Source organism: Sander vitreus, chromosome 19, assembly GCF_031162955.1.
Source record: "Sander vitreus isolate 19-12246 chromosome 19, sanVit1, whole genome shotgun sequence".
NCBI lineage: Eukaryota > Metazoa > Chordata > Actinopteri > Perciformes > Percidae > Sander > Sander vitreus.
In genome coordinates, this window is record NC_135873.1 from 3,278,529 (window position 1) to 3,350,617 (window position 72,089).

Consider the following 72,089-nt stretch of genomic DNA (forward strand, 5'->3'; position numbering starts at 1 on the left):
AAGAGCATCATCATTGCTAATGGATGGCTCTGTAATGAACGTTTTTATTACTTAGTCGTCATGGTGTGACTTGTGCGTGTGATATGAACATTATGCTGTTCATTACCCCATCCATCTCTTCTCTGTTTCCTCGTTCTGTTCCCTATGGAGGGGTCACCTCTAGCTTTTGTCTGTGTGACTGTTTGGTATAACTCATGTGACACATTCTTGGCTACAGACGCTTTGTGGATATTGGTTGATGGTCCCATGGTAGAGTGGTTATTGTGTGTGTGTGTGTGTGTGTGTGTGTGTGTGTGTGTGTGTGTGTGTGTGTGTGTGTGTGTGTGTGTGAGAGAGAGAGAGAGGCAGCAATTTGTACTGTCCTTGTTTGCCAACCATACATCGCTTGCATTCTATAATAGCATTTGCAAGAACGTAAGCTCTCTCACAAATTAACCGTTGTGTGTGTGTGTATGTTTTTCATTTATTTATTTGTGTGTGTGTGTGTGTCTGAATCACTGATGCGTATTCTGTTTGATGTGGTCAGCTCTCTTATGATTTCATAGATAATTCTCTTTTTGCTGGGAAGTTTATTCAGTTATGAACAATGATTTGCACAAAACAAGGCCTCTGGTCAAATATGTTTCCTTTTTTTCAGTTATTCAAAGTAGCACACATAATATTTCAGGGGTGAAAGAAACAACTCCAAAATGCATACATTAGTTCTTCCCTTAAGGATATTAAAGAAAAATAGACTTTACATACATACAGTATATGCAAAGTAGTGGTTTTTCCAGAACAACTTTATTAAGAGGCCCCAGGTGGGGGGTTAGTATTCTTGGCCTGCAAGTTTGAGAATATCGGCTAATAGGGCATGCAGTTAAAATAGCAGCTTCTAGTGGAGCATCATTACTGGGCCAATCTGGATGATACATCGCTAACGTGTTCAGAAAAGAAATGGAAATGTGAACAATTGCAATACATTCCGTGACAGTTGAGCAAACCTTATCTGCTAATAGAGATGATGTAATATGATTGAAATCAGCTCGAGGTGAGAGGTGTTGTCAACTGTACTTTCCACAGTCAGACACTTTGAAACTCAACATAAAATACAGTATGTGGAATATACTCAAATACAATCCACTAACATGGCAAATAGCTAGCATAAAATAAGCCCAGCTGAGCTTATTAACAGGTGGAGGGCTATGGGTGGTGGTCAGTTAAATGACTGTGGTCCCAATCACTTATACGTTTCCATTTATCCCAATAAACTGTAAATAACTATCAGAGAATAGAAACAATATGTGTGTGACATTTCTCAAAGAAACTGATCATCATAACTACTATTGATTAAATGAGCCTGATTTCAGTATCGGAACATTGATATTATCATTTCAGCCATAATTGTGCAGCCTTAACTCTCTTCTTTCCCCTACTTATTATATTTTATGTCTGTGGTAGCATTCATAAATATATTTATGCAGGTAATTTTCTCCCAGTCTCTGTCTTTAATTTCCACTCTAACCTTCATTTTGAGCATTTAACCAGTAACCAATCTCTACAAAGGCTTATGACAAGAATTGTAAGGACTTTTTATCTAAAATTTTGATCTTTGCATTTTGTCCGCCTCATGATCTCCTCTTTGGTTCTTGTCCTGCTTATTAGTAATAGATAGTTAAAATCTGCTGCGTTGTTTTGGACTCAGTCGACCTTCCCTGCTCCCTTCATCCCTCTTCAACCCTTAAGACTTCTGAATAAAAGCTGTGGAGTAAGAGGGAATTCTTTATATATTGATATTGACTTTTTCAGACTTTCTTAACTGCCTGTAACTGCTGTCAAATATAGACTTCTGCAAACGCACACAAAGGACTTGCACAAATACACACAAGAGGAAACGCGTACACATAATTATGTTTCAACAGTAAACACACATACTTCTTTGGGTTGGAGTGACAGCGCTCTGACTGATTGAAGGGCCTTCACCAAAACCCTGCTGCGTATTTCATTTCACGGTGCATTACCCCCTACCTCTGTGTGTGTTTGTCGCGTGTCTCTGTTTATCCGAATGCAAACCTTAATCCTTATGTTTTCCTGTTTACAGAGTGTCTATCTTCTTTCTGCGATGAAGGTAAATTAAGAGACAAACAGACACATCAACAGATCGGCCTCAGTTGTGGATTCGCTGTTCGTATTCGACTTGTCCCGCATCATGGTTTGTTGGCTGGATCGCATCTTGTTGTGTGCTTTGTGCCAATAAAGGCCAATTAAATTGAATCTGCCAAGACGCAGATAGACACTGATAAGACAGAGCGAGGCTGACAAACAAAGCAATCATTGGGAGACAGACAATGAAATACATGAAAACAACAACGTACTTCACAAAGGAAGTAAAAAAAAAATAAAGAAATAATGATCATAATAAAGAAATTGCTGTCGAACTAACCTTTGGTGGCAAAGCAATAGTGGTGGAAGTTTATATGATGGAATGAGCTGCAACATTGTAAAAATCAAACATGAAAGAACAGTTGAGTGATTGAAAATATGTGACATTTCAGTCTAAAGAAATTGCTGATGGCAAATAAATTAAATAGATACTTTTGAATAAATGGGCAGCTCATAAATGCCAATATGTAGTTGTTGATATATTTGCTAATAAAGAAAAGTAAATGCACAAATAACAGATGCATCGTTTGTGTAGTTACAGTCCTGACTTGTCCTTGAAGGTTTATTCTTGACATTGAAATAGCAATTTGACAAAAAAAAACTCTTATCACAAGGTCCACTTACTTGTTTTTTCCCCCAGAGCTTTCAGGCACACCTCATGGCCTTCATCAGCATTGTGAGTTTTCTCAGTTGTCATAAAGGGAGTTTAGTTGTTATCACGTTACCATCTCCATGACAACTGAACAAACTCCATTTGCTAAAAGGTAATAGAAAGGTAAAAGTAACAGTAATATTCAAGCACTGTAAGAAATAATAAGAATAATAATAATAATACATTTATTAATATATTTTATTGAAAAGCGCCTTTCAAGTCACCCAAGGACATATTACAAAAAAGTCAATACATAATAAAAGATAGCAGTGGAAAGAAAAGATAAACATAGCAATTAAAAAGAGAAGCCCAAGAACAAGTAGACTGTGTGATAAGAATTCGTTGTCAAACAAATCCTGATTTTTTTATTTGTTTTGGCTTTTAAGGTCTTTGTTAACTTGTCTCTTATTCAGTGGGCTTTTATTCTGAAATATAGCCTCAAGGAGACAATAAAGATAAATTATGATGTCTCATAAGAGGGATAAACATTACAGCATCTAAAGAAATATAATAATAATAATAATAATAATAATAATAATGAACATTATTTATATGAAAATAACTTTTCAGAACAGAACAACACTCATTACAGTACAACAATAAAGTAAAACAGGGGCCAGTCAAGTTCTTCCACACAAAACTAGGAAAAAACATTAATATTTCCCTGTAGGAGCTAAAAGGCCTACAAAACATGAAAGACCTAGATCAAAAGCAAATAAAATGACTGCATGTGTCCAGAAACTTCTGGCCAATGATATACCTGTAGGGTGAACACATTTGATGTAGATTTTTCAGAATCTGACACGCAACGTGATCAAAAACCCTTCGAAAGCCAATGTCATCTCGCTGCTCCTTCATCTTTTTCAAGCTTGGTTTGAATAAGGTTGTTTGCCGCGCTCCTCCTTTTTGAGTAATGTTCTTTCGTTTCTTTTCTCCCGTCTGCTTTCTACTCTGACTTTCCATCACTGCTGATTACAGCTTGCGACCCGATTTCCACCCACCTGTGTGTGTGTGTGTGCATGCGTGCGCCAGTCTGCTCTTTTAATTATCTTTGTTTGTATCTGTGTCCTTATCTTCACCCTTAGCCAAACATCTTAAAATGTTTCAGCATGAGGACCCTTCAGTGCCGTCGGCCATCTTTTTACCGCTTGATTAGTGGGAGGTGAAGCTGCAGAGGGATTTTAGGTTGAGCACAACCAAGGGCAATCTGAGGGCTCTGGAGGGGTCTTCAGTCAAAGACCTCCAGGTCACCAATTAGTGAGAGAGATGGATACACAGAGGAAAAATGAATTGAGGGGAGGTGGGCAGCAAAGAGGATGAAATTAGGATAAGGTGGTAAGGAGGAAAATGTGAAGGAAGGAAGGATGGAGAGACTGAGAGAGGCCATGATGGTTTAAAGCTGGGAGGAAGAACATAACAGTAAGGACAGAACTGAGGATGAAAGGATGTTAAAAAAGGTGGAAGAGATGTCTTCACTTAAACTGTGTGCTGAGACAGAGACGACAGGAACAAGGAAGACTACATCTATGCTGTGAGGGTTTTCTTATAAACAGCGGTGCTTTAAGCTAAATACTAAAACTTGGTGCAATTTTTCCATCAATCAACATCTTAATCTAGTGTGTTAGCATGGGAATTAGCAAATGTTTGCATGCTTAGCAAATTTCATTAATTAAAAAAAAATTTGGACCAGATTTGTGGCACTAAATGAAAAGTTAAAGAGAGCTCCACCAATTTAGCATTGCGCTCCGATTACATTGGCGGACTCATGATGTAGAGTTTTACAAAAATGATGCAGCAGAACCAGATTAATTGTCTTTTTTATTCCACACATTCCTTGTCAAAACCTAGTGCCTACATTGCCCACAATGCCACCTGCCAACAATTCAGTCTGAGGATCAGCTGTGTTATGCTAGTAGTGGCTTGAGGCGCTAGCTTCAAGCTGAGGAATGTGCAGCTCCCTCTGGAGCCACAATTGACTTTATAGTTCCATTTTAAAAGATCACCAAAGTCATTACAATTCATCCTGAGGGAGAAATGAATATGTGTGCCAAATTCCATGGCAATCCACCCAATAGCTGTTGAGACATTTCACATTAAACCACAAATGTCACCAATCATGGTGCTAGAGGAAAAGTCAGGGGATGACCAAAGTCAGTAAGGTTCATTGTCTGAGAACCTTGAATGTCTGTACGAAATGTTATGCCAACCCAGATGGTTAGATATTTCACTGGAGGAGTGAAACGTTTGACCTGCTGGTGGTGCTAAAGGAATAGTCAGAGGATCACCAAAGTCATTAGGATGCATCATCAGGGAACCATGGATATCTGTATCAAATGTCATGGTAATCATTCAAGAAGTGATATTTCACTAAAAGCCAACAATGTCAACCTGCTAGTGGCGCCAGAGTAAAAATCAGGTATCACCAAAGTCATTAGGATTCATCCTCTGGGGACCAAACTGTTGGACTGAACAACTGACCGTGAAACACACTGAAATTGCCATCCCTAGAGTCATGCTGCAAGCCATGTGAGAGACGAGGGGGGCAGGGGGGGATATAGGGGATGAGGGACGAAGGAAGGTGTCAGGTGAAATGGCGCACAAAGGCAGGAAAGAAAAGGTGGCAAAAAGAAAGCACTGAAAGAAGTGAAAAAATATATCGTAGATAGGTGAAAAGGCCAATTAGATACAGACCCTGAAAACTATAGTTAAGAAAAAATGTCAAAAAGCTTTATGCTTGAACTGTAAAACCTGACACAATAATAAGTAATGATGCAGGAGCATACTGAATCGGCCTAGAAGCTCACTGCATGCAAGAATGACAAGGTTAAAGGGATAGATTTCAGTGGAGAAGAGGAAAAGAGTCGAGATAAAGAGGGGGAAATAAGCGATGGGTTAAGAGTTATGGCTGAATGGAGGTTAAATGTTTTTGTGCATGTGCAGCTATCACCTTTTCCCTCACCTTTTAACGTCAACATCCATCAGCAGAGAACTGACCTCCACACCACTGTGTTGGGATGTTGATGCCAACGTAAATCAATCACACCCTCTTCCAGTACAGGAAATCCTTTTGAAAAATTGTCCAACCTTCTTCACTTGAAGTTAAAAGCCTTAGTCATGTATGTGATTCACTGTAAAACGGCGTGAAACTGAATATACTTAATTACATTGCAGCCATTACGTGTCCATTTTGTTTTTATTAATGAAAATAATTTTAAGATTTGTCAGATAGACGTAGCACTGGAAAGAAACGACACCAGTGGACGTAATCCAAAAGAGATTAGTAGTAAATGGTATTTCTAGGAGACAGGGATACACCATAATAATAACTAGTGTCCGTCCTACCATCCAGAATTAACGTAAGCAGCATTTAACTCATCTTCTCTACAGTACGGAAAGTATTCAGACACCTTTACATTTTTCACTCTTTGTTTCATTGCAGCCATTTGCTAAAATCAAAAAAGTTCATTTTATTTCTCATTAATGTACACTCAGCACCCCATCTTGGCAGAAAAAAACAGAAATGTAGAAATGTTTGCAAAGTTATTAAAAAAGAAAAACTGAAATATCACATGATCATAAGTATTCAGACCCTTTGCTGTGACACTCATATTTAACTCACATGCTGTCCATTTCTTCTGATCCTCCTTGAGATGGTTCTACTCCTTCATTGGAGTCCTGCTGTGTTTAATTAAACTGATTAGACTTGATTAGGAAAGGCACACACCTGTCTGTATAAGACCGTACAGCTCACAGTGCATGTCAGAGCAAATGAGAATCATGAGGTCGAAGGAACTGCCCAAGGAGCTCAGAGACAGAATTGTGGCAAGGCACAGATCTGGCCAAGGTTACAAAAGAATTTCTGCAGCACTCAAGGTTCCTAAGAGCACAGTGGCCTCCATAATCCTTAAATGGAAGAAGTTTGGGACGACCAGAACTCTTCCTAGACCTGGCCGTCCAGCCAAACTGAGCAATCGTGGGAGAAGAGCCTTGGTGAGAGAGGTAAAGAAGAACCCAAAGATCACTGTGGCTGAACTCCAGAGATGCAGTAGGGAGATGGGAGAAAGTTCCACAAAGTCAAACAGCCAGCGAGTGGGCGTGTCGATGACGTTTCTATCGACTTGCGCAAAATTGGAAGAAAACAAACATCCAAGGGTGAAGAAGAAGGGTGATTTGCGCGAAGACAAGACAGCAACGAAAATCTCTAACTGGAGAGACAATGCAATTCGGGAATTAATGTCGGTAAGGGCTGACACCGGTGTAATCTGCGCCATGTCCTGCCTCTATGCACGCTCTACCGTGGCGCCACCCTTCGCCTAAAATAAACAGAGTATTTCCAGTAAGTGAGAACACATCTGACATGGACAATCTCCTGTTGTGTGCTACATGTGTGAAAGGGAAACTCAGGACTATGTCGGAACCTGATTCGCCAGAGTTCATATGTGAAAACAGCTTTGTTGACACTTAACGATGTTCTCAAGGCTTCTAGCAGTGAGAAAACCATAGTCTGGTTTTATTTGAGATTGCAACAAAGGACAACAGGAATGCATGTTGTGCTTCTGTTCATGTTTTTATACATGCACACTCTGCACAAAGACAGCCGTCAGTGCATGGTTCAAAACTCTGACCTTTCATGACTGAATTTAAGATTTTAATACTTTAGAACAGCCAAAATTTTAGAGAAGTTTAGACTTTTACCACCCTGACACCTCTTGTGCTCTCACAACATTTTCTTTTTAAAGTACATACAAGAAAGGTTGAGGGAAAAGGATAAAAGTGAGGGAGGTTGAAGAGAAAGAGGGAAGTAGGGGGGGTTGGAGATATAAATATCTAGAGCAAGAGGGAGAGAGCAAGATGTGTCACTCCCCCTCAAGTGTCTTTTCAGTTCTTCTCCACTTAAAATTTACTGGGAGGCATGGGGAGAGATGGATGGATGGAGAGAGGGAGAAAGCAGGAGAGATGGAGTAGTGTGTCGCTGCCCACTCAAGGGCAAAGAGTACCTTGACAGCCTTTACTGCAGAAAGACGAGTCTTCTCTCTGTCTCTTTATTTCTGTATGTTCTATGTATTCCTAGTTCTTGTTTACACTTTCATTTCCTTTCAATATATATTTCTTTCTTCTCCTCTGACGGCTCCTCTTCCTTCTCATATTCATATTCAACCTAGCTGTCTGGATTTACCCTGCAGAGATCTGAGGAGCAGTTAACCATAGTCCTCATAAATCCACCGGAGTTTAAAATTACAACACAAAGAAAGCGGAAGGAAACGGACATCTGGCCGAAAAGAGTGAAATCCGGCGGAATTTCCGGAGGCAACTGAGCAATCCCGGAAGTGGAAAGTTCTGGATATAGACTATATAGTCTTTATAATCATTAGGGTTGGGTATAGTTTTTTTTTTTTTCGATACGGTGCTAAAACGATACTTTTAAAATGGTGCCAGTGCCTAAATGGTGTCTGAACCGATACTTTTTAAGAAAGGAAAACTACTAAACAGTCAGCGACATTAAAGAACGGCTTGTTTATTGCTAAGGCCATATGGTCAAAATGAAATTTAAATTATTTATTAATAATGTAATAACTATAACTTGTAACGATAACTTATTTCACTAGTAAATTGCTGTTGAATGACAAAAACAACCACCAGATGGGAAAAGGGTATTTTACAATAACTTTGAATGCACCACGAAGCTACCAGTTTCAAGTAGTAGCCTCAACAAGTGTTGTTTTTCCGACAACGGTTACGTCCCGCTGTTGGAATCCTCTACAGTGAAATACAGTCACACTTTACACCGTTTAACCTTAGCTATCAGCATTTAACCGTGTTTAATCCAGCTACTAGCTAACGGTAGGTAGGCTAACGTTACTTGCTGTCGAGTGTAGTGTTAACTAGCGTCACGTACTTCTGTCATCAGTTTCGGAACATCAGAGAGAAGCGCAGGCATATCAGGGGCGCCGAAATGAGGCCCCGAAATCCCTGTTGCTATTCGGTCCGGTAGATAGCGGTCGTTAAGGCACTGGTGCCATATTAGCACCGGGTCTCGGTACCCAACCCTAATAATCATCTTCATGTAATGAGAAGATGTCTGCCATTTTACTAAAAAAAAAGCCCCTTAAATCATCATATAAAGAACAATAAAACATCAAATGGACTGATACCGTGGAGGATACCACTTAATCTACCTATGTCAAGGGCCAATGATCGTACGTAAGTTTTTATCATATAACGTAAAGACTACAGGTTGTCACATTCTGTTGTCACTAAAGTGCAACAGAATGAGGAGAATATGCAGAAAATACACAAGTAACCTAGACAAGAAACTAAATGAAGGATGGAAATGAACAATTATTAGTATTCCTCTTAGCAAACAGATATAAGGACACAAGTTAACAAGTTAGGGCTGGGATACATGCACGCACGCACACACACATACACACACACACACACACACACACACACATCCACACACACACACACACACACACACACAGTTGTAATCCATCTTAATACCTCAAGGTGTGAGTTGAAGGATAAAGGAGGATAACTGATGGTCATATAGCTCGCCATAATCACAGCAACTAGTGACAATGTTCTCACTGTGTAACTTTGAGGATGCTTTGTGCGTGCGTGCGCATGCGTGCGCATGTGTGCGCATGCGTGTAGTTTCCCTGTGTACAAAAATGTTTTTATACTTTGTTTATCATTGTACACACATTAATACATCAAATCAATCTGTCTGCAAACACACAGGGATAGGTGTTCACAGCAGAATTAGCATTGTTTGAGAGCATATAAGCTTTCTCTGCACAATGTACATGACACACACTCAAATACACACATATATCACACTACATAATCACATGGCAGTCTTCTAAAAGTCTAAGCAAAAGAGCTTGTGTCCTTCTGGTTTGTTTGGTAGAAGAAAAGTTCTCTTTGGGCTTGGAGCAAATTGTACCAAACAAAAGCGACACACACACACACACACACACACACACACACACACACACACACACACACACACACACATTTTGCTTCCTTTCACTTGCTCACTGTTGGTTACGTTATCGCTGAATAAAAGCCAAGAACTTCTCACCTTGTGCTGAATTGACGGTTGTGTAAGCCAAGATTTGCGTCATCTCTCGATTGTGTTGAACTGTGTAACTTCAATTGGAACCACTCACTGCATCAGGCATCTGTTACATTTGATTCCACCTTAAAATGCACTATGTAACTTACTTAGAGGATCAGTCAGGTTTTATTCTCAAAGTTTTCACCATCATTGCTATCAGTAGCATGTTACTCACTGAGTTACATTAATTGCAAGAAACAGTCCAAGAAACATGAGCAGTCAAACAGGTTTCAAACAAATTGAACCCATAACCATTACTGACTTGTTAAAATGTCTTTGCACACACATCAGCAACACGCTTAAATGAAACATCAATACAGACACTTTACCAAAAAAGCCCAGAAAAGACGATGTTTTTCTGACGACAGCTAAAAAAAAATTCTGTTTTACAAAGCCATCATTGACAGCATATTCACCTCATCCATAACAGTTTGTTATAGCAGCATGCAATATTACAGACGCAAAAACAATGCAGCGCACAGTCAGTAAATCATCAAAGATTATTGGCTCCCCCCTTCCAAAAATCTCTGATCCCTCTCACCCTGCCCACTACTTCCAGCTGAAGCTGCATCACCTCGTGCAAATAACGCAAATAATTTATTAACTCAAGCGAGGGATTTGCGTGACGCTATGTTTTTGAAAGCCTATCAGTGTTGACATTCTCCTGCATAGCATAGCCCTGATTGATCCAAACTTCATTAACAAAACAAGCATTTTAAAAGGTTGTTTGCCTGTTGTCTTGCAGACAGACCTGACAAAGCATGAATTCTGACTTTCTACAAATCTGCATCCTGATGTAGTTATTTCCGCATCCTTTTAATCCATTTATTGCGATTAAATCACAGCAATCTGTACCTTAAGTAGAGCTGGAAGTGGCACTCATTCAGACGCAGTTCCTGGAGAAGACTGTGTAATTCACTGAGATGTGTCTGCATCTATATAGAAGAAGAAGAAAACATTAAATTTTTACACACAACATATATATATATAGTGAGTATGCTTATATGTATGAGTGTGTACTGTACATGCATTTACCAGTATGTGATTATTTTTTGGCATCCTGTCTGTAACGACTTTATGTAACGTTTTATCACAATTAAAATCTATTAAAACCTAATCATCATCATAGGTTTATCTGTGACATGCGGGAGGATAGAGAGACGGAAAGACGAGTGGAAACAGTGATGATGGATGGTTTGAAAAGCCAACTTATGCACTCTTTTTTTCCTTGGGTTTCACAGAATTAGATTTCTTTTTCATTTCACAGTCTGTTGTTCAAATTTACCCACTGTGTAATTTAATCCAGTCTGGTTTGCTGTCAAACAGAGAGGTTCAATATTTCATTTGGCTTTCAGTGTCTCATTCTATGTTATTATACAGTTTCAGCTGCCCGCGTGCGCACACACACACACACACACACACACACACACACACACACACACACACACACACACACACACACACACACACACATACACACTACATGTACGTATGTAAACCACAACTTCTTCAATCTGCTGTGTTGAACATAGCCCTGAATGTGCTGTATTTACATTCCAGGATGGAAAGCCGTGCTTTGTGGGTATTAAGGGCACAGCTGGAACAGGTCTTTGACCAATCACATTGCTAGGACAAAACCATGTTACATTTAGTTTAGTTTGTTTGTTTTTTTCACTGTAGTATTCAGTATTCATTCTTAGCTGTAGCAACATATGCAATATCACATGTGTGTGAGTTTGTGCGTAACAACACATGGCAAAACATCAACTTGACAAGCCTGGGGGCATTACAGTCAACTTACATCAAGAAAATGAACAGTTAACAGATTTCTTGACTTGAATAATATACTCCATGTGGCGTTTTAGAGGCTAAAATCTTTTCTCTGTAAGTTTTAAGCAGCAAATACTGATGGAAGTCTCACTGATGGAAATAATCCAGAGTGTGGGCCTCTTCCTCTGTTTTACTGCCCATCACAGACATTTCACTGACAACCACAACAAGCCCAGATGGCTCAACAGGAAGTAATGGTATCCTTGATCCTTTCGGAGCATCTCAGCACCAATAAAAGCTCTCACCAGCACCAGCCTTCAAGCCCCATTTAGCTTACATTACCCGGTGCATGGTGTCTCAGAATAGGCTTTCTATTTAAACTGAATCTAATTCGGGAGTGCCTGGGTCGCTCACCTGGTTGAGGGTGTGCCCCATATACAGAGGCTCAGTCCTTGCAGCAGCGTTCGCGGGTTCGATTCCGACCCGCGGCCCTTTGCTGCATGTCATTCCCCCTCTCTCTCCGTCTTTCTTGTCTTCAGCTTTCCAATCTAATAAAGGCCTAAAATGCCCCAATAAATAAATAAACTGAATCTGAAAATGTAATAACAGAAACAGATCATCTTCCTGTGCACTATGCATGTAATATGTTTCTTTCCCCTATGCGTTTAATTCCAATTGTCAACCACCAGCCGGAGTTGACATCATGTTGACAGAAATGCTACTAAAAGTGCGTATCACAATTCACACTGTAGTAATAGGATAGTGCTATTCACTAGAGTCAACAAACGCACACCGACACACACACTTGAGCATATTTTACCTTCAATCTCACATCTTCAATCTATTTATTTCCCTAGTCCTCTCTCTTTTTTTGCATATGATGTTCACTGTGGTGTGAAATCAACTCGTCCGACAGCCTCTTTCATTTTCCACAGTGTTAGTCACAATATAGTTCCCACAGGGGAACCACTGCCTTTATTGCTTTCCCAATACAGAACAGTAAAAGTTCTGATTGCTTTGGTTAAACTTAGTTAAACTTGGTTAAACTTAGTTAAACTTGGTTAAACTTACTGTGGGTGTTCTGTTCTGTTCTGTTCTCCGCAATGAATTTGCTAAATTAACGCAGATACAAAAAAGTCACCACATATAAATGAAAACTTAAAGATTTAAAAGCACTGTGCACAGTCCTGAGAAGACATTTAATCAGAAAAAACATATGGGTAGCAGAACATACTGTAAACACAATAATGATGTAAATACTGATTATAAAGTAAATGTGGCGATCATGTTAGCAAAGAGTTGTCTATTTGCAAGCATTCATTTGCAGTCATGTTTCTAATTATTTAAAGTAACAATCTCAAAGTGTTATCGTCTGTAGTCAATGCTCTTTTATTTGTTTGTTTGGTCACTTTTGTTCGCAAAGCTAGCAGAGACCGGAAAATCTGAAAAAAAATGCTGTTTGGCATTTTACACACTTGAGCAAGTCTGCTGCGTTTGCTCCGTCTACCCTCTCTGGCGGACCAATCACTGCCAGGCGACGGAAAAGTAAAATTCACCAGCTGTGCGCACCTTGTGTTTTTTTCCGGTAATGTCGCCACAGACACCCAGTTCGTACTGCATATGCAAGGGCTTTCATCAGTGGGCCATAGGCTGAATCATTGTGTGATACGCCCTGCTACGCCCTGAACTGCTACAACTATTATTTCTAGTCATAGTTCCACTATCTTTATTGTTACTATAATTGCCACTGTTCATCATTCCAATTGCTATAATTATTATGAATCATATTTCTTTATATCTGTATCAGTGTCTGTGTCCAAACCGACAGCGACAGAAAGACACAAAGTCAAAAGTTTTTCCTCACCACACGAGGTTTCTGCCTAAAAGGATTTTTTTTCTCACCACTGTTGCAGTAAATGCTTGCTCGTGGGAAATTGTTGGGTCTTTATAAAATTATAGAGTGTGGTCTAGACCTAAACTATCTGTAAAGTGTCTTGAGATAACTCTTGTTGTAGCCTAGAAATCTAGACGCACCCTACCGGCAGCAAATGTAATTTGCAGCCAGGGTCAGTCTAGCAACTCTCCGTTGTCTTGCGAACTGGAAAACTAAACTCTAGTCAGGCCAATCACATCATCTATAGAGTCGGTGGGCGGGCTTAACATAATGACAGCAGAGTTCAACAGGTCTTTCGAATCGGCTTTGGCCGCGACTCTGGAAGACTTGGAGTTAAGCTTTTCGTTGAGAAAACAACAAAGAACGGCACTGAAGTCATTCTTAAAAGAGGAAGATGTTTTCAGAGTTTTGCCGACCGGATACAGCAACAGTTTAATCTATCAACTAGCATTGCTCTGGTTGGTTGTAGCGCTATCCTATTGCGTGCAGAGGCATTTTGAACGAATGCATTATTAAAAGAAACCCAAGTTGATTGTTGGTTGTAGACAGGATGTGAGGGGAGAGTTATTACTCACCCAACTGCAATAAATCCAATTTCTTAATGTTAAACACAGTATTTCTGTTGTTAATTGTAAAATGACCTCCGCCAAGATTTGAAAAAGTCTCTGAGCTTCAATCTGTATTTCATCTGTGAATCGTAACATCCACTCACATTAGAAAAGCTATGCAGCAAAATGCGGTCCAGTTTCCTCAAACACTACGAAAACAGCATTTGCATTCACTCGAAGCTGAAGCTTGTTTTTGTCAGTGAATAAATTATATGATAAATGTAGATTGAAGTGCAACTGTTAAATAAATTATAATGATGGCGCGGAGCATGAAGGGATCAGGCTCATTTTATAACAGCTTAAAAATGAATTAAATTCCTTCTGAAATATTGTCCATCCACCACGACCTCCAGAAATGTTAAACCTGCTGCTGCATGAATATTTCACACATGCCTTTAGGTAGCAGGGTACCATACTGCACACTACATCCCTACTTTTTCCTCTTACAACCAATACATTAGCTGACCTTTAAGCAATGCAAGTTTTGAAAAGTTATTGAACTTTTCTTTACCCTACCTAAGTCTGTTTTGAATCCAGCGCATGAAGTCAATCCTGATTTGCATTTTCTTTCTTGACATTTCAAAAGTTCACTTGTAATCTGCTTTTCGTCTATTTCTATTTGCGGCTTAATTAATCTATTTCGGCAGGAGAGTGCCTCTAAAACTCCTATTTCATGTTCACCTAATATCGTCTCCCTTTGTGTTCCATTCACTCATTACAGTATATGTCTGTCATGCTGAGTGATACTGGCTGATAAACGTATGGTGTGTGTGTGTCGGGGGTTCTGCATCTCATTAATAGCTAGGAGGCCTATTAGGAAGCATAATGAGTTTCTCCTGCTAAAGTGTGTGCGTGTGTGTAACGCATGATCAAGTGGTTATGCGTTCCTGTTTCTTTTGGTACCAGTAGTGTTAAGGAAAAACTCAGGAGCAGCACAACTCGTTCACATACGTGACGAAGGTTCGGTAGACTTGTGACTTACACAGAAGCATTTAATGAGCACTCAATTGAGGAGACAGTTAGGCAGGCAGTACAGTTTAACCATGATGTGTTATTGTGCAGTGCCGTCCTAACTCTCTAAAGTTCCTGTCTTCCACAAGGTCTATTTAAACTCATGCTGGAGGCGTTACGTTTAGCTGATCCGTAACCCTTGTGTTGTCTTGTGTTGTCTGTTGAAAATTAACCTTTTTTGGCGCTTTTTTCCCGCAACTTTTTTGGCGCTTTTTCCAAAGTTTGCGAAGCTTTTTGTCACGTTTTTAACGCCTTTAAAAAAAGCAGAAATCATGAGTTATTTTGACTAATAGTTAAGATCAGAGGATGTTGAATGAGTCACAGACTGGTTCATGTCAAAGTTTAGTCAGGACACTGGTATGAAACCATTTTAAACATTTCTTTCAAATGCTTTAACATGGAATTAAACAAAGTTGAGTGAAATTAATCATTCATGTTATCTGCGAAGCACATCCATGCATCCATGTTATTATGGGGCAATTTGGTTGAAAGAAACCCATATTTCTGTTATAAGAAAACTTTTAAAATAGGCAGGCGCCGTAGACACAGATGCTAAAGCCTAGTTCAGCCTCTCTCTCTGGGTAGTATGCTAAAGTGTGGCTGGCCCACCGACTTCCAGAAGGAGACAAAACATTCCCTTATAATGCAGCTGTCTACGTAGACTCCTTGAATCAGTAGATAGACAAACAGTTATACTGAATATAAAGAAAATAAATTGTTACAAAGTGATAAGGGTCATTGTAGATACAGTAATGAAACCACAAGATCAAAAGAAGCATAAGAATAAAAAATTGAATAAAATTTTTTTTTTTAAACAAATGACACAAAAAACAATAATATATATACACATGGAAAAAATAAAAGAAAAAAGAAAAAAAGATGATGAAAATGGTACTAAACAATATATAGACATATTCAAAGGAAAGGGATTTTGAAATGAGTCAAAGCAAATAGTAAATATGGACAGTCACAAAGTCACATGCTAAACACTGAGTGCTACGTAGTGCTACGTGCTAAACACACTGAGGGCCTCTGGAACAAAGTAAGCAGGGTTACACTAGAGGGTTTGTGATGTTGGTGCATGGTGTTTATTTTCTCTAGTTTCATAAAAGAAAGGGTATCCTTTATCCAGTGGGTGTGGGAGGGAGGATGGGGACTCTTCCACTGCATAAGGATCACACGCCTTGCTAATAGTGTAAGAAAAGCAACAAATTTACTTGAAGAGGTTTGGTTGTTAGAGACTGGCCAAATATTCTCATTCCCTGGCCTGACCCCTAGGAATGACCTGATATTGTCTAAGCTTTCCCTTTAGTCTCATCATACCACAACATGGTCCATCCATCTTCCTCCGCTTATCCGGGGTCGGGTCGCGGGGGTAGCAGCTCCGGCAGGGGATCCCAAACTTCCTTTTCCCGGGCCACATTAACCAGCTCAGACTGGGGGATCCCGAGGCGTTCCCAGGCCAGGTTGGAGATGTAATCTCTCCACCGAGTCCTGGGTCTTCCCCCGAGGCCTCCTCCCAGCTGGACGTGCCTGGAACACCTCCCTAGGGAGGCGCCCAGGGGGCATCATACCAGATGCCTGAACCACCTCAACTGGCTCCTTTCAACGCAAAGGAGCAGTGGCTCTACTCCGAGCTCGTCACGGATCACCCTATCTCTAAGGGAGACACCAGCCACCCTCCTGAGGAAACCCATTTTGGCCGCTTGTACCCTGGATCTCGTTCTTTCGGTCATGACCCAGCCTTCATGACCATAGGTGAGAGTAGGATCATAAATTGAGCTTTTCTTCACAACGGTGTGATAAATTAAATGTAATACCGCCCCCGCTGCGCCGATTCTCTGACCAATCTCCCGCTCCATTGTCCCCTCAGTCGCGAACAAGACCCCAAGGTATTTGAACTCACTTCACAACATGGATTTTCCAGAAATTCCACCACAAGTAGTGCTGATAGCAATGAACAATGCTCCATTTTCATTACCTCCCTTATCGACTCTGAGTGACATTTTCCCATCTCTCCCATTCCTCCCTCCATACCTCCCTCCATACCTCCTTTACTCCCTGTTGGGTTAAGAACACAAATTACACAGTGGGACTCCAGCTGTATGAACTTAAAAAGGCTCTAGTTAAACATCAATATGTCAAATTAACAGGGAGAACACCGTTGAGGCAATTTGTAGCCTGTGTCTTACTGCAGTGATAATGTAAATGTATTCTAATGTTTATTTCCCCTAATTTAGATCCTGTTGCTTCTCGTCATTTAAATGTTAATTCAGAGAAAACAGTCTCACCACAAGGTCTATTTCTAGATGTTGTAGTGTTTTTGATCATATTACATTATTTTGCCTAGTTGTCGTGGAGTTGTAGAACACTTCATGGACTTCTTGTCAAATGCCGGCTTAAAAGCTGTTCATTCTTGACCTTGGGAACAGCAGACGAGAAAAGAAATCTCACCACAACTCTGCTTTAAAATGAAAAAGGCTGAACAAAAAGTGCTGAGAAAAAAACAGAACAGCTAGTAAATGGAGATTGCTTCCTCACCTGATGTTTCCAGGATTGAGAATGAACTATAGTTTTGGTAGATTTGGCTCCTGTGGTAACTGCTTGTCACATCAAATGCATTTTATAATAGAGAATCAAAGTGGGAGGAGCTGTTTGAAGCCAGCCCCGTCTTCCAGACCAACGCATTCTCATGAACGGGTCCGTATGATATTGTACGAAAATGTATGCACACCAAAACGTATGATATCCTACGAAATTAGAAGACCGCCAGTTGGTCACGTAATGCCGGATGGTCTTTTGACGCCAGCTGGCTACGAGCTCCATGACGCCGAGCGGCAGTTGCTAGTTGTTTAAGCCGCTACAGAGCTTCGCAACGCGGGCTACGGACCTCCATCACAGCTTGGTCGTATGAGCAGCAGTTAGTAGAAGTGTTCAGCCGAAAAAAAGGGTGACTTTGAGCCGGGTACAGAGCACTGCGAGCTGCTGCTCGTTTCGGCAGAGATTACGGTTAAATTTAGTCCACAAAATATGAGCGTTTTGCCGTGACGAAAGTTAAGATTAGGCACCAAAACGACTAGTTAAGATTAGGAAAAAGAGTGTGGTTTGGATTAAAACACTACCAAGGGGGGTGCCTGGGTAGCTCACCTGGTAGAGCACGTGCACATATAGAGAGGCTCAGTCCTTGACACAGTGGCCACGGGTTCAATTCCAACCTGCTTCCCTTTGCTGCATGTCATCACTGCTCTCCCTGCCCTTTCATGTCTAAGCTGTCAGGTCACAAATAATGGCCAAAATATTATCTTATCTTTGTTTAGTTTCCCCCAGGAAGCAAACTCCGCTCCCTGGCTTGAAAGTCCTGTTTTTTTAAGGCACACCCGTCCTCCCAGACCACCTCCCTACGTGTTCTTATACAGCGGCCATCAATGTAGTGAAAACAGCACACAAAACATGTGGGATACTTTTACAATGCTTCAGTTTTCATAGCTTTTTGAACGAATGGTTCATGAGAACAGAACAAAACTACTTGTTAGGTTTAGGAACAGGGGATACAGGGATATGACCCATGCCTTTGGTGTGGGAGATCCGGGTTTGATTTCCACTGCAATACATCAACCAATGTGTCCCTGAGCAAGACACTTAACTTCTAGTTGCTCCAGAGGTGTGCGACCCCTGATATATAGCAATATAGCAAATGACATGTAATGTAATGTAATGAAAAGATCATAGATTGGGTTCAAATAAGTACGTTATGTTAAGAAACTTAAGATGAATACATAAATTAAATTTGTTATGTAAAGGAAATAAGTAGATTTTACTTTTGGTTTTACACGGGACATGAACAGCAGTCTCCTGGGTGAAGGTCCCATGTTTGTTTGTCCCATCATTCCCTTCATGAACTTTGAACCCAGACTTTGATTAGAAACGTATTTGTGATACGTCAAAGGAAAACATGAACCGGGACAAGTTACATTTCCCTTCAAAATGTAATTCAGAATGCAGTTAAGTTGTATTGGAATGTAATTTTTAGGAGACACGGCTGTTTAAGCATGCAAGGTAGAAGTCCTTTTCTGCACAGACAATGTTTTTGCTCCATCTTCTTCCCTCCTCGACCATTGGTCAAGTTTTTTCCTCCCTGCTTTCTCTCTGTTTTTCCTTCCTCGTTCATTTTAGTTAATGTTTTCTTCTCTTTCATCTTGTCTTTTATTCGATCCTTCCTTCCTTCCTTCTTTCCTTGCTCCTTCACTGCTTCCATCTTTTGTTCTTTTCTTACTTGCTTTTCCTCCCTGTTCCGTACCTTTTTTTCCATCCCTTTCCTCTCTCTTTTCTTTCTTCCACGCTTCCGTCCTCCCTTCTTCCCTTTGAACTCCTACACCTCACTTTCTGCTTTATTTACTGTGTGTTTTTCTCTCCCCCTGTGTCCTAACTCTGCTGTCTCACTCACTTTTTGTTCTTTAGTAAAAGCCTGTTATAGCAATTCCATTCTCCTTCTCTCTCTCCGTCTGTCTCTCTGGCTTTGTCATCATCTATCATTTTCCTCCTTTGAATCTTTGACATTTACAGTCTTTCCTTTCCTCTCTGTCTGTATCTCTTGTTCTATCCCTATCTTTCTCCATGGCACCTAGAGGCTCGACTTTCTTCTCTTTGGCTTTGTATGTGTCTGAGTGTGTTCTGTGTATAATGGTATACAGAAACACACACACACACACATCTTTTTTGCTGTGCTGCACATTGTTCTTCAACTTCTTTCTTTCTTACGGTCCTTTACAGCTTTTGGCAGACACAATATCTTTGAGTTACAGTATCACTCACTCACCCAACCCCTTCTCTGTCTCTGTCATACACACACACACACACACACACACACACACAAACACAGATGGAGGGATTATGAGGTATTACATTAGCAGTGCAGTACTGTGTTAATGGCCTTTACATCATAAAGCAGAGAATACACTTTGACTCTTTAAACTCATCCATCCTCTCTCTCTCTCTCTCTCTCTCTCTCTCTCTCTCTCTCTCTCTCTCTCTCTGTCTCTCTCTCTCTCTCTCTCGCTCTCTCTCTCTCTCTCTCTCTCTCTCTCTCTCTCTCTCTTTTTCTCATGCTGTATTTCTTGTCCCTCTCACTCTCTCTGTAGTCTCTGTAGTTTCACATTAAACTGTTGCACAAGTTAGTTTTACGAAATTTCAGCTAAATGAAATAGTACGTCTTCCTTAATGAGAATATATTCAAGAGGGCGTGTCACCAGGATTAATACCTCATTGCATTTAATTTGTGCTTGTGTGCCACCGAAGATATTTGTGGGTTTTTTTCTTGTTTTTTATTATTATTGTCTCTGTTCGGGATACGTTTGAATCTGTAGCAGGTAATGTTGCAAACTACTCTCGACTACTAATGCAACACTGCACTTTTAGTGAAAACCACACTACAAGCTAGAAAAAGTTGCATTGGTATATTTACCATCAAGAACCATGCTTCTACTTTTAAAGGAACAGTTTGACATTTTTGAGACAGATTTGCTCACCAGATGATGGAAAGGTTCCTTTGTTTTTCTGTTCATGTCTGTTATGGTTATTTTAATTTATTTAATCTAACATGATGTGGAGGGTGTTTATTCACTGTCAGTGTGCCTGTGTTAGATGAAAGTACTGAAGATTAATGGTAAATTCAGTTGTTGTTTTTGTTGTTGTTTTTGTTCCCTATGTGTGGGTGTTTGTAGAAGCCACTGTGGTTTCAGGAGGCTTTCAGTCATTTTTAACTTTCTAAAATGTTTCAGAAAAGATCTATCTATCTATGAACTATCAGAAGTTGTTTTTTTCCTTCTGTCTTCTCCCTCTTTCTGTAGACAGATGAATGACGCTGATCCCTCACTCCAGAGGTGTGGAGTGACAGATGACAGAGGCATTGATACGGCGGGAGAGAGAGAAAAAGAGAGAGGTAAAGTCGGAAAGGGTTACTGCCGCCCGTAATGGAAAACAACTGCAAAGATCAGACGCATCGATCGGGAGGCGAGAAGAAGTAAGTGACCAGATTTCCTGATACTGGGATGACAGTGTTTTTCACTCACTCACTCACTCACTCACTCCCCCTCTTCCTCTCTCTCTTTACATTTGGTGCCTTCTTTTTTCCGTTTCTCTTTCTCCACCTTCATCTTTTGACACTTTAAAACACTCACATTTTTAATGTAACACCTATACAGTGCCTAAAGTTCTCACTATTTCGGGACTAGAAGAACTTCAAAGATGCATTTGCATTGGAGCACAGCACCTTTTGTAGAGGCGTTTTGCAGTGTTGTAGTACTCAAGACCGGTCTTGGGACCATTTTTTGAAGATCTTGTCTCGGGACTCGACTGCAGTTTTACTCGGATGAAGAGGACTCCGAATTTTATTTCAAGACCACAACTGCAGGGGTATCACTTAATTGCTTCTGCATTGTCTAATTTTATGGGTTGACATCATTACTGTGATTGGATGTTTAACGTCCTGCCTCAAATGCAACCAATGACTTGACTCATTTCTAGTTTGAAATTTGTTACTGTTGTTGGTCTTGGTCTTGAATCGGTCTCAACCCCTCAAAGTCTTGTCCCAGGCTCGATACACTCTGTTCTTGGTGATGACTTGGTCTCGGTTTAGGTGGTCTTGACTACAACACTGGCATTTTGTGCCATTTCTCACAGTATTCTTGTCTTAGATTTGAACCTAAACAGTTACAGTTCTATTATCACAGGATCATCATCATTATCAAATGAATGTGTGGGGTGGCCCAACAAAAGACCTCCACCAACTCTGATCAAAATGCCTGGCTAGAGAAACACAGCAATGCTACACAACGCTAAAAGGACAAAGGTTAGTTTCAGTAATCACTTCATACTAAAACATATCCATAATAAAAAACTTCAAACACTCAGCCAGCGTGATCTATAAAATACTGTGCTATTGGTAGTTGTCCAACAGTCAAATGCTAACAGATTAGCCCCTGTCATCAAATGACTCTTGCCCTGCTGGCTGTAGCAAGAGTCTCTCTGTTTACATCTGATCTGCTTTTACACTCCCAACTGTTACCCATACAGTAACAGCAGGTAGGAAGTACAATTACCTGCTGTTACTGTATGGGTAACAGTTGGGAGTAATTTGGTGTGCGATGGCACTACTTAAGACATGTCTTATCCTTCATGATATCTTAATGACAACTCAAAATGGTACCACTTTGCTTGAGGTCAAAGAATGCATTAGTTACACTGTCATAATGGTGTCATGACAGCCAGTCTTATCCTTCATGATATCTTAATGACACATCAAAATGGTACCACTTTACTTGAGGTCTAAGAATCTATCCATTACACTCATAATAATAATAATAATAGTCATAATAGTGTGATGACAGCACAGTTTTGTGAAATATCCTGTCACACATCTATCTGACCAAGTGCTAGAATTGGTCTCTAACCTTGCACATCTAATTATAATAATCATTATGTCAACATGTCATGAATACAAAAAGAGGTGGATTTTCTGTTTATGTCAAGTTGTCACGACAAATACATCTTCTGGTAATGTCATCCTGGTTAGTGTCAAGTTGTCATTACAAAGACTTCCCAAACAAATGTAATGTAAACTTGTCATGACCAAGACAACTTCTGGTAATGTCACTTTGATTAATGTCAAGTTTGTCATAATCAAGACAACCCAAACAATGTCAACTTGTCATGACAAAAACGGAATGACACTTAATGATAGAAGTCATAAACGTTTATGACTTGTTTATAATGTTTATAACATGTTCATGACAGTGTGAGAAAAAATTGAGAAAAAATATCATCTCTTGCCCCAATACAAAGTATTATTGTCACAGAAGTTGGTATGTAATCATTTACCAACATGTATAGCTGGTGTTGCGTATGGATATGGAATACAAACCCGTGAATTTTTGCCTTTGTGGGGAAGCAGTTTAATCCCTCCATCCCATTCCCCCTGCCACTTTCAAATGTTTTATCTCGCAGAGCAGAAATGGCTTCAACAAACATAAGTGATGCAGCAATTTGTCCCCGCGGTGAAAAGCAAAGCGACCGCGGCAACATCAGTGCCTTAACTAGGCTTTTGCTGCGTGATCCTCCAGCTGTATCCGTGTAACTCTCTCTCTCAGAAGTGCTTTATAAGCACAACACCAATTACGATCTACAGTACACATGATTTGTTAGCTAACAGACACACATACACTCACTCTGTGGGCTGCGTGTAATCTTTGGTTTTAACCTAGTGAACTGTTGTTTTCCTGCCACGCTTAAAACTATATCCTTAAAAGGGAAAACATGATAATTGTCAGAAAGCAAGTGACTGTCCTGTGGAGTCAAGGTTGCATCTCTTTCTCTTTCCTTTTTTCGCAATCCCTATTCCTTTAGTCTCGCATTGCCAGACCTTCCTCCACAGCACTGCGGAGGAGGGTCTGGCTAGTCCACTCAGCTTTCCGGGATGCTCTGGTTTATTGGCATTTCTTTAAACCAATCACAATCGTCATGGGCTGCACGGAGCCCTGGTGACTCTGCAAAATAGACTCTGGAAGGAACTTGTTTTGGTGGAACATGTGTATGTTCAAAAGTTGTTTTAGTCGTGGAACAGAAAACTCAGATTGGACAGATAGTCTAGCTAGATGTCTGGATTTACGTTGCAGAGATCTGAGGAGCAGTTAACCATAGTCCTCATAAATCGACCAGAGTATAAAATTCCAACACAAAGAAAGCGGAAGGTGACGGACATCCGGGCGAAAAGAAGGACATCCGGCGGAATTTCCGGTAGCAATGGAGCAATTCCGGATGTGGAAGGTTGTGGATATAGACTACTTTTCCTTTATCTCTTCAATCCTTCCTCCTCCATCGCTCTCTCTACCCCATCCTTCTTATCCTCCTCTCTCTTTGTCCTCTCTCTCTCTCTCTCTCTCTCTCTCTCTCTCTCTCTCTGTGATGTATGTCTGCTTTATCAGAGCGGTTAAATGGCTCGCCTGCAGTGCTGTTTAGTTTTCTATGAACTACGCTGATCTCCCTGAGAGGAGACGATAGGAAGCAGCCTATCACACACTGAGCATTACGGAGGTGATAAACACTCACACACATACATTCCTACATGTGCATACACACACATAATTCCTCAGACCTAATTGTTTACCATTACTTAGAATCATGCATACAGCAGCCTCATTAATGGCTTCCCTTTTAAAACAACCACACTACTGTTTTATTGACTTTTTCAATGTCCTGTTTTTTCTAGTGTAGACACAGCCAATACAAATAATCGATGAATCCTGACAAAAATCATTGCACAGCCTCCTTTAATCGGCTGAAAATATAAATGCCTCTGACTATAGTGTGAGCTTTCTGTGTCTGAAAAAAAACCATTATCCTGATCCCATTGGACTGAGCCGAAGCCCAGTGTGAAGCTGTGTGCAACTTTGACAACGGAGACTGTGGTTCGCATAACATCGTCATGTCAGTGTTGTTTTCTTATGACCTAGTCTATAGTTTCACGACCATTCCACTTCCATGATTGCTCCATTGCCGCCGGAAATTTCGCCGTATGTCCTTCTTTTCGGCCGGATGTCCGTTACCTTCCGCTTTCTTTGTGTTGGAATTTTAAACTCTGGTGGATTTATGAGGACTATGGTTAACTGCTCCTCAGATCTCTGCAGGGTAAATCCAGACAGCTAGCTAGATTATCTGTCCAATCTGAGTTTTCTGTTGCACGACTAAAACAACTTTTGAACGTACACGTTCCACCAAAACAAGATCCTTCCTGAGTCTACTTTGCAGAGGCACTAGTGCTTTCTCCGGCGCTTAGCACCACCCAAGACAATTGTGATTGGTTTAAAGACATGCCAATGAACCAGAGCACGTTTCTCTCCCATCCCGGAATGCTGTGTGGACTAGCCAGACCCTCCTCTGCACTGCTGTGGAGGAAGGTCTGGCAATGTGAGACTTCCTAATTTACCTAAAGCCATCTCTAATCTTAACCAAGTGGTTTAATTTGCCTAAACATAACCACACGTTAAAGTAATAGTTTGTCATTTTGGGAAATTTGCTTTTTCACTTCATTTCTAAAAGTTAGATGAAAAGACCAAATGCAATCACATTTTTGTGTGTTAGAGCTCGAGCCAGGAGGCAGTTGGCTTAGTTTAGCTAAGTTTAGCATACACCTGGAGGCCTGGGTAAACAGCTAACCTGGCTGTCTCCAAAGTTCCAAAATACAAAACATCTAAAGCTGACTTATTAACATGTCATATCTGGTTTGATTAATCCACATACAAACAAATGTAAAAAATAAGTAATAATTTGTGGTTTACGAGGAGTTATGTGTCATTTCTTGCACAAAGTTTGTTTTATTGGAAATTATTTGACTTGCTGGAATATTATGAGGAAGTAAGGTTTTGAATGCTACCAACGAATAATATTGAACAATAGTTCCATTCCTTTAGAGAGAAGGTTTAACCTCTGTGAGTTTCTGTTGTTCCGTGCGACTTTTGTACGCCTGTAAAAAAGACAGAGAAGAAGACGTCTGTTGTGTTAATAAATGGGCCGATGGCAGAGGAATGCTGTTGTTTTCCCGATCCATCTCAATGCAAAGAAAGTCTCCCGTCCATTCTTCTTACTGGGTTATTAATACAAATAAGTGAAGAACATGAAAAGAACAAGAATAACCGCAGCTGGCCACAATACTCTATTCCTTGAACAACAGCTGGGCACAGTGTCATCACAATGAGGCTGTCAATAGTGGTTCCATATCAGAAAACCGCCATACAAATAAGTTTTGTTTAAGCTCATATGGGTCATGCCAACAACGTGTTTCATGTAGGTATGGGGACTAACAATGTATCTGCCCAGACGCATATAAATAATAATAATAATCTGAATTACTTGTTATGTTTGCACACAAACAAGCAAAGCCGAGAGAAATAAAGACACTCAAACCTTGAGATACAATAGATTCACATTAAATAAAACAGACATTAGCATGCCCACACAGACGGAAAAAATGCCAAGCAAAGGATTTTGTTATTGTGCTTATAGCAATGTGTACAATATGTACACACACACACACACACACACACACACACACACACACACACACTCAGAGTGGCTATTATGCTCTGCTTGCAAATTATCATAGACTCACCGCCCACTAAACTATCTCAGCTGGAGGCCTGGGTCTGTCTGAAGATGTGCTGGCTTTTTATCTCAAACGCACACACATATGGACACAGAGGAGAAGGAAACACATTCACTTTTCATTCTTAAACAGTTGCCCACACATAAAAAAAAAATGTCTCACTGGTCTTTCTTACTGTTTGTTACATGCAAAGACATACACACACACACAAACACACACACACACACACACACACACACACACACACACACACACACACACATGCAGTACACTTTGACTCCTCCACATACTGTATCCTTGAAGTCATTTATGAGGTACTAAATCACTAAGCCACTGAGAGGTCAGGGTAAATAGAGAGGACAGCCAGTACTTTTGCACACACACTGCCATGTGATGGTGTAAACATCAAAAGCTTCTGTTTCATTTAATCTCCTTCAGTTTGTTTGAAATGACTGTAGTGTTTAACACTGGTAGTCATTCTCTTTACCTAACTTTTATTAGGAGTGCAGACAATATCATAAATTAGGCTAGTAAATTTAGGGAGGTTAGGGAGTAGGAATAAAGGAAAGCAATGGAAAAATAGAATAGAGTCCAAAGAAGTCACAAATGAAAGGATTGAAATAAGGAAGGGATGATTTAAAACAACAAAGAAGGGTAAAGGGAAGGAACGGTCAGTGCATTCATAGATGTAGAGGAAATTGGAAAATGGGCAGAAGGATGTTAAGATAATAAGGTGAAAGAGAGGAAAGTTTGAATGATGAGTAGATGATGAATGACTCAAGAATACAAATTTGCGCAAACAGAAAGTTCAAAAGAAATGATCTGATCTCATTTTCATTGGTTTCTTCCACAGATCAACCTGATCATCAACTCTGACCTGAAAGACGTAACTTGCAACACCTTGGATACCACAGACCACAGCAGCAAGATTTTTATCTGAATGCAGATGATAAAACTGAAAACTCTACAAACTAACTAGCAAAGATCTGGAAGACAGCAGACAGCAGCCATGGATATTAGTAAACCAATCATCAGCTCTAAATTAGAAACTCTTAGACTCTCATTTACATCAAGAGGTGGATGTGACTGATCCACCACAAAGCAACACGGGACATTTTGGCTCAGCATACACCTTGAGAACTTGTCGTCAATGATGAATTGGCAGGAAATGGGAGATTCAAAGCTCAGGGAACAATCTGAGGCTGTTTGCAGCTAGCAAGATTATTGGAATACAATATAAAATCAAAAACACTTTTAGCCAGGTCCTCCCAATCCCCTCTTCCCTGTCACTCCCCATCCCTTAAGTTGCTTCCTTACTGTTTTTCCCCTTACCCTAGATCCTTATTAATGGTGTTCTGTTGGTATTAACAATTCATTTACACACTTCAAAACTCTTTAAATAAGTCTTGATTAATGCTGAGCACATCTCTCTCTTCACCTTCTTCTTCCTGCTGGTGAAGAAGGTGAATTAAAATCAAGGGAGGCCTCTTTCAACCACCGTTAGGGTAAGGGTCTCTCTTTGGGATGGGCGGCCCAGCAAGGGCTCTTCTTGGCGGGTTCAGCACCACCACTTCTTCCCTGGAGGTGAGAGGTCGGATGGCTTGGCCAAGCAACAACCCCCTGGACCTTAACCAAACCCTGTCATGGGGAATCGGGCTTGGAGGCAGCGGTGGAGGTGCGGCAGCCATGAGTGCAGGTCTGGACAATTTCACTCAGGAGTCTGTCACCAGGACGGTGATGAAAGAGAAGAACTGGCCGGCGCTGCTCATACTTGTCATCATCGCACTGACAATCGGTGGCAACATCCTTGTGATCCTGGCAGTGTCGCTGGAGAAGAAGCTCCAAAACGCCACCAACTTTTTCCTGAGGTCGCTGGCCGTGGCAGACATGCTCGTAGGCATCCTGGTCATGCCAGTCTCCCTCATCAACATCCTCTATGGTGAGTTTTGACTAACCGTAAAGCATATCTGCATTTGTAGACATGTAAGATATAAGATTTATACACATGCAGCAAAGAGCAAACATGTAAAAGATTCATAACAGATAACGTTGTTGCTTGTTGTGAACCTTTGACTTGATGTTTATTGCTCACAAGCTTACATTTACGCATGTACACTTGCACACGTGTTGCAGTGATGAGTTTTCATTAAAACTACTTTCTACTGAAATGTGTTTTTCTTTGTTATGACCCTACCCTTTAAATATGTCATGTCTAGCTGGAAAGTAAAAAAGAAAATAAAAACAGGGGCAAAAATGGCTACATCCAATGTCAAACATTAGGAAAACAATTGCATTCTGTCTCTGAGTTTGCTCTAAACTAGTTCAAGGTAGGCATATACATATGCATCATTTAGGAACATACACTCTTACCTGTAGAAAGTTATCTGATTAGCTAACAGGCGCTGTTCAATACAATAGGAAAACGGATGCTCCAACCTGCTGTACATGCTTGTAATTATTGACTTTGTTCTTTACAGCTTCTTACTTTAATCATGAAAAGAAAGATACATGCCTATAATGCCTCACCCAACATTTAAACAATCTTATCTGTAGATTTCTACCGCTGATCTCGAGCACCCACCCACTCACCAGCTGTTGCCATCACGCTTTGACATTGCAATTGTGCAATTGTCGAAATTAATATTACTTCTCTGAGACATTGCTAGTTGTTATATTGTAAGTGATTCAAGAGTAGGAGGATGCCAACTTAATAATTGCAATATCATACCATCTACCAACTGCTGTTCTTGCTTATAATATTCCTGCCAGGATTCAGCATGAACGCCCACATTAGCTTAATAGAATGTCGGGTTGGTATGGTAGGCTGTCTATTGAATTTCTTTTTCCAATGTTGAATAAAAACATTAGAGTAACATTCCAGGCAAATCTCTGCATTTACACCACAAAGGAGAGGTACGTTTCTTACTGTGTACCTGTAAATGTCACCATCACAGATGAGCTGATAGTAAGCGAGAAAATCTTTTGCAGAGCTTTGCAGTTTTTAGTGACAGTAATCCTCGTTAATACCCACATTTCAGCAGGTCAAAACTACTTTTATTGTTTTGCTTTCAGGTTTCAAGTTAGGTCTTCAGGGAGTCAAGTCTCACAACAATCAGGCTTTTATCTTTGTGACTTAAAGTGAATTTTTTGGTTTCTTTTTTACCACTTGTGAGCATTAGAACAAATTATATATAAACTATTTCTATACATACAACAACATTAGTATTCATTTTGAGTCTTGATTCTGGCCACCTGATGAGTCCAATATTCCCTCTCCTTTTAGCTCGGGTTTGGTCTCCACCAACTTCTGAAGGAAACAGCTTTAGCTGCTAAATGCTCTGATGAGTTCATTAGCTACTTGCTAACTGTGTCCCTCTGCCGTTTGGTCCTTGGCAGGTAGTGTACAATAACTTCTTTTTAGCAGCCTTGCTGTGGCCAAAAACAATGTTAATGAGAGCCGCAAGAGTGAACCAAATCAGTAAAGTTGCCGCACAGAAAACCCAAACAATGGCGAAACCGTCTACCATAGCAGTATGTACTGATTTGGCCAAACTGTATCATTTAGTATGCAGTTAAAAGCAAAAATCTCCAGTATCCATCGCACCAGTCTACCTTGCCTACTGTGTCCCACGATGCAAAGCGCTGGAATGGTCACAACAACGGTCACTTACGCTTTCCAAAAAACAGAGACTGGCTTAGCCTGGCCTAGCGTACTGCAAAATAAACCAATTTTCCAGTTTCATACTGCATAATACCGACAAATGCAGTATGTTGGCTTGTCACTATGTGCTACACCTTGCACATTACACAGTCATTTGATCCATTATCTATTATCCATATAAAGGTCCTGATAAGTGCAGCTTTGAGTGCTCATATAATCTGTTACTAAGCATTATTCTATATACAAGACAAAAATGTAAGCACACAAAATAAACTTTTAATCCACAAGATCAAGCATGCATCCAAACCTTTACATTAAGCATAGTCATTTGAGCCACTGTTATAAAAATATTGATTACAGCTGCTTTAACTAACTTTAAAAGACTAAATATTTACATGGGAATCTGGTTCAAATAATAATTTATTTTCAGCCACCATGACATACTGTACCACGTGGGGTTTATTTGATCTTTGGGACTGCACAGGAGGGATGTGAGATAACATCAATCAAGAGAATGACACACGCTTGTAGAGTCAGCCAGATATGAATATGTTGACGTAGCTATTATCTTGGCTGGCCGGCAAAATTGGAAAATAGATGTTTCAGCTCGGTTGGTGCTAAATGATCCGTGATTTCATTTAGATTTCCATGCGTCTGACAGTGACGTTGATGTGAGAAGTCTCCTCGGTCCTCAGCCAATGTCACGTTTGGTCAGTTTGTGAATGTCTGAGAAAACATTTGTTAATTAACTTTAACAAAGAAAGTTTGGGTGCAAACAGTTATGGCATATAAGCTAAATAATATTGCCACGAAGGAAATTATGGGCAATTTTACTAGTCTAACAGCAGAGAAAAACAGATTCTGAAAATATGTTATCTTGACAGGCCAAAATGTATTAAATTGTGTGTGTTTTATGCACAATAAGGTGTTAACACCAGTCAGTATTACCAGATATTTTGACATTTATTTAAGTTTATCAACACTGATTTTACCTTGACTTTTTGCGGACATCATATTAAACTGCTTGCAGGCATAAATAGAATTTCAACACAGCACTGAACTCAACTCGTTCTTGTAGCTGCTAATCTATTAACATTTATAGACAATATCTGGCTGAGAATGAAGAGATAACACAAGATTCAAGGCTACGAGGATGACTATCAAATGTAATATTGCATATAGTTTTTAGGGCTTGACCCATACTAGAGAATAAAAGTCCTACTTTAAATCAGCAATTCCATTTATTTTTATAATATTTTTATTATTTTATAATAAATTATTGCTAGTCTAAACAAATGCAAATGTGGATATATACATATGGGAAGAGTGCCTACATTAAACATCTTTATTTTTTGTTATGTCTTCTTTTATTTCTCCCTGCAACTGTTTTGTATCCACAGCGCAACTTGGCCAAACTTACTATATTCATGTCTTTGCTTTGTAGCTGGAATCCTTCAGGAATACTAAACAGGACAGGGAAGGTTGATCGGTGCTTAATGGGCCGCGTATGGTCAATGGACACACTCATGCACTCTCTCTCTGTCTGTCTGTTGGTTCAAGCTGCTGCTGCTGATTGCTCACTGCGGTAATCAATGTTTCACACAAACACCCCAAAAAAAAATATACTGACAAGTCTGTCTTTTCACTTTCTCTGTTTCACAAACAGGTGCACATACACGAATGCACACACACACCGAGGCTGATACACAGTGTGTCTCTTTGTCATTTGTATACACACCTACAAAAGAACAATAGTCCCTGCAAACACATACGCACAGAGCATGGGTCTATACTTGCAGTGTTATCCATTAGACTGGTACTTGACTGCATTGATCCCCACGGCTGGCTGAGTGATAGACCAGACAAACACACACACACTCACAAATACAAACACACAGAGGCACGTCACGGAATGTTCTCACACCATTTAACTTGATAACGTTGATGATGATGATGACAATCGTGCTAAAAGATGATGTGGATGGTAATTTATTTGTATGGTAATTGGTTTAATTTTTATCTCTATATACTCGCAGTTGTGCACGCACACACACACACACACACACACACACACACACACACACACACACACACACGCACACAAAGAGAGAGAGAGAGAGAGAGAGAGTATGCTGTAACACACACACACACACACACACACACACACACACACACACACACACACACACAATATGTTTGAGTTTCTTTAATTGGAATTACCAGAACGATGATTAAACATAATTGAAGGAGTCTAAGCTTCCAAAATAACCAGCACACACACACACACACACACACACACACACACACACACGCATACACAAAGGCACACACACAAACACAGGCTGGCTATTTATAATGGCCCAGCATAAAACAGATGAGGTAAATGTTCTTTGGACAGGAAAAATTATTCTAATCATCCTGATCAAATCACCCTTGTCCAATAAATCTCTTTCCAGTCAACCTTGGATGGGTTTGCACACAACCTCATTCATAATGTCCTAATAATGTCTTGTGGTGCGTGTACATGGTTGGGAATGTCTGTATGGCAGTGGCAGATCATGCAAGAGTGGGAGAAATACCTACTTAAGACATACATGCGCATATATCCACCCCGACCTCCTCCCTACACAGACTTTGTTGCTCTATGTCTCCTCCTTTGCTCCTGTAATAATCACCAGGGCCACTAGAGGGCTTTGCTACTTGGACATTAACATGTACGGCCCTATTTTAACGATCTAAGCACACGTCGTGAAGAGCATGGCGCAGGTGCGTTTAGGGCGTGTCCAAATCCAATTTGCTAGTTTGACGGCGAAAAAAAGGGTCCGTGCGCCGGGCGCATGGTTCAAAAGGGTTGTACTTAGTGTCTTCATTAATTCATAGGTGTGTTTTGGGTGTAACATGCAATAAACCAATCAGAGTGTCATCTCCCATTCCTTTTAAAAGCCAGGCGCGTTTGGACCTTGGCGCATTGCTATTATGATGGCGGATTTGCCATAATATTTTTATTTGTAATCTTTTGCATGTTTGTGTGCTGCTGCGCTTCCCTGTGTGTGTGTGTGTGTGTGTGTGTGTGTGTGTGTGTGTGTGTGTGTGTGTGTAACAAGCATAGTGTGCGCGCGCTGTGCACAAGCCTAGGCACATTTTACTAATTTGCTGTTAAAATAACAATGAAATGCTGCACTACTGACTTTAGACCAGGTTTTTGTTGGTCAATGGTGCGATCACTTCCCACTGCCTCAAGATAGCAATACGCCAGGAATGCACCTGAACACACCTCCCTGTAAGACCAGCACGCCCATGGGCGCAAAGATGGGCGCAGGTGCATTTGCTATTTACATAAACGACGCGGGCGCTGGACGGGAAACTGACAACTGCGTTGGGCGTTGCGCTGCACCGGGTGCAAGATAGGGCCCGTATTGTTTTAAGGGTTTTGCTGAAACGACTGAGAGAGGACAGTCTCTAAACCAAATGTAGCCAGGAAGTCTTTTGTTGTAGGGGGCATTCATGCAAATACCATGTAGCTTATTTCAAATGCAGACTGTATTATAGGAGACATGGAGACAGGGCTTCAGACAAGGTGTTAGATTCTAAAATATTTAACTCATTTCAAATCCTGCTTCAAGAGTAAAGTGGTATTTTCTTTTTTCTAACATTTCTCTCTCACAGACAAAAAGAATTTGCAGTTTGATATTCCATAATGATGAGGTGTCTGGAAAAGGAGTTTTATCACGCAGATAATGTCTTAATTTTCCATATCTGTTTATATTATTCAACACTGATCTGATGACTTCCATTCATTTAAAATGTGGCCATTAAGGGAGAGGGATAATGTAACATATCAAATGAATGTAATTTACATTCATTCGGCTTGTTTCCTCACTTGGCTCTTTGTCTACACTGTGATAAAAACAAAGAAGTGGTAATCAAACACAGATAATATATGGCGCGAGGAAATCGCCCATATTTGCAGGTGTGTGATATAAACAAGAACGGCACAACAGAATATATCTCACCTCAAATCTCCCCACCGAACATAAAGTAAACAAATATCTATGAATTTTTAATATACAGGAGTAAGATCAGAAGACAGCGGGTAGGGACGGGTAAGTTATGAAGAAAATGAGACAGAACAAAAGCAGCAGAGAGGGAGATGAGAATGTATAGACTCAATTAGAACGGGATAGGACACACACACACACACACACCCACACACACACACACACACACAGTTTGATAGTAAATTACCTTCAATGCGGACTCCATCAGAGTTATCTCTTTGCATCAGGCCCAAATTTGAAACACTTGCTGATAAAACGCACGTACAAAAACCATACACACACGTTGATGCCGGACATCTTCCCACAGACAGCGGGTTAATATGAGATGTGCCAACTCTGCTTTAATAAATTGAAAAGAGGAATGAGAGGGACTGTAATATGAAATACAATAAGAGAGAGAAAGATTATTAATAGTGCAGTGAATTGAACATTGCTCAGGTCGATGGCTTCCTGCCACTTTACCCTCAAGCTAAATTTATATGAAAACAAAATGGACTGTGTATGTTTTTCTGCAATCCGTAAATCAACAGCAAAATGTTCATATTCTTTGTTTAGCTATTGTGTTATGCAATACAGCCAGACTGGCTCTTTCTTCAACCCCACTTCAAAACATCCAAACTATCTCTTTGAAGATGCATTTGTAATTAGCAGACATTCAGTAAAAAATTTTTTTATTTGTAAGATAATTTTTTTGGGGCATTTTTAGGCCTTTATTTTCACTGGACAGATGAAGACATGAAAGGGGAGAGAGGGGGGGAATGACATGCAGCAAAGGGCCGCAGGTCGGAGTCGAACCCACGGCCACCTCATCGAGGAGTAAACCTCTGTATATGTGCGCCTGCTCTACCAACTGAGTTAACCCGGCCACAGCTTAAATGTTTTTAACTTGCTGAAATATACACTCATAAACATAACTCATCACCTCAAATCCCTTCTTGACTAATACCTCTATTGGCTTTACACGTGAATCATAATCTCCCTGCATTATTTCTTAACCGACACACTGGTTCACCTAAAAAATACATCTTATTGAAGAAACAAAATTACCTCAAAATGCTGTTTTTCAATTGAGTGTTTACATATTTTATAAACATTGTTTTACTGTAGCTGTGCACTTGAGTCTCTCAGTGTATCTACCAGGAAATCCAACGCACCCGCCAGCTGAGTAAAGCATGTGTGTGTGTGTGTGTGTGTGTGTGTGTGTGTGTGTGAGCGTGTGTCATGCAGTGCCCCCAATAAGTGGTTGACCTCTGAAAAAAGTTATGCAAGCTGCCTCCCACTCAGCATGCACACACACACAAACACACACAAACGCGTGATTCACTCCACATGCATCACATACGCACTGCTCGTCCTGTGAATCAGAGATTAAATTAAGTGTGTGTGTGTGTGTGTGTGTGTGTGTGTGTGTGTGTGTGTGTGTGTGTGTGTGTGTGTGCGCGTGTGTGTGTGTGTGCATGCGGCCGCAGGTCTTGTCCTACGTGAAGAAAGGACTGTTTATATACATAAATAGCTGCAGGAATAAGAAGACACAGAGAGACAGACTTTGCGGTATATGCCCCCTGTAGAAAGCTGACTCAGCTGGAAGTAAATCAGGAAAAACAGGAGCATGATCACTTTCCTCCGATGTTCTTCAGTTGCATATTACATTTCAATTTGTTATTAATCTGGACAGGACATCCTTCAGGGAGAATACATCTCTCAGAAACAAAAGAAAAGAGTTGTTCCAGAGGATTTTAAATCATCTTTTAACCTTTTCTCTTTGGTTTTTGACGTCACCTGCAATTTGGAAACACTGACATGAATTTATAATATTTAGAGGACAGTGACAGAAAAGATGTGATCCAGAGTGAGGAAATAATACAATGTTCATGAGCTTGACTCCAGTTGTGACCCTCAATAGTGTATATAATGAATGAGTGTATATAATAGTGCATTAATGTTTAATCAGATTTGATGTTTCATCAGATTTTACTTGAGTTTTAGGCTTTCCTTTAGGATTTCTTCTGCAGCCACATGCTTAAATAGCCCCCCCACTGCCAGTCTGCATTTCCTGCTGTACGATAAAATAGCGCCAGCTAAGCAGCAAGCTAGTCAATCAAGCTAATTCATTTACACCAGTTTGAGCAAAGGTTAACCCGTGGATGTAATTTTCTGGCAAAATGCTCCCAGTTGTATTACTGTTAGTTACATCAGCTGCTGTGTTGTCGTCCCAGGCAGCCCACCGGCCCAGTGCAGAGATAATTGAGGCGGATTTTATTCCCCATGACCCAAACCGTTCCCCCTGCAGAGTAGTGAGCCGCAACACTGACTCCCTACCAGCTCTACAGGGTATCACGCCGTCATCGGCTGTGACCTTTGACCTCCCTGTGAATGGGGAGAAAAAAAAGAGGAATTCCTCCCTGAGGTATCAACAGAACATCACCGTGAAATTGGGTGGTCATCGTTAGCCTCTGTTGAGTTTATCTGATGTTGGCCTTTGTTTCTGGTTAAATAACCATTTTACCCACAGCTGATGAACAAGTGTAACACTCACTGGGGTGCCTGGGCTGAGTCAACAGATTTAAAGAGCTGCTCCCGCCAATCCATGGAACTTATTTTTCCTTATCCAAATCGAGAGGTCGAGGCGTATGCTATACAGATTGTAAAGCCCCTTGAGGCAAATTTGTGATATTGGGCTACATAAATAAAATTGAACTGACTTTGAGCTAAATGCCAATGTTAGCAACCTAGCAATGGCAGTGCTAACATGCTGATAATTAGCAGGTATAATGCTCCCCAAGATTTTCACAAGAATGCAGCATAAAACCTTTATTTCTTATTAGTATACATGAAGTCAGTGGTTGACAGCTGAAGAACATTTACAGTGCGTCCAATATTTAACACAATTTTGACTCCCATTTTCCCAGTGTGAGTGTAGTATTGTGGAAATGAATCAGTCAAATCAATCTTTATCTTTATAATCAACCTTAATCAACATTGTTGTTCATTATTTCCCTTTTGTTTTATCCTTTTCATTCTCTTGTCAGAATCAGCAGGATGCAGCAAACCCCGAATCTTCCACAAAAAACACTTACTTCACACAAATACACAAACCTTCCAATTTTTTTTTTTACACATTATTTTGTATACATCCATGTGCATTGTGTTGATCCACTGTATATTGGCCTTGCACTGAAACATATAGAGAAATTACAAGGGCACTCGGAGAGTGCAGACCTCCGTAAACGCTTTTGTCACCTGGCATTGCTAAAGAAAGTGAAGAAAGTGAAAAAAAAACAGTTTGTGTATCTGCCCCGTGATTCGGATCCGCTCCCAAATTGAATGGCTTCTTTCTTGGCCCAGGCTTCACCCTTCCACCTAGTTTCATGAAAATCGGGCCAGTATTTGTTTCCGTGACTCTCCTTGGCGGAGGCAATAGCAGTGTCCTTCTCAAACAGTATCTGAACCAGAGCCTCACCTCCCTGCTGGCTGCATTTAAATGCAAACTAATTATCTAATTATCGTATCTCTGACTATAGAATAGTCCATGTAGACACATTTATCCAATGATCTTAATTATGATAATCAGAGTAATGCTTGTAAATGCTGTAATCAAGCCAGTGCTTTAACCTGATTCCTCATGGGAACTGGGGAATTTAGTGCATGTAAAGTGTGCTGTGCTATAGCGTACTCTAATTAATTAGTTTAGTCAACCTGAATCTTAAGCCTTCATACCCTGATGACATTCACTCAGCCAGGCCCTCAGAACAGACTGAACATATCTATGAATGCTTTCAAACTGTGTATCAGAATCACCTTCCCTGGCAGAGTCAGACTGATGGCAAAAACACTGATAAAATGATAAAATGTGCAACAATCCTCACTACTTCACTCGACTGTGCAATATTTGCAATATTTATTCTTGTGACAAATGCAACATCCCCCATAGTTGTGTCCTCCAGTTACAGTATTTACAGTATAATTATAATTATATTTGTTTGCACTCTTTTGTACTGTATCTAAGTTGTTTGTCTTATTTTATTTAAATGTATTTACCTTGTATTATCTTTTTTCAATTTTAGTCGGTGTGCTTTTCGTTGCCCTTAACTCTTTTTTACTTGACTCAAAGAGCCTGCACAAGATTTCCTATGTGCCTGGACTGTTTGGTGTATGCACAAATGGCAAATACAAATCTTGAACCTTTATTTCTCTAACCCTCATCTTCATGCCTTTTCTCACCTTCTTTCTCTCTCTTTCTCTCTCCGTCCTCCAGACTACGCCTGGCCTCTCCCCAGCGCCCTGTGTCCCATCTGGATCTACCTGGACGTGCTGTTCTCCACCGCCTCCATCATGCACCTGTGTGCTATCTCCCTGGACCGATACGTCGCCATCCGCAACCCCATCGAGCACAGCCGCTTCAACTCCAGAACCAAAGCCATGATGAAAATCGCCGCCGTCTGGACCATATCTATAGGTCAGAACGCCATGATATCTTACAATTTAATGACCTTTGATGTCAATTTACAGCTAAAATCTCACAGTATCTTACTGTTTTAATGTTATACAGGATCATTCTGTAAATAGCAATGCATTCTGGGAGAAAATAATATTACAGCACTATCTGCAAATGTTACAGATTACAGGTATTTACTGTTATAACAATTTAGGGAATTACACTGCAGCCAGTATTTTACTGTAAATTCACATTTTAAAACAGTATGTATACTGGCGAAGCTGTTGCCAGTATATTACTGTAAATTTACAGTCAAATGTTTTACAGTGAAAGAATCAATAACTGTGTTCTAAACCGCTTCCTCATTCACTCACTCACTATTCCCTATATACAGTAGTGTTTATTAAATAGTGAACTATATAGGGAACAACCAAACAAGATTTCTCTCACTGAAAACACATCTGTGCGTGACTTGTGTCAGTAGATACGCCGGTTATTTGTGTGACGGAGGCGGGCGCGCCCAGCATCATGTAAACAAACTGAAACAAAATTACTTCTAATTAGGGCTGGGCAATATATCGATATTATATTGACATTGAGGCTAGATATCGTCTTAAATTTTGGATATCGTAATATCATTGTCTGTTTCTGGTTTTAAAGGCTGAATTACAATAAAGTGATGTAATCATCTGAACTTACCAGACTGTTCTAGCTGTTTTATTATTTGCCTTTACCCACTTAGTCATTGTATCCACCTTATTGGTGATTATTTATCAAAACTCTCATCGTGTTAATGTTTTGTGAAAGCACCAATAGTCAACTCTACAATATCGCTGCAATATCGACATTGACATATTTGGTCAAAAATATTGTGATATTTGATTTTCTCCATATCGCCCAGCTCTACTTCTAATACGTCCCTGAAACAAACCGAGCACTCAGGAGAATAGTAAACCTTTTTTTTGGCGGGTGAGTGGATCAAATATACCAGCCACATTGCCACATATTTTACCAACATTTGGCTGGTGGATGGTGCTAATTTTGTACCCTGCTCACAGCGTTGATTGTCAGCTTGTCTCAAAAAACAACGTCCTTGTTATTCTGAATGACCCAGAACTAATGTTTTTCACTATTGTTCACTGTAGGGTAAATTATCATGTGTTCACAAAAATGGAGTGTTGAATAAAGTCTGATTTAGAAGCTTCTTCTTCTACTTAAAACTGAAAGCTTTAGTGCATAAACTTGTTGATATTAATGAACGTCCATTACATTGAAGCCATTGCCAAATGAGTTGCTACAAAGCTAATTAAGACTCCACACAACTCTCTATGTATTCTTCTTGGCAGATTTGATGCTTTTTTTTTTTTTTTTAAAGATTATTTTTTGGCATTTTTAGGCCTTTATTGACAGGACAGCTGAAGAAATGAAAGGGGAGAGAGGGGGGGGAATGACATGCAGCAAAGGGCCACAGGTTGGAGTTGAACCTCTACCTGTTGTGTTGAGGAGTAAACCTCTATATATATGGGCACCTGCTCTACCAACTGAGCTATCTGGGTGCCCGATTTGATGCTTTTACAGATGACTTTTACCAGTGTTGATTCAGCTCTATTGTCATTTCTGAGGCTGGACTTGTGGTGTTTTATTGGATTTTGTTTTATTGTACAGTGTTCCTGTTAATTTGTCCACTCTCTATAGGCCCATACAGAGAGTTGGCAGATTAATGACTGCTATTAAATGTAATGACTATTTGGAGTCCCCTGGCAATTCCTCCAAAGGTCCTACCAGCACACCTGGTGACTTTCTCAAACACTGGGAACGTCATCAGTTTGTTGATGCTCAAAGCGTCTGACAGCTTATTGTTACAGTTGGAAATGATTTGCATCACATACTTCTCTAATCCCCAGAGTTGATCGCAGCAGTTTTTCATATTCATCACATTAGCAATAGCCAGAAGAAATTATTGATGGAGAACACTGCACAAATACAGTGTTTGTAAAACAGATGCCTATACATTACGTGCAATGTTAATCAGATTTTGGATTTAATAGCCAATGCTGGGATTTAGACAGGAAACCCAGATTAATTAAGATGAATTAGAAGTCTCAAACAAGATGACTGGCTTTACATTTTAGTAATAGAAAGTAGTGTTAAAATGCACATAAACATGTATGAAAAGTATCCACCTCAGTCTTGTAAATCCTTTGACAGTTATATTTTAAGTTTATTTTTAAAGAAAATATTTTTTCTCCAAGCTTCCAGTGGGTTAAAATAAGAATTAAACTGGTTTTAAGAAGGAATAACTAATTGGAATAATTAATGTTAAACTATTACAGAAATGTACAATCCAATTCGAACCTCCCTGGTCAATTGCTGTCCCTTCCCTCCCCAACCGCGCTTATTAGAGCAATCTTTTCAGCTGTTTAATAGCCTGGGGTAATCAGTTTGTCGTGTGTGTGTGTGTGTGTGTGTGTGTGCGTGCAGTCAGATGACTTTTAAAACTTTCCTCTCAGACCTCCCTCTGTCTGTCGATGTTGTTTCGTGCCCTTTAAGACCCAGGAGGGCTTCTTAACACGTACCACCACACACAAACATACACACACACACACACACACACACACAGATTGTGTGAGCATATCATTAGCCTGACGTCCTCTGACCCTCTATGTTAAGTCACTGGAGAGGACATAACCCCCCCCCCCTGGGATACAGGAGATAGTTCCTATATGTAATGTTCTTTCCAAAGAAATCCTATATTTAGATTATATCTATTTAATCTGATCCCTATGTGGGCTTTAATATAAGTGAGTTCACTGACCTAAGAGGGAAATATCTAAACAGTTGCTGACTGAATGTAATTTAAAAACACAAAATGTACTTTCTCTGATGTTTAACTAAATTTCACAGCTCTGAATAAAATAAAATAAAAACTTTTGTTAATTAAGGACAAAAGTTAATCCTCATGTGTGTTGGTTGAGAGAAAAATAGCCAAAGGTCCAGTCATATCTCTTGTATTAAACAAGTGGAATCAATTTAAAGATCTTATCTTATAATCTTATTATATCAGATTAGCCACAGCTGACCTCTTGTGCTCGGATGCTTGAATACATTTCCCGAAAAGAAGGGGGATAAGTGAACACCTAAACACCCATACTATATGCTCATTCTAAAGCAGGGTTTAAGTAGTAGTGACAGCCCTAATTCAAGCTATTGAATCAGAATCAGAAAATGATGTATTAACATATTAAACATAATATATAAACAATACAGAATCAAATATAAACAAAATAGCTGTTTACCTAAGAAAAAAGTGGCGGAATTTGAATAGTGCAGAATGTATAATAAAAAATATATAGTATGTGCAATGGGAAGGTTTAAAGTCTAGGATGTAGGATAATGCAGAGTGTGGTGACTAGGGGTGGGGGAGGGTTAAGAGTCAAGAGTGGAGTGGCAGTAGCCACTCCATTAGATATCAATTTAGACTTTTCTGCTTGCTTGCTTGCTTGCTTGCTACATGTAGTTTTCAAGTCCACTAACTTGCACACAAACACTTGGTGTTAAGCTATTACAACTGACTCAGGATTGAGAGAAACTTATCCTCTACAGCGGGGGTCGTCAACATTTTTTTAAGTTAAGGACCCCTTATCTGAGAGAGGGACAGAGCAGGGACCCCCTACTACATATTTCATAAAATGTAATTGCATATTTAACTAGGCCTACATTAAAAGCCTAAAGCCTTCATACATACGTTTTTAGTGCATATAAAAATAATTGTTGGTATGATTTTATAAATCATGTTTCAATGTTAAACATACATGTGACTGATCTGTGGATCTTATAGTGACTACCTTACCTATAGGCCAGTAAGCCTATCATCAGTGGGGTTTTTTTTTTTTCCGGAAATAGGCTGATTTATATTTGCCAATAATATGTTGGATTCATGTTAAGACATTTCAATTTTTGAAAAAAACTTTCATTCCATTTCCATTCATTTTGCCAGATAATGGTCTAGTACCGAAAACATTGCTATTCAATTTATTCTTTGCAAGTTAGGCAGTGTGCGGGACTTTCTCTGCAACTTTTGATTTACTTATCCCCCTCCGACGCACCAGTCTCACGTTATACATGTGCAAAGTATTTTTCTGTACTGAAAAAAACTTTAAAAAAATTAACAATTATTTGGTGGCCCCCATGCAGTAACTCTGAGAACCCCCTAGGGGCCCCAAACCCCTTGTTGAAGATCTCTGTTCAACAGTCAGTGTGTCGTGAGCCAGAGTTTTACTGACTATTGTGACAGTGAATATACAAAACATCAGTGTCCCGCCAAGAAGCTGAGCTACTCCACAATGTTTCCAAGTAGCCCCCTGGTGACAATTCTAATGGAAATGTGCAGTGTTTTCTTTCTGGATTAGAACATCTGCTCTTAGGAAACCAGGACTCACCAACACTGAGTTAATTTCCTCTGAAGTTCGTTTGCTCCATCTGTGAAGTTGTTTTGTTGTGAGAGTTTACTTCTTGAAAGCAGCATTGACAGATGGCGATGATTGACACCTGAAGATAACACAGCAACACTCGCTCACTACTGGCTGCTTTTAAATCAGAAGAAATCCCTATTTTCCTGTTGGCATTTTCCTTGACTCTTCAATATCACAACATGCGGCAATGATTGAGGTCTGAGAGGGTTTAAAGCGATCAATGCTAAAGGATTAGCAATGAAACATCCAACAGAAGATTTGCTGTACAGTATTAATATACCATGAAGAGATTATCTGCTTCTTTTTTTTTTACCTTTGCTGTATCTAGCTATGAGTTGCTTCCCTTCCTTTTTCTCTTCAGATCACTTCGAACTGATGCATCTGCTGTCAGCTAAACTGAAGTACCAATCTAGACACAACTGTTTCCTCTTTTGCGACAAATTGTGCAGAGTTGTGCATGCACAAATTGCCTCAGTCTGTTTTGGTCGCGCATTCACAGCCATATATTGGACTTGTCAGAAGAGTTGTTTATAAGTCTTTTGGGACAAGTCCAAGTCATTTTTTAAGTCAGAAATGTGCAGCTGTATCAGGTGCAGATCAGAGATGACAAATGCTGAAGCAAACGTACAGCTTAGCAGGCATTAGACGCTAATTTTTCTTCATCCAAGTCCAAATTTTTCCGGGTTAAAACTCGAGACTTGAATGTTTTTTTGTTTTGCTTTCAAGACTTTATGGAGTCAAATCTCAAGTGAGGCAAGTCTCACAGCAACCAAGTCCAAGTCTCAATTCTTAAGTAGGATTATCACTTCTACAGTTCTGCTTTCTAAAAGTGAGTTACATATTCCTGCAATAGAGGAAGCTGCAATTTCAGAACCGCAAAACCACAGCCCTACAGTACACCACAGCCCGCATTCCTATGACCCATTTTTTTTGGAAAGATGCTAGAATGTAGCTACCGTAACCCTTACCTTAACCTAGCTTGCTAGCTCCTAACTTAAATGTTGGCACTTTTGCACTATGCCAGTTTCCTTTAGTAACTAGGGTCGTAGAAATGCTGTCGTAGAAATGCTGTCGTAGAAATGCTGTCGTAGAAATGCTGTCGTAGGACTGCGGTCCTAAAACTGCAACTTCTTGTATTTTAATATAGTTTGGTTACCAGTGCCTGAATTAACCATAGTGACAGCTGGCAGGCTCTGTGTACCCACGCTGTGTCTCAGTGGATTCAGTGCTGAAAATAATCTTAATTTCTTTAACTTTTCCACTTATTTATTCATACCTCCTCTTCATGATCCAAATAGTTTTAAGGGGATAAAATCAATGAGATGCATCGTAGCTTTCATTTAGATTTACCTGGAAAACAGCAGATGGATGTAATAATTTATTCTTTTTGTGTTTTGTATAAAACATATATTTTAATTACTTTGTCAAATCTGAAGCACGTCATCACACCCCGCAGACATCTGTATTAGCTTGAGAGCGTCTGTCAGCAAACCTTTGTAAAAACTGCCTTAGCGAGATTATAGCAGGTAACTTTTCTAAGAAGAAATAACACAGGCTTTCTTTTTACAAAAAGTTAATTTCGTAAGCAATAAAACACACTGTTGCCACTGTTGCTAAATTCAGTGTCCAATTCTTGCTGCAGCAGCCGTATGACCACTATCTTAGATACGTACTGCTGTGTAACTGGCATTTTTGTGCTACTATTACACTTTGTTTTAGCATTTTCGTGTAATTGCTACATGTGACCACAGTGGCCCTGTGCGAAAGTTACATATTATAGCTTTAATTAGATAATTAGATGTAGTATAATATACATCAGTCTGAAAAATACCCAATTAAGTTGTTTTTTTTAAGATTATTTTTTGGGGCTTTTCCCTTTAATCAACAGTGGATAGACAGGAAAGGGTGTGAGAGAGAGAGAGAGAGAGAGGGGGGATGACACGCAGCAAAGGGCCGCAGGTCGGATTAGAACCTGGACTCAGCCTACATGTGGCGCACGCTCTTACTGGGTGAGCTAGAGGTCGCCCCCCAATTAAGTTTTTAATCACAGAGTAGAATTACTATAGGTAAGATTAATCTAGATTTCCCATGTTTGCCTAAATAAAAATCTGGTGTGCGGTTTGGCACTTTTCATACTACAGGAAGTGAAACTTTCAAAGCTCTGGCATTTGAGCTGCTAAGTGGCTGCTAAACTTTGACTTTAAAAAAACGTGACATGGACCCTCCCAGCATTATTCATATTTTATTTGGATCTCCTAGGCTTGACTTTAGAAAAAAAAAAAAAACTGCAGACCGACTTCTCTCCCCTCGGCAAAAAAAACCATCCTCTTTTCTGACCTCCCCTCCCCTGTAATAATTAGTGTACAGCCCATAACCTGCAAATTGCCCTGCAGCTTTAAACACATATTTACAGCAACTATCTCTCCTCTAGATCACACGCAAACCCCGAAAAAAGAAACAACGCAAAAAGAAAAACAACTTCATTAATTTGACAACACATGCGCAGCATTCAGCAAACGCGCTGCAAATACACACAACACAACCAAATACATAAACGCACTGCAAATACACACAACACAACCAAATACATAAACACGCTGCAAATACACACAACACAACCAAATACATAAACACACTGCAAATACACACAACACAACCAAATACATAAACGCACTGCAAATACACACAACACAACCAAATACATAAACACGCTGCAAATATGAAATGATGCAAAAAGAACAGCACACAAACCCAGAAAACAGAGCGCTTTGTTGAATGCTGCGCAAATTAATGAAGTTGTTTTCTTAATTTGCTTGTGTTTTGTCTATTTGCGCGTGTTTTCTTAAGCTTCAGGGCGTTTGCCCCTGTTGGCCACCGTAGAAATGTGTGCAGGGAAGCAAGAACAACAGGCATTTGATACATATCGCTGAAAGGCGTATAGTATCAAAGTAAAGTGCATTTACTTCAAAGTTGTTTTGGGAAACTTTCCAGCAGTACTGACAGATCAGGGTGATTGGCGCCTCCAGAAACCAGCCAGAGTTTTACGTCCTTCCTGCTTCCTCTGCAGTCCTTCACAACCCGCTGCTTTTGAATTAGATGCAATCCCCCGTATTCCTGTTGGCGTGTTCCTTGACCTGTCTGGTTCTGCACAGTGACATGCTGCTGTGATTGAGGTCTGAGAGAGCTTACGGCGATCAATGCTGAAGGATTAGCAGCAAAACATCCAATAGAAGATCCTTGCAGCCATTTTCTCTGGTTGTAATAGCACACTCTGTTTGACTTAGAGGTTGTTTCTATCATCTGGATTTGTAGGTCCAGTACGACCGCAGCTTACATAACAGGACATTATATAACTGTTTGTACTTTATAAACACTACGTAATCCCTGATTTTGGAATGTAGTTTTTAAATTAGCACTTGAAATAACTTAATTTTCTACACCTCATCAGATTTGTATATTTAAAGAAATGATATAGTGTCTCATTATAAAATAAAACGTTATCATATTGAACAAGCTAATAATAACAATAAAATAATAATAGCACTTTCTGCAAATGCTACCAGCTACAAAAGAGAAAAAAGCTAATACCAACAATAATGTGAAGGCAAATAACTCAATAACTTAATTGATCCAGATCACAAATACAGTCAAATAAGCAGTAATATTCTTAAATCTAGGGAGGGAAGGAAACAAGGATGGAGAGAAGGCAACTGGGAGGAATGAAAGGAAACAAGGAGGGAGGGAGAGAAGCAAACAATGAGAGAGACAAGGACACAAGAAGGGAGATAAGGGAACTGGGAGAGAAGGAAGGAAACAAGGAGGGAGGGAGAGAAGACAACAAGGAGAGAGAGAGAGAGAGAGAGAGAGAGAGAGGGGGGGGGGAAACAAGGAGGGAGGGAGAGAAGACAACAAGGAGAGAGAGAGAGAGAGAAGGAAACAAGGAGGGCGATAAGGGAACTTGAAGGAAGGAAAGGAAACAAGGAGGGAGGGGGAGAAGGAAACAAGGAGGGAGAGAGGAAAGAAAACATGTTTTTTCACTTGTTTCACCTATGATCTCACACCTATGAACTGTTTCTTTTGTCTAAGGTAACCTAAATAAAACTCCCCCTCTCTCTCTTTTCTGCTCATCTTATTTATTTTTCAACTTCCAAGATTCCCTTCATTACTTTTCCATGAGCTACAAATCGTGAGCATGCAAAGCCATTTCCTCTATTCCCCAAGCATACAGTTGATCCCTCATGCTGGTTGGCTCTCGGGTTCACAGAGTTGTGTGCCGCTCACGAGGGAGCAACATCTTTTAGAGCAACTCACAGGTACAGTAGTCTTCCTCCAGCAGCAGCCCTCTAGCCTAGCCGAACCAGGCAGCAATATACCACAGAGTGAGTGTGTCTGCTTACCACTCTGTGGTAAGTAGCTTTGGCTTCAGCAAATAACTAATCTACTGTATCACCTAAGGGAATGATATCTGCTGCATTTTAAACTTTAAACAACACAGTGTAAAGTACAACTTGTGTAAGGCTGCCAAAAGGCACACGTTATTCTTCACTGCTGTGTATTGTACTGAAATCTCAGAGACTGATATCTCAAAACCTGGGCCGCTAAAACCTAAACTTTCTGCACGACTAGATGCTCCTTTTTTCATTTTGGTGAACCAGCCCTTTAACGTAACTGTTTGAGACAGTTTGAAGGAATCACGACTCAACCCAGGCACTGGCTCAGATCTGGAGTTGGTCCCCAGGCGCTGTAAATGGCTGCCCACTGCTCCCTTGAGGGATGGGTTAAATGCAGACAATGACATTATTCAAACATCCACAGAGGTAAAATGTTTACAATCTATGCAAACAAATTCCTCCTCCCTGGACAGCGTCTGTGTCGATTGCAACGATTGCATTAAGGGAGCTGCCACTGCTCCAAATTAAGTTTTGATGTTGGTCCGGTCACCGGCTGTGCAAGAGAATGAATTACAGCAGCCCATTCTGTGGGCATGACACAGGTCAGAGAAGTCCCGTCTGTGATGCACTCCTGTTGCCAGGAGCTGAGAGCTGTGAAAACCCTGAGGTCGCTTTTCTCCTCAGTGTCCTCTATGCTGAAACAGATCACAGGTCAGGGAAACACTTTCAACACAAAAGCGCTTTGAAATCAGAAGCAGCACATTAGTCGGTGCTATTACCGTAGGTCAGAAAATCAGCTCAGCCTCGAAAGGCTTGCTCTCACCTCAGTCTTTTGTCGGTCAGTGTCCTCTAACGGCAGTGAAGCATCTATTAGAACACCATGTGATCCATTACACTCTGATAGAGTTTAACAATTGTGATTCATAACATGTATAATAGGTGTTGCTCTCATTTCCCTTCTAATATGTGTTATTTCACGAATTATTCTTTACACTCATGAAAAGAGTCTTTACAGGGTGCATGCAATTGGCACTTTATTCTCAGAAAAAAAAATTTAAGCATTTTCCAGCAATGATTTACACATTATTACGCTAAAAGGACTCTTTTTGTTCCCAGGGATTTAGCTATGAAATTCATGTTCAGGATTCACGGCTAAATCAAACTGTTCCCAGACAAGAAATGACACCATTTGAAAAAGGTTTTATTTACAAAATCATTTTGGTTTTAAGGTAATTCAAACAAAAGAGGGGATGTTTGCAATGATGTTGAAAGGATTTAAAGGAGACATTTGCTCATGTGCAGGTTCATGCTTTAATGTTAAAAAATACATTATTTGTGAATACTGATAATATGCCAGGAAACCATGACCATGATATTACCTCATCAGAATTAGCATTTTGTACTGTTATTAAGGCACTATTCTTTTTTTTCTTCATAACATTGAGTATTTTTGGGAGCATTTTTCTTTTATTTTTGATAGAAGAGATGTGACAGGAAATGAGGCTGAAACAACATGTAATAAAGGTCCCTGGTCACTGTTGATCAAAATAGCCTACATTGCACCATTCATTTTGAGAGACTATAACCCAGATATAACCTGATCATTTTGAATTGGTTACCCTACCCTATTTTTGCCCCATAATAACCCTATATATCTTCGTTTTTTTTTATTACCTGGTACAAATGAAACAATGTGTTTGCATCAGTCTGTTTGGAATAATCTGGATTCAAAATGAAGCATGCCACCTACAGAAACAGAAACTGTATCAAAAGTTCTCAATAAAATAATAAAAATGAAAGCCATTTATCTCTATCCCCACCTCTCTTGCTCTCTAGGCGTGTCGATGCCTATCCCAGTGATCGGCCTCCACAACGAGGACAAGGTGTTCGTCAACGGCAGCTGTGTCCTCAACGAGGAGCGCTTCATGCTGATTGGCTCCTTCGTGGCCTTCTTCATCCCACTGGTCATCATGGTGGTGACGTACTGCCTCACCATACAGGTACTCATGCCTGTGTGTGCCTTCCAAACACTTTATGCCCTTACTTCACAACCCCCCCCGCCTCTTTTTCTCTTCATTGTTTGTCACTCCCTCTCCTCTGCAGGTGCTCCAGAGGCAGGCCACTGTCTTCCTGTGCGAGGCAAAGACTTCCTCCCAGCAGCCATTGCACACACCAGCAATGACAAATACATTGCAGCCTCCACCCAGCACCTTCCACGTTCCCCAGATCAACACACTTGCTGCTTCAGACTCACAAGGTAAATACTGATCAGCTGAAGTTTGGTCTATTCTAACAGAAAAATCACCCGTAAAAAATATTTTTAATCAAGGAATTTATAGTAAATATGTGAATCTATTCAGTCATTTTTTATTATTGTTAAAGCTCTAGTGTGTAGTGTCTGTAAGTAATGACCACAAAACTGTTGTTGCATGCACATGACACAAGCCTTCCGTGATCGCGCACCGCCCCCACCCCTCCTCCACGCAGTTACTAGTAGCCAAGGAGGACACGGAGGATTAAAAAAACATGATGGACTCGAGTTTCTGCGTGCGAATGTCGCCGGATGACAACAATTTCTAAACACAGCCATGCTGAGAAATACAGATTTGTGAAGCTGATAGTCATATTAGCTTTGTATCAACTCATTTGGCAATGGCTTGAACGTAACGGATGTTCATCAATATAAAAAGGTTACGCACTATAGCTTTAAATGAAGGGTAAAAACAACTGTTGATGGTTGTTTTTATATACTGTAACCCTTCTGATGTGCCTTATTTTCTCCCTCTCTGGAGATTTTATTCACTCCCCAAGCGTTACAAATGCCAAAGTTAAACCCACAAGCACAAAACAGGCTTTGCCCCAGCATCGACAGTATAGTATGGTTGTGGTGCTGAGCATACAGCAGCCATCTGTCCGATCAGTTCGGGCAGCGATTAGCTTTTCCAGTAGAAATCAATTTGCATGATGTGGCGGTCTTTACCGTGTTCCCACCCTATCCTCTGGCATCCCTAACAGAGAAAAGTGTGAATGAAACATTCTTATCGTGTTTAACCTTTTCACATGTCCTCCTCCCTACGAAATGTCAGCAGCCTTGTTAACACACAATCTGACATGCTTTCACATGGTGTGATGTCCTGTGTAAAATATGCAGCAGTTTTCTTGGTAACTAAGTTTGAAGGAGTCATCGTGATAACAGACAAATCCCATAGCTCAGTGTTGTAGCTGACAAACTTTAGACAAAATCAAAAATGTGGATTTATATCGACGACGTTTCATTTCCAGTATTGTTCAGGTGCTGCCGGAAATTCTGCCGGATGGCCCTCATTTTCGATCGGATGTCCGTTACCTTCCGCTTTCTTCGTGTTGGCATTTTAAACTCCGGTGGATTTATGAGGACTATGGGTAACTGCTCCTCAGATCTCTGCAGGGTAAATCCAGACAGCTAGCTAGACTATCTGTCCAATCTGAGTTTTCTGTTGCACGACTAAAACAACCTTTGAACGTACACATGTTCCACCAAAACAAGTTCCTACCCGAGGCTGTTTTGTAGAGGTACCGTTGCTCCGTCCGGCGCTTAGCACCGCCCAAGATGACTGTGATTGGTTTAAAGAAATGCCAATAAAGCAGAGCACGTTTTTCTCCCATCTCGAAATGCTCTTACCCCTCCCCCACAGAGTTAAAGGCCCCGCTCCCTCAGAGCAGACGAAACACCTTGAGCTGTCTGAAAGGAGCCGAGCCCAGCATGCTGCTCAGCACCTCCAAGTCAGATAGCATAAGCATCATTCCCAGCTCGGAGGTGGCGTCTCAGCTCAGCTCGCCAGCAGCGGGACCGGGGCGGAGCGACACGTCGGGTTGTAGCGGGCGACGGGGGATGATGCAGGCCATAAAGAACGAGAGGCGGGCCTCCAAGGTGAGAACAAAGAGTGGAGCTGAGTGCTTGTCAGGAGATTTAAGGAGCACTTTTTTTTTTAGGGCTGGGAGATAGAAAGATAAATACACTCCGAGGTAAAGATGGGTATGAGTAAGTGACATCACTGGTGGGTGTGTTCGCAGGTGCAACGAAGCACAATTCTGACCACACCCGTCAGTGATGGTGACTGTGTGGTTTCACATTACACATGGACATTTGATCCACTGTTTACATAAAAAAATAATGTAATTAATGCAGCTTTAAAAATACGTCTTTAGCTTGCAATGTACAAATGCCTGGCGTATTGAAACAAACCAATCAAAATCCTCAAAAAGTAGTCACATAAAACTGTTGACACCTAGGTATACTTTGATCTTCTCTGTCCTCATAATGAAGGTCCAATATTTAACACTCTGTGTGTAGTGTCAACATTAAATGTTATTAAAAAAACAAGAAAGACCCGTTCCTCCGGGTAACTCACAGATGTTCCTGCACAGTTTCACATGTCCCCTCTGAAGTGGTTCAAAGAGCTCATGTTATCAAACCCAGACGCTGATATGATGTGACTCCAGCAACGCTTCAAGCTTTTTTGACATTTGCTCAGAGCGCTCAGAGGGTGGCTTCGCTAAATTCAAATTCATGTGGAATGAAAACCAAAGCACTCTTATACCTATATCAAAAATCAAAACTCCCTGTAGAAGTTGCACACTGACAATGATATTAAAAAACAAGATCTATCTATGATGCAGGCATTTCAATTAGACAGCATTCAAGAAGCTTTAAAAGAACGTATTTTCAGTTTTACTAAACGGAAAAAGGTCCATGTTGATACTCATTACTTCAACCTCTTAAAGGTCCCATGGCATACAAATTTCACTTCATGAGGATTTTAACTTTTAATATGAGTTCCCCCAGCCTGCCTATGGTCCCCCAGTGGCTAGAAATGGCGATAGATGTAAACCAAGCCCTGGGTATCCTTTGAGAAAAAGTAAGCTCAGATGGGCCAATCTGGAATCTTCCCTATATGTTGTCATAAGGGGAAAGGTTACCTCCCCTTTCTCTGCTTTGCCCATGACAAGCTGGTCAAGGCCACACCCCCACCCTCCACCTTGCCCCCCCCCCCTCTCTCTCCTCCTCAATAGCATTTAAAGCTACAGACACAGAAATGGCACATCCTAAGTAAAGCTCATTGTGGGACTGGCTCTAGTGGCTGTAATTCTGCACCAAGGCTGAATTTCGGGAAAGAGACTTCAGATACAGTATTAGGGGACCACTGAGGTCTATATAAAAGAGACTTCAGATACAGTATTAGTGGACCACTGAGGTCTATATAAAAGAGACTTCAGATACAGTATTAGGGGACCACTGAGGTCTATATAAAAGAGACTTCAGATACAGTATTAGGGGACCACTAAGGCCTATATGAAAGAGACTTCAGATACAGTATTAGGGGACCACTAAGGTCTATATAAAAGAGACTTCAGATACAGTATTAGGGGACCACTAAGGTCTATATAAAAGAGACTTCAGATACAGTATTAGGAGACCACTAAGGCCTATATAAAAGAGACTTCAGATACAGTATTAGGGGACCACTAAGGCCTATATAAAAGAGACTTCAGATACAGTATTAGGGGACCACTGAGGTCTATTTAAAAGAGACTTCAGATACAGTATTAGGGGACCACTGAGGTCTATATAAAAGCATCCAAAAGCATCTTTTATTGGCTTCTGTCTCTTTCTTTCAATTTCTTTGCTTATTTTCTCCTGTCTTGTTAATTTCTTCTCTTTTGTTCCGTTTACCTCTTTTTACTTTATGTTCTCTCCTCTCTCTCTCGCTCTCCTCAGGTCCTGGGAATTGTCTTCTTCCTCTTCCTCATCATGTGGTGTCCCTTCTTCATCACCAATGTCACCTTCGTCCTGTGCCGGGGGTCCTGCAACGAGTCGCTGCTCAACGACCTCCTCAACGTTTTCGTCTGGGTGGGCTACATCTCCTCCGGAGTCAACCCTCTGGTCTACACGCTCTTCAATAAGACCTACAGGAGAGCGTTCTCCAGCTACATCAGGTGCCAGTACAAAGTGGGGGCCAACGCAGCCGGACAGAGTTGCAAAACCCTCCTGGTTCCCCCGCCGTGCTCGTCGCACGCTGTGACCCCTCTGATGGGCAGTCATGGGAAAGCGGGCATGGACCGCAATAGTAACTGTCGCAACGGCGGTAGGGGGAACAACGGGAGGCTGACGGTGGACCCGGATGACATGACAGATGACGAAACACAAATCGGAATAGTGTCGCACAGCCTCTCCGAATGCCACAACATCGACATGCTTTCGGAAACGGAGCCGGAAACGGAAGTGAAACAGGAGCTGTCACTCATCAGCTACAGCCCCACCTCCAGAGAACACACCAGCAGTGTGTGATTGCATGTTTTTTTGTTGTTTAATGTCTTCTTTTTTTTAACCTGCAGACGCTGGGCCGAGCAACATTTCGACGAGCTGGTGCTGGAAGCCTACAGCGTTTTTATTGGCTGTAAACCTGCAGTGGGTCCTTTTATTGTGAAAGGACTAATCTCAGTTGAGGAGCCTTATCCCCAGTCTGGAGTGCACTACTTAGCAATGTATGAGATAAATCAGATTACGAGAGAGCCTCTGAGATGAAAAGGTTTTGGAATGAAAGATAATATTTAATGTTTTTTTTCTACTTGGTGTCCAAATGTTGGTTTTTCATTACATAAATGGAGGATAAACGCTGTGCCCTGCAGTCAGTGTATTGTACTTCATGGGGACTAAGGTACCAGCTGAGATCCAGACAGGGTCGGAGTGCATGTGATAAGAAGCAGTCATTGAAGAGCTTATTGTCATTGTTGACCTATTATGAAGTCCTACTGTTGCAGGTTACAGAGTCAAGCACCGACCGCTGACGTCGAAGGGGTCAAACTACGACTTCATGCCTTCACACTAGCCCAAATGCAGTCCGAGCTCTGGTTAATGTGGATTCTCTTCACACCAAGCAAGCTAAACCAAATCTATTTTTGTGCCGGTCAAGCTTAACAGCAACAAATACAAATATACCTGAATGAACCTTTTCAGCACGTATAATCGAACTATTCAGCTGACAGAAAAGGGATTTCTCTCGAAAAGGGAACTCACTTCACAGGCTGCAGTCAAAGTTTGTCTGAGAGGACCAAGATGAAGGAATGTACTACGACCACTGGTGGACTCACAGTGCCATCTGGTGGTCGCTCCACACAGAGAGGTGACTTCCCTTGGATTGAACAAGGGGCTAAAATAGCTAAAAACATGGCGCAAGCCTTTACACTCTGTCAGGCTCTTGCTTCTGATGACCAATACAACCACTTAGGAAAGAGTTAAAGTCCCAAATTCTAAAGGTTTTTACTAACAACAATCAATAAAGTTTCAAATAAAAGGGAGAAATCTAAAAGTGAAAATGTGAAAGTTTTAATATAAGGGTGCACACAAAGGTTTCTCAGATGTCATTCTTAAAAGGAACAAAATATATAGATTTTATGACCACATCATTACTATCATTTCTATTATCAATTAGCCATCATTATCAATGATTCACCATCATAAAATAATATAAAACCTCCCAAGCCGTTATCAAATCACACTTACCTTTATTTTCCCAAACCCATGGAATTTTGGATGGATCAGCAATCTAATTCATCCAGGAAATCTCTATGTATATATTTCCCACATCTAATGATGCAAATTCAGCATATGCATCTTTGAGTTTGGTGTCCTACAAGTCAACAGCCACCTGTTTAATATACATATCATATATTATCGGATTACATATCAGAGTGTTCACATCAGCTGCAGGCAGAAATCTGGGCTTTGAGATTCACAACGTCATCTCTGAGGGACACGTTCTTAAATGAACAAGACGTTCTCCGTCATTTACTTTTTTTAAAATGAATGATTTTTATTCAACCATTAGATCAGTCATTTTCTCTCCAAAGACCCCTCAGCCAAAATTTGCTAAGACGGTACAGTGAAAGCCAAAGAGAACAGAACATCTAAGCAATAAGCTTTGGATTCAACTAAGCTCCATCAGAGCCCTATGTGACATGTATGCTCTGACGATGGGTTTTAGGATGAAAAGCTTGCCAACATCTCCAAGAATTGCAGAATGGACCACTAACTTGATGGTTACGAACTTTCTGATCTCTGACTGCCTTACAATACGTTGGGACTGAGTCACCACTGTGACTCCAAGACCAAATAGCTTTAGATTTCATCCGTCGCATAAAACTGACAGAAAATCAATACACTAAGAGACAGGCCCCCTGAGTTTATCAAGACAGGTCACTAACCCTCACAGCTCTGTCACGCTGATTTTCTCGCCCTCCCTCCTCACACATTTTATCGACATCTGACAAGCGCCGGGATTCCCTCCACACTGCATCTCCATCAGCTGAAATATCTGCAATGTACTGCCTTAAAAAAAAAGAATTCAATATTGTGTGAATTTTAAAAGTGGCAAATTTAGATTCCTTAGCAACAAGAGAAAATATAGGAGATATTACCTGAAACTCGTATGCATATAGATTGGCTTTGTAGGTTTAGTTCAATAGAGCTAAATGGTTTGTGTTGTAAAGGAAATGCAGTGAGAAAAGTAACGTTTTAAGTGATCACTTAAAGGGGGCCCTCCAACAGTAATACACGTCAAGTTCATTTTACTTGTCTAACGTCTAAAGTTTGTAAAAGAAATTACCTTATATAAATAATATAATATAAGTAGTAATAATATAATAATAAAAATAATATAAATAACCCTGATGATGTCTTAGTGACCTCGGGTTTTTTCAGGCTGGCGCTTGAGACTAAAATATTTTAACAGAAAGTCTTTAAAACTGGAGGATGTGGAAGATGTGGGCAATTAGGGGGTCCAATGAAAGATGCTATTGAGTTGCATTTTGGGAATTGTTGTGTTTTTGGAGATTGAGACTAAAAGTCAAGATACTCAGTCTCAGCTGCTTCGATTTTGACCAATCTTTGTTTAATTTGTCTCTTTTAATTCTCTTAACTTTATGGAAGTGCAATACTAAATGGCTGGGATACCCCTTTAAATGCAAAAAAAAAAACTGATTGACACACATTACTAAGTTTTCCTTCCAGCTTTTATCTTATCAAAGTAGATGTCACTTTCCCCAGTGATCAATAATTCATTTTGGTAATACTCCATACAGCCATAGAACAGTTACAATTACAAAGGTAAAAATTCTTTTTTTTACCCATAATCCCCCCTTTAAGGTCAAAGAGCAGAGGTCAAAGCTTGCACTGGACCAATCCAAACCAGAGCCTGAGGTCAGCAGCCACCTCTGCATGCAATTAGAATGAAACATAAGTAATGGGAGTCACTTCATTCTAATTCTGTGCATCTCTGTATAATTCATCCACTATTTGTATGCTACAGACTTACGAAGTGGTCATTCGCACCACTTTTCTTTCCACAAGGAGTGGTCTAAATGAGCTAACGTTGGCAAGCCGGTAACCAATGTTTGGCCTACAAATATTGTGCATGTTTGAAGTGATGTTCAAAAGGTCCTCTCTGCCTCACTCAGTCTTTATTTTGTTCTCTCTTTAAAGGACAATTCCGGCGCAAAATGAACCCAGGAATTAGGGGAACGTTACCGTTCGCGCATACAGGCAGGCGCCATCTTAGCCAACAGTCGAACTGGTCGTGACTGTTTTCCCAAGATGGCGCCTTCCTGTATACGCGAACGGTACAGTCTTCATAAACTATCTTTTAATAAACTGTCTGTACACTTACAAAGTTATCAATGCTTCGGTTTACATGTAGGGACCCTCATTATGCTACCGTGGAAGTGTGGTGCTATTTTGAGCCTTGTTAGTGGTATAAAATAGCGATTTCTTTTTACTTTAACAGTGCCCTGGCTACTAGCATTACAAGCTAATTAGCGGTTCGCGCTAAAACTGGTCACATTCGATTAGCATGAAAACATATCCCAGAGAACGGTCAACTCAGTACCCATGTGTTATTAACCCCTAGGTTCATTTTGCGCTGGAATTGTCCTTTAATACTCGAAAAGGAATGAAACGGCACAGGAAGGAAAGAAAGAACAAAGAAAGAGCAATCAACAAAATGCACATTGCAAATAACTTGCAAATCCTGCAGGTGTTTCATCTTAATCAAAATGCAAAATATCAACAATACAAACATAAACAAGATAAAAACTGAGAAAGAATGGAAAAGAGAGTACTCTCTGACCTAAGTTGGATGGATTGTGTTTGATCCATCCAGGTGTGAGCAAGCAAAGAGCTACAGTCAGGCCAGCCAACTCAGTATGTCGCAATGTAATAACTGTACGTTTCCCGTGTATCCTGTGTTTGTACCAGGCCTGGCTCAAATTGCTATCTGAGATTGATTCAGTAACTTTTCTGTGTTTTTATTACTCGTGTCTGGCACAATTGATTGAATGGTGTTGTCCCTGTAGATGCCAATCCTGTTCGGCTCGTGGTGCAGACGGATGAAAGCAATCACTCAGAGAAAGTATCTGGAGGGGTTTCAACTAATAATTCGATCCAGGTCTGGTGTGTATAGAAATAGTTGGAGCCGTTTAGTGACAAAGTTTCATATTTATAGATTTGAGGAGGGCTGATTTGGGCTTTTTCCCTTTCCAGGACTATTTTCTTATTTCCAGGCAGCACTGGTTCGAGCAAGAACTGCTTCAGAATATTATACAGTGAATTTGAAAATGGTCTGACTCTATGAGTGAGATGTTTCATGCTCAAACAATCAGAGTGTATGTACAAGCTTGAAGGAAAAATCCACCTAGTCATTTTTCAGCACAATATTGAAAATTCAGAAAGGGGTTGTTTAATGTGAAGCTGGAGCCAGGAGACCGTTAGCCTAGCTTAGCATAAACACTGGAAGCAGAGAAAAAAGCTAGCCTGGCTCTGTCCAAAGTTAAACTAATTAATGAGTGACAAGTTGTGGTTTTATGGGGAGATTTGTGCTGGAACTATTTCTTGGCCGGGAGCAGTGATTTCTACCATATAACCCTCCATAAAAGCACAACTTGTTTTTGTACGAATAAAATGAGATATAACATGTTAGTTAGTGAGCTTTGGAGGTCCTGGTAGGCCCACTTTTTTTTTTACGTTAGGACAGAGCCAGGCTTAATGATTCCCCCCCTTCACTGTTTTTTATGCTAAGCTAAACTAACCATCTGCGCATATTTACATTTATATTTAGATAGATAGATAGATAAGTTATTCATCCCGAGGGAAATTTTAGACAGACATGAGAGTGGTGTCGATCTTCTCATCTAAATCTCAGCGAGAAAGTGAATAATCCCAAAATACCAAACCATTACTTTTAAATAATTGTTACCTTTCTGTCAGTGGGAAATGTAGTTACATTGATAACATATGTAGCAGTAAGTTTAAACGCACAAGATTTTAAAGTCTTCAAATCTTAATGTAAAAAAACCTCAACATGCTGACTTTCATAAGGCACGGCAAGCAAACTTTTTGATACCAACTGAGCCAACTGAGATACAACTGACCTTAAGACATTATTGTCCAAACTGCCTTTCAACCCTGCAGCTGTCTCACCTATCTTTTAAAACCTCTGTCACTAAACGACTCGCAGTATAGCCAGAGCTGCAGGTTGTTCAAGAGTTTGGCAAAAACAACTTGTCCAATGCACCTCCCCTGCATTAAACATTGACTCTTGAACCCTGAGGTGTCGTTTGCATTGACACAGACCAGTTGTCTGGTTTGTCTCACTCTTGTGTGAGCTGGCACTCACGGGTTAGCTATCTTTTTATGTGTTGAACCTCATTCTGTTATGCAGTGGCTGTTTATTTTTTTATTTTTTTTATATCATTTGAATTGTGAATGTTTGTCTATGATACATATTGAGTTTATACAATGATTGTGCCATCACCACACTGTATATTATTTTTCTGTGTGATGCTGCTATTTATTTATTAAAATATTATTCTAATGTGTGGACAATTGTCTTATTTGCATATTAGCATTTCTCCCCTCAAATGGTTAACAGCTACACACCTAGCTGTGAAATTTGGGGAATTGAGTAATAACAGTAAAGGCCCCAGCTCCCTGCACTGGCTACCCAGTCCGCTCTACTATTATGTTCTTTTATTCTGCCAATCAGTGGGAGCTTTTATCCAAAGTGCTGCACAGTGCCACGAAAAGAGCTGAACCTGGAGCTTATTAAACCCTTAGCCTTGACTGTGTTTCAGTGCCATGATCTGTCCATTGAGCCATGCAGGAAACCCTCATGATATGAGTACCTTACCCACATTGGCAAAGTGAAGTATGCTTTTTTTTTTTTAATAAGCCGCTCAGTGTGATGCAGGTAGAGTTTAATTACACAAAATGACCATAAAAAAGGTCTGTGCAGGATTGCAAATGACCATGATTATTTCAGCAGGTGCTTAGACTTCTTACAAATTACACTTTAGTTGATGCTTTTAAAGAGACTTTAACCCCACATGCATTTCACACTATTCAACAATGACTGATGGTACTGTAAGCAAGATCAGAAGGCCTTCGAGCCCAAAAGGTACTGTAATTATCAAATGTACTACTGTTAGATTTTTTGTGTCATGACATACAGTGATACCTCTTCCGCTGATGTTTCTAGGTTGTTGCTAGGTTTCTGCTGTGATTTGAAGCCATGCTTGCACTTCTACTGTGTAGTGAAGACTTGACTTCATCCATCAACAGGCCACAGTTAACTGTGCCACAGCTTTTTTGTTTAATTGGTGTTCTAATGGGCTGCAGGTTGACGTCGATAAAGGTAATAAATGACTTACTGTGCCTTTAAAAAGCAGAGATCCTGTGATGTGCAGCTTCACACAGCTGATCAACAACCAGGTGTGATTACCACATAGATCCACAAGGTGGCACCACAGTAAGCCAAAGGCCAACGTATACAATCACAATCAACTGTAAACGACTACAAAGCATCAGAGGAAGGACAATGTGACAGCTTCTTGCTGTACTGTGTCTGTTATTTTAGGCTTTCTTTGCAAGCTTAGATTTTAAAATCAAGGTGTTTCTTCCCAAGCGTTTGTTTGCAGCGTCATCTTAAATCAACACCATGGACAGCGACAGAGGAGCACGCAACCTCCAGGAGATTCCTTTTATTACACACAAAGCAACAGCGCCGCCAAGCGGTGGAGCTGGGATATAGCAGGACTTTGTGAGGTGACCTATGGTGTCCGCACAGCACTGTACTGTACACTGGTCTTATTAAAAAAACTGTGCAGTTATAGTTTTCCCCGATATGTTAATAGTTCTACAAGTTGTTGGTATGAGGGTTAGCTAACAGGTTAGTATTGGGTAAATAGTTGTGAAAGATGGGCCTAGATCCAAGTCAACAACTGCTGTGTTTACTGTAAACCATAGACTAGACTTTGTTCTGTAATATGTCTTTTCAAGTGCAATGTTCTTTTTATCTGAAACGTTTATATAGGCTATGCTACTGTATGACAGTTCTTTAACATACTTTATTTTTTTAAATAGATTTCCATTACATTAATACACATATTAGAATATATTAGGCCTATGTGTGCACAAATTAAAATCCCATACTATTGACATTAAATGTTTTCAAGAATATACCCTTTACATTAGAGGAAATTTACGTTTTATTCTGGTATCTATCTCTATAATTATATAGGTGGAAGGACGCCAGTGAAATTAGCTTGTTTATCTGGAGAAAAAAAATGTTCTGGTGATTATTTTGTCGCTGTATTTTTTAATTAAAGCGAAATGAGCCTCTAATCCACACGTGTTTCCATGTAAGTGTCATATTCCCACAGGCCCGCAGCGGCTCTGTCTCTCCTCAGCGAGGCGCTCCCTCTCTGCCCGTTCACCCATGATGCTCGAAGGAGTGGGTGGTGGCCTCGGCTATCACCGGCTGCAGTCGCAATGCTTCGGATACGCATGCGCCGTTTCACCGATCTGCTGCATCTCTTTGGTTCGTTTGAGCTGCGTCAAGCTAGCGTGAGGTACCACTAACTACAAATACCGGCAGTTAAGGCATTTAACGTTCAACACAAAGTCACTATATTGCACTACTGTACAAATTGTGCTTGTAAGTATTGCTATGACTGTAATGTGATATTTGGAGAGATGATTCATTACAGTAATCATTATGTGTAGCGGTAGCGCTGTTGGTGGTCTAGCTAGTAACGTTGCAAACAAATCTGTTTACCCTCACTTCACCTACAATATTGCAACAAGAAATTTACAAGCAAACGGTGAGAATTTAAGTCAATTAAAATGTAAGGTATATGGTAAAAAAAAAAAAAACGTGACCTTAAGTCACTGTACTTTTGTAAAACTCAGTTCTTTGTGAAGTTGGTATGTGTTAAGAGCCTCTCTCTGTGTTATTCTTGTCATAGTCTCCTAGTACATATAGGCCAATGTACGACATAGAAGGGACATTTGCCACTTGCAAATCAAACGCTTTTCCCTGTATTTTTTAGTGCACAAAATGAAAAGTTCTCACCCATAAAAAGTTAATGGGTGAGAGATGGCTATGGTGGAAAAGAGATCATTATATTACTACTAATATGTATATGGTATATTTCATTTATTTATATAAAATGATAGTTGTGGTATGTGTTCATTTGACAGCGACAACACAGATCAACATGCAAAATATGTAATGTATATGTAGCTGAAGATAATTTGCAGCCGTTTAATAGGCTTTTTTAAGGTAATTTATGGATCTGGATGAAAACAATAGAACCGATAGGGAAAAAAAACAGAATTGAATGTGAAAACCACTTGAAAACGTCTTGTTTAGGTCTATTTTGTTTTGCCCCTTCTTTGCTCACTTTAATTGAGACTTTTATTTTGAAATTTGAACAGGACGTGGTCTTTCTTCACACTAAGCTGCAGCTTGACGCTCGTCAGGTCGACGGACGCTGCCTTGGAAACGACATAAATCCAGTCCACGCAGCTGGGTCGCGAGCAGGTTCCAGATTTCTTCACTTCAAAGGCTTCCGCTCCTCTTCCTCCTCCTCCTCCTCCTCCTCTCTCTCCATCCATCCATCCATCCATCGAGCTGCGAACATGGGCGTTCTGAAATGAAATGCAGAGCCGGAGAGAAGCAGAGAGAACCATTTAAATAAGCGAGAGAAGAAGAAGGTGACAGAGACCGCAGCCAGGTAATCTATTTGAATTTTAAATCAGTTTGCATTTGACAGCAATGGTGTGGACACATGGGAGCACGTACGGGGAGTAGAGGGAGGGCGCGTTTGTTATTGTTATTGCATCGCGTACACACGCAGAAAACACAATTCACCCACATTTGTAGAGAGGTGGTGGGGTGAGCTGCATGCTTACTAATTAGCGCCCATTTTTCTGCAGGCTAAAGCCGAATGTTCCTCCCATTTTCACTCCATTTTATCCTACCGCCGACGTTTCCAACGCACTGGTCAGGTGTGTCTCCGGGCCGCCTGTAACAAAATGTCACCAGTTGGTTTAACGTGTCATAGGATTTGGCAGGGAACAAGCTTGTGGCTGAATGTCTACTAGAAAGAGCAGTGGAGCTTATACGGGAGGTGTATAGAGGATTAGTCTGTGCCAGAACTGTCTGTCTGTCTGTCTGTCTGTCTGTCTGTCACTATACTGATAAAATATCCTAAGTTTTTCACATGGGATTTAGTGTAGAGATATATTAACTACAGAAAGAACACCTGTAGGCCTACCTGTACCCTATTCTATGTGAGAAAAAAACCCCTATAGGTATCTTTATTTTTGGCCATTAATAATGTATTAAAATGAACGACATATATTCAAATCTATTCTGAAATACATGTATTATTTTTGATCATGGGTATGGAAAAGTAGGCCCTCTGGATTTGTGTACTGCCTATCTCTATAGTAGCTTATTTTACTGCTCTTCATGTTGCTCCAGTTGCTTACCTCTGCTAGTTGATTCCCTGTCCTCAGCTTGTAAAAGGCCTGCTTAAATCTGAATCTAGGTAACCTCAGCCACCCACAACAGTAGGATGTGTGCAGATGATAATACCTGCACGGTGTTTTACAGGAAAAAGGTGCGTATGACAATGGTACAGACACTTAAAATATAGGGGGAAAACTGTGAGAAATCAAGCACTTGTCGGTTTGAAATTTCTGTTACCAGAGAGGTAATCCTCTATTGCAAGCAATCCTTTTATTTGATTCAGATGTCTGTGTTAGCAAAGTAGCAATCATCATTGTGACAGGCTGCAGAGAGTTCCGACTTTATTAGTTGATTTTGATACTTAATATTATTGTTTAAGCCATTTATCAAGCAAAAATGCCTATTTTCATTTTTTTCTTCAAATCTGAGCATCTGCTCCTTAATCTCTGTTTAATAGTTATGTAACTTAAATATATTTGGGGTTTAGACCACTGATCTGACAAAATAAGCAATTTCAAGATGTTGCCTGCTACCATGGGATAGATCAAACCATTCATTGATTACCCCCAAATTATCAGCAGATTGACCAACTATGATTGCTGGGTTCAGCTCAAATTCAGTCGTCAAAGCAGGATGGAGAAGTCCTACTCTGTCACGTTTCATATTTATGACCCTCCCTGCACTGATCTAAACCATTGACAGAGTGAGGTTTGAGATGTGCAGTAGGGCAATAAGAAAGAAAGTGTATCACTTTATTTTTTTTAATACTTTTATTGCAGTTCCTTTGCAATTTACAATCCATTACCGTTCAATGCAGTACAGTTTTTATATCCTTGCAATTTCTTTTTTCTTTTGATCTATATATAGTATGTATGTATGTATGTATGTATGTATGTGTGTGTGTACCTATCTGTGCAGAAAGTGTATCACTTAAATGAAAGTTAACACAATGTATGTTGTTGTCCAGTGCTACTAAATTTACAAAAAAATCTCAGATTCCAGATAAACTGTTTTCAGAACTGTTTAAAAATGTCCATATTTGTTTTACATATATATTGTGGCACATTAGACAGCTTTAAGGTTTAAATAGAGCGTCATTATTTGATAGATTAGATAATACTTTATTCATCCCACAATGGGGACATTTTTCAGGAGTTTTCCACAATAAAAACAAACCAACAAACAAACAGGCAAACAACAGACAATGTGCAAAAAGTACTGAATTAATGTAAAGTGGCATTATATAAAAAGTATTGTAAAGTAAAGTGAGGTGGCCATAGTACGAAAAATATTGTAACGTAAGTAATTGACGTGAAATTAGATTGAATAATATGTAATAAAATAACATGGCAAAAGTAAATTAAATAACATAGCAAAAAGTATTAACCATAATATAAATAATATTGAAAAAATAAGTACTCGGAAAGGAAAAATATAAATACAGATAATGACAATAAAGAGATACATAAATACTTGCATTGCAAATTAGTGTAAAAAGTCATTCAGCAGGGTGTTCAAACCCCTGTTTATGGCAAGTAGCTGCTCTGCAGAAATGCCCTTGAGCAAGACATTGAGTCCTTCCCAGCTCTTGTTATTCCTACTCTGTTGTTGATCTTGGCCTCTGATCACCCTGTTGTTAGCTTTCAAACCAATGATCTGCTTGCAAGGCCAGTGAGGGAAACATTTGACATGGAAGTCACTGTAGAAGAGGGTTGTAACAGTTGTTACAAGGTAGAGATTTTCAACTCTAATATAATGCTGGATATGTAATGCATCATATTTTAATGTCTGATATTTTGTTAGTAGAATGTATCTGCAGTGTTCTCTATCGGGCTTAGTAAATGACTAACTAACTAAAACAGTTGGAACAGTGTTGCCAGTCAAATCCAATACAGCGAGGCGGAACACTGTATGTATTTTAGAATTCCAAACAAGCCGGATCACTTTGGTCTTTCTCTTTTTGCTTCATTTCCTTTTTTCTTTTCTTTTTGTGACTGTTTCTGATGCCAGATTTGTTTTGAAGCTCTGGTGTAAACAAAAAGGATTTTGAATGTCAACTGAAAGTGAAGGTATCAGGGTAACTTTGGTGATTTTCTGATTCACTTAAGGAGTAAATGCATAACATTTCCACAATGCATAATTTGAAAATTGGATGTCTGCCAACCTGAAAACAACCTTCCATCTCGAATGCTCTGTATGTTTTTGGCTGCCAGCCCTTTGCCGAGTCTTTGCAAGAGATTTAAAGCTGCTGGTTTATTCGGAGCAGTTTCTCTGCTGCAGCACTGAGGATGATTAGGATTCCAGAGGTAAGCGGTGTGTTTTCACAGTAATCTGTATTTCAGGAATCATCCGTTCTCTGCTGCTGCGTAGAAGGCACATTATGCTTATACGTTTTCCAGATGCATTTTTATTCCTCCTCCCCGAGGACCTTGTTCTGTTACTGTGCCTCCAGTCTGTTCCTTCTTTGAACCAGGTCTGGTAGGTTTTTTAAACGGTTCCAGGTGAAAGGAAATGGGATTTGGTTTTTATTATTCAAACAGATCTCTGCCTTCCTTTTGGAGTTTCCCTCTGACACATGTTCAGTGCGTCTCGTTGTGGCTAATGGTTTGAATAAACTCTGAAGATACACAGCGGCCTCTTCAGGGTGCACTCAGACTGAGTTATGTGGCCACTTAGAGAGCCACTCCGGGGCTATTCATAGTTTGAATAACCATCTGACACATTGAATAGGATCTGTCATGAGTCTGCCACACAGTGTATTTCATTCTGTTCCCATTGAAAGATGGTATACTTAAGGAATAATGGTTTCAGTGAAAGCCACTAAGTATAGAATTTGAAAATCTCCTACTCTACTGTGATGAGTGAGCTGAAAAGAACACACAGGCGTCACCAATTTTCATAACCTTTTATTATATGTTTCTACAAACTAAAAGTTGGGCCATCAAAATAACTTAAAATATGATACAAAATACACATGGTGACTTTAACAATGTAAATATGCTACCATACTGAGGCATGTACACCTTCTCCAGGTATATAAACAAGTTAATGATCCATATGTTGAAAGAATAAATCAAACACTGATAATGTGGTAGATTAATTATATTTCCACTTTCTTAGAAGCTTTGCTTATATTATGATTATGTATACAGGTAAATAAATAGCCAGGATTCTCTATATTCCATGTAGGGCTGCAGCTTACGATTATTTTCATTCATTCATTCATCCGCCAATGCTTTCCTCGATCAATTGTTTTGTCTATAAAATATCAGAAAATTGCATAACTTTTTTGAAAGTGACATAATCCGATGTCTTGTTTTGTATAACAGTCAAAAACACAAAATTATTCAGACTGCATCGATTAGCAAACAGATGCCAAATATTTTAATTTGATTAATCAACTAATTGATTACTAGTTGAGCAATATGTTCATATTTTCCAACCGGTCACAGTCAGCCCAACAACCGCCTATGTTTCCACGCTGGTGTGTGTGGCTTTCACTCGTTCTTCAGAGACCGACCATTAAATTAGCAAAATAAAATGACAAGAATCGGCCAGAAAAACCCAATCAGATTAGGATTTATTGCCAAGTCTATATCCTCGACGTTCCACTTCCGGGATTGCTCCGTTGCCGATAGAAATTCCGCCGGATTTCACTCATTTAGGCTGGATATCCGTTGCCTTGGGCTTCCTTTGTGTTGGCATTTTAAACTCCAGTGGATTTCTGAGGACTATGGGTAACTGCTCCGCAGATCCCTGCAGGGTAAATCCAGACAGCTAGCTAGACTATCTGTCCAATCTGAGTTTTCTGTTCCACGATTAAAACAACTTTTGAATGTACACACGTTCCACCCAAATAAGTTCCTTCCTGAGGCTATTTTACAGAGACACTGCGGCTTTTCCCGGTGCTTAGCGCCGCCCAAGACGATTGTGATTGGTTTAAAGAAATGCCAATAAACCGGAGCACGTTTTTCTCCCATCCCAGAATGCTGTGTGGACTAGCCAGACCGTCCTCCGCAGCGCTGTGGAGGAAGGTCTGGCAAAGCGAGACTACCAAGTAAGTAACGCAAGGATTTTTTTCTTGGTAGTTGATGCATACATAAACCTATTAAAAGGAAGTGAAAAATAAATGTAAAGGATACAATAACCTAGGGCTGGCCGACATGACAGAAGGTTTTATCACAATATATCTTCTCATTCGATCGATATCGAAACTTTTTTTTAGAAAAAACCTAGGTTTAATTACACTTTAGAATATAGTTTAACATTTTAAGAAAAACACTATTCGACAGGGGAACACACAATACCGGCAACCGACAAACGCTCACAATAAGAAGTGGGCGTGTCCGCCAAGCCGAAAAGGCCGACCCTGGCAGTTATGTTACTGGGTAAATATGTCCGAAGCCTTTCGTCGTTGTCGACCTGAATTTTATCGCGACCCTGTTTCGAGATCGTTTTATTGCCCAGCCCTACGATAACCTAAACAATTATGTACAATATAAGTGTTTAACGGTTCATTCGTCGATATATTCGTCCAATCGCCCAACCCTATAATCACCTTATCGTTTTAGTTCTAATTCTGTGTAAGCAACATGTCACAGACATGAAAAAACTAAATTGGGATATTCGTACATTTTCATTGTCAATCCACAGAAAAGTTAAAGGCTGAAAAAATATGCCTGATAAAACATGTAAACCAAAGCCACTGATGGAAACATTGCTGCAGTATTGCAATAGCAGAAGAGATAAAACATGTTAGACTATTTAGGCTATAGTATTTCCAGAAATCATTGTTAATACAGTGATGCAAGAGGAAGCATTACACAGGTAATAGTGTAGCCCAGGAACATGAGAAGAAATTTCATAGCAGCAGTTGAATTGCATGTCATAGATGTTAAATATACGACCAAGTTTTAAAACAATTGTATGTGATGTTCTTGATTCTCCAAGTGCATGAACTCTATCACGATTTCTATTTATTACATTTTATCTGCTGCTGGCAGCGCCGCCCAAGTCCATTTATCATAACGTTAGTTCTGCATCACAACTCAACAGGAAGGGGAAACTATTCAGCATGATTGCTGTCAGGAAATGTATATTTTCTAAAGCACTTTGCCTCTTGCTGCTGGGAAAATTGCTAGGCTGCCTTTCCCCCAGAATTGTATATCATCGTTCTTCCACCTGCTCGTCTGACCACGCTGCTGTAACTGTGTCGGCTTTTGTTTTTTTATTTTCAACGGGATGATGCAAAGTGCAAGCAAGGCCAGTCTATTGACGACGCATCGGCGTGGGTGTTACATTGTACAATGACACTGATCAGCTCGCTGTGTACCTCCAATGTGCTGCTGCTGCTGTGTGTTTTCCTTTTGTGTCTGCCTGCTTTGTGTACGTTTAAGAATTCTTTAGTGCTGCTGTGTAAGAATTATTTCAAAAAACAAACAACGAACACACCAAATTCTCTCTCTCAACATTCATGTCTTGATCTGTTATTTCAACCCACGACCCACCCGGGGAGTGAGCCTTACTCAGCGATTTCCAGGCTCATTCCTTGCTGGGCAGATCGATAAGGCTGCTTCGGCTTAGCTATGGTTGCTAGGTGCGGTGTTTGGGTGTTCACATGCAGGTGTTGCTGGTGTTTGGTTTTTTTTTTCTTGAAGAAGCTATCGATCCAGCGTTGACCCCAAGCTTCAATCTCCAGCCACAGCCTCAGAGGGAGCAGGTGATTGAGTGTGTATGCAGTGTAAACTGGTGTGATTAAAATGAGGGAAATGTAAGTGGAAGCTAGTATGACCACATCTTCAACATGATACCTTTTTTATTGATCCCTGTGATTAAAGTGTATTCTCTCTTTCCTGACCAGGGAGGTAAAGGCTAGTCTTTAGGGTTTAGTGCCTTGTTCAGCAGCACTTTAGTAGAGTGGATGCTTACAGATGTGAGAGCTTTAACCTTAAACCTGCTTTTAGATCCTTAAAGCGTAACTCTCGCCAAAATGCAACCTAGGGTCTTTTTGTGAATGTACCCGAGTCAAACTTTCGTTTAAAAGCATGTTTAGGACGGAATCGCCACTTTTAAGATTTACCGTATTTTCGTTTTTCGGTCAAATGGCCTTTTGAATGGGAGTGCTAGGGGCAGTATCACCAGGGGCTCTACACCTTAATGAAAGCATTGACAACATTGTTTGTGTACCCAGAGTTTACTAAAAAAGGTTTTGAACAACTCACCGTAGCTCTTGTGGTTTCCGGCCGCTACCACCTCGGCAGTCAAAACGAGTCGATAGGCGAATGAACGGACTCTATATGAGGCTCCTTTTTCAACTACGAGGTCAATATTGTTTTTCAATAACGACAAAACAAGAAATAATCTGTGTATTTATATAGAACTAAGCTTTAGGAGCTTTCCATCTTTACTCTCCTCCCCGTTATGTTTTGCATTCGGAAATCAATTGTTTTTGACTGATAAAATGGCTGCGGCCGGAAACAACAAGACCTACGGTGAGTTGTTCAAAGTTCTTTTTAGTAAACTCTGGGTACACAAACAATGTTGTCAATGCTTTTGTTAAGGTGTAGAGCCCCTGGTGATACTTTGAGCAAAGTTTCATGTTGTGTCGAGCCTTCTTAGTGTTTTAAAAATAGCTATTTTGAGGCTAGCATAAAGGTGCCTCTAGCACTCCCATTCAAAAGGCCATTTGACCGAAAAACGAGAATACGGTAAATCTTAAAAGTGGCGCTTCCGTCCTAAACATGCTTTTAAACGAAAGTTTGACTCGGGTACATTCACAAAAAGATCCTAGGTTGCATTTTGGCGAGAGTTACGCTTTAAACACTTAAACTTTTAAGTCTTTTAAGTCTTTAAAGATTGTCTTGTAGCCAGTCAGTACGTAAGTATGTATATGTATGATGATTATCTAAGTTTTTATTTTAAAAGACCATAGTCGGGTCTTTGTGCTCTGGAGGGAAGCAGAATCCACCGCAAATGCAAATTAAAGGAGCACTCCGGCAGTTTTACTCACCTAAGTCAGTTTACTTGTCACTAGGAATTTATGACAGAAAAGCCTGCGCTATAAACTGAAATGTCGAGTTTGAAAGATGTGGGCCCGTGGTCAAAGAAAAGATGCTGCTTGACTTGACGCTGGCGAGTGAAGCTTCCTCTTGACAGAGCCCCTCTCACTGCTGCTCAGCAGACAGCTTGGATTTCGCTCAAGTTTCAATTCCTCACTTCCTGTGAGCAAAGAGTGTGTGCCTACTCTGCAGCAGGGTTTCATTTGAACAAAAGAGCAAATCTGTGTGGTTTCTGTTATCCCGGGTAGGACGGTCTCTTTTGTTGTAGCAGTGATCTTTGATGAAGACTGGTGTATTTTTAAATACAGGTCTAATTGTAGATTTAAATTAAGTTGTCGCACACAACATTTTGAGGAGGAAATACAAGTTGTAATTTGTTTTTGAGCCTGTCACAAAGAACTGAGTAATGGGGAAACTAGTGTTGCGTTGCCAGACCTAAGGTGGAAACAAGCAGTCCTACCTTACTACAAAATCCTAATCTTTTTCAAGGTGCTCTTTCATTAGCATGTAGCTTGTTAGCTTGAGTTCCAACAGTTGGTCATAAAAATTCACAGTTTCTAAAAATTACATTTGTTAAACAAATGGGTGGATGTATCCAAAATGAAGGTTATTAATTATGGGGTCTTTACCAGCCAACAAGCCAGCCCTATACTCTCTAAATATTACTGGTTTCTGTGTCAGTATCTGTCCAATTCCCAGTTTAAACTGGGAGCAGGGAAACTGGGACGCTAAGACGCATCACAACAGTAATGTGACCTGTCTCTCCCTGCCTTCATCCCAGTGCCCAGGCCCGTGTGTGTGTGTGTGTGTGTGTGTTCCATCTCTCTCTCTCTCTGCCGGATGACTTGTTGCAATCGTGCTGAGGTCGACACATTTAATTGTGAGAGACGGGGTCGCAGAGGGGCATGAGGGGAGTTCTCACAACACACACATACACAGTGAAGGGCTGAATGCAGTCCAGAAACATTACATTCATTCTGTGGCTGACCTGTTTACCAACCACATTAGCAGAGAACAATCAGAGGGGAATAGATATGTGGTGCAAATATTCAATATCTTTAGATTTGCCCTGTTTAATGTCTTAAAATAAAACTTATAGCTGCTTTTTGAAGGAAATGTTTTTGCATGTAAGCCCTTTAGACTAACACACAAAAGCAACTGATGGTAACATCTGAACTGAAAAAATATAAAGAAATATAGGTTTTTGGATTGGATTCCACCCTACCGTCAACCATTGCTTTTAATTTTTAACAATATACTATGAAAATCAACTTTCAGACTTAGCTTTTTAAAGGTACACTGTGTAGTGTAGTTTTAAGTATTTTATTAGCTCAAATCAATGTCTTCATTCATAAATATGTCCTCATTGGTGTAAAATTACCTCTGCCAATTATCTCGTATCCTCGTAAGCGAAGAATTTCTTATCTGTATTTACATTGGACGGGCAAGTCCAAGGAGGCTTCCATGTCGTTCAGCCATTTGAAAAAAACTAGAATTGCTGAGAGGGACATAAAGCACTAGCCTACCTGTCTAGCTAATCCACAACGCGTTTTCGTTCAGAGCCAGCGTCACGCGACTGAAACCAGCTGAAACGGAGAAGGAGATCAGTGAGAGGCGCTTGTCACTGCCCCTGCACTGCACTTTAGTTCATAATGGAGGATCATACTTATGCCGACCCACAGGAGACGGTATCCTCGTCGCCAAAAAAAGCGAAAAAGTGAATTAAAAAGGCAACGTGACACATAACTGCTACCGTAGTTGCAACACACATTTGAAAAAGCGAGGCGCTAGAGAGCACTATTCATTTGAAT

General features: G+C 40.2%; 2 protein-coding genes across 2 annotated transcripts in view; both read left to right on the forward strand.

Annotated features, from left to right (window-relative positions):
- The first annotated feature begins 28,044 nt into the window (after window positions 1-28,044).
- Window positions 28,045-53,786, forward strand: htr2cl1 (5-hydroxytryptamine (serotonin) receptor 2C, G protein-coupled-like 1). Its single transcript, XM_078276095.1, has 6 exons — window positions 28,045-28,294; window positions 38,330-38,530; window positions 49,209-49,372; window positions 49,476-49,531; window positions 51,126-51,282; window positions 53,131-53,786. The coding sequence occupies exons 1-6, from the start codon at window positions 28,093-28,095 to the stop codon at window positions 53,698-53,700; spliced, it is 1,350 nt and encodes a 449-aa protein (XP_078132221.1). The 5' UTR covers window positions 28,045-28,092; the 3' UTR covers window positions 53,701-53,786.
- Window positions 53,787-62,333: 8,547 nt separating this feature from the next.
- Window positions 62,334-72,089, forward strand: part of LOC144534601 (actin-binding protein WASF3) — a 37,751-nt gene continuing 27,995 nt past the window's right edge. The window contains exon 1 of the mRNA XM_078276607.1: window positions 62,334-62,480. The gene's annotated coding sequence lies outside the window, so the exon portion shown is untranslated. The remainder of the gene's footprint in view (window positions 62,481-72,089) is intronic.

Bases quoted from the DNA above. Each gene is read 5' to 3' on its own strand.
- htr2cl1 (XM_078276095.1), top strand. From the start codon at position 28,093: ATGAAAGAGAAGAACTGGCCGGCGCTGCTCATACTTGTCATCATCGCA. The intron at 49,532-51,125 runs GCCATTGCACAC...CATGCTGCTCAG, and splicing joins GCAAAGACTTCCTCCCAGCA to CACCTCCAAGTCAGATAGCA. The intron at 51,283-53,130 runs GTGAGAACAAAG...CGCTCTCCTCAG, and splicing joins ACGAGAGGCGGGCCTCCAAG to GTCCTGGGAATTGTCTTCTT.